The sequence below is a fragment of the Dama dama genome, chromosome 6 (assembly GCF_033118175.1).
Source record: "Dama dama isolate Ldn47 chromosome 6, ASM3311817v1, whole genome shotgun sequence".
In the NCBI taxonomy this organism is placed as follows: domain Eukaryota; kingdom Metazoa; phylum Chordata; class Mammalia; order Artiodactyla; family Cervidae; genus Dama; species Dama dama.
The window spans coordinates 39,250,702-39,322,790 of NC_083686.1; positions in this window are offsets into that span (position 1 = coordinate 39,250,702).

The window sequence follows — 72,089 nt, forward strand, 5'->3', positions numbered from 1 at the left end:
TAGGGGTCTGAAGAGTGTTTGTTTTAGCATAATTATGAGATTTAGTAAGCTGGTTAGATTTTGGGACTCTTTTGCAAAAATTTAATATTTTTGGATTTTCTCAGTAGGTTGCTTGCAAGGCAATAATATCTGATTGAATGTGGTTTACTCGTACCTCCCTGAATGTTCTCTTTCTCATTGATATCAACATAAAGGAAGGATATTTTCCATTTGCTGGAGAAGGGCATGACAACCCACTTCAGTATTCTTGCCTGGAGAATCCCATGGACAGAGAAAACTGGTGGGCTACAGTCCACAGGGATGCAGAGTCAGAGATGACTGAAACAACTTAGCATGCATGCACACATTCTCCGTTTGAGGATTTGAAAACTCATGACCTAGGAAAGAGTCAGTGTGGAAACAGAAAGGCAGCAGAATGAAGACAGCCCTTGTTTCCAGTGATTCAATAATATGGAAGTGCTGTTTCAAGAAAGCCAAGAGTAAGAAGAGTTTCAAGAAAAGTCAGAGAAAATTTATAATTATTATCATTAATCATTAATTATGTCTCTTTTGTGTTTCAAAATACAGATTAATAGACATTCTAGAATCTAAATGATCAGAAAACCATTATTTTTAAAACCAAGTATCCAGAGATTTTTTTAAAAAATATATTAGCTGCATGTGACCCCCATCTGAAATAAAAATGTAAATCCTTGACTCAACAGAGTGCCTGATTACATGCTGAATTATCAATTTCCCTGTCTTGAATTGCCTGAAACAAAAGTGATCCTGTTAGAAGCAACACGTGTTCTCCTGTTGACATGATTAGTTCACACTGTTGCACACCTATTCCTGAACTCTTTAATGTGGCTTGTATATACCATTTGTTCTGCTTCAGTTTACTCTCCACAGGTCAAAGTTCAGTATTCAGAATTCTGCTTACGTTATTATTCTTTTACAAATTACATAGATAATTCCTATTGTTTACAAAATTTTTTTTTTTTCTTCTTCAGGATATACTTCAAAACATAACAATTCAACCCTTCATATAACCACCAGTAAATTCCAATAACAAGTAACAATGACCAGTTTTGTCATATTAAAGAAATTATGTGTAGATAGCATTAAATCAGAGTTCTTATAATGATTAAGATTTTTTGTGTGTTTTCTTCACCCAAATCAAGAATTCACCAATTATGCATTGTATTGTTATATTTGCAAAACTGAGTGTATAAATAACAACAACAACAAAAAAATTCTTTTAAATTTTATTTCATTTTCTATTAATTAGTTAGCTAAATTTGTGGTTAAACATATATTTGTAACATTCATTATCAAAAGTAAGCAATTTATAAATGGAGAATTTCCAAAGAAAAAACATATAACTTTTGCCTAATCAGAGCATTGTTTTACCCCAGATGTTTCTTCTTGAAACTATGAAAAAATAAAAATCTCGGAATCTACTAGATGATACTGATGATAACACTAGCAACCACTTAAGACAGGAAGAGACAGAAACTAATTAAATTTTTATTAGAACAGTAATTCTCTGAAAGGCTAATTGATTACTGTTGCAACACCCCCAGGAAATGTTTGGTTATTTCAAGAGATGGAATAAAATTCCCAACCTCACCAGGAAAACTAAATATAATTTAAAATATGTAGCATCAAACCCTGCTGTGGAAATCAGACATCTGTAAATCTCAAACTATGGAAAGATAAATTCAGAATTAAGAAAAAAAGATGACTGGTATTAACCTAGGTACCAAATTGTAATGAAAGCCACTCTTTGCACACTGTTTACTTTGACCTGTTGAATTAAAGGAGTGCACTCAAGATGAAAACTTCAATTACCAGGAAGATTCCATTTTATTGAATCCCATTTTTGAGCATGTTGGGTATTAAATTAGTATTTGTGAATTTGTAGTGAAAAAATTAAGTGCAAAAATAATTTGGCAAAGAGAAGGATTAAGTAAAAATATTTTAGAAATGTAGCTCATCATATAGGTATAGATTAAAAAAGGACAGTTCTCCCAAACTATACAACTGATCTAACATATTTGTATAGGAGAAAAGTCATATACTAAAACAAAATTGAAGCATTAGTATTTTAAGCAGTTGTAAGAGGAATATCTCACAAACCAAATTAATTAACTTTAACTCAAACTTTAACAATACTTCAGATATCTAATTTTTAGAGATATTATTGACTTTTATAGTGAACTTGAAACATTTTACTTGACTTATTTTGTAGAATTACCAAATAGGGAGATGAAAGATGCATCTGAGTTTAGCTTTCTTCTCAAATTGTGACCTATGTGGGTAATTTTATTTCTCAGAAATGTCTTCCTCACTATTCTGACCTCACATGTTCTTCCAAAATTGCCACTTCTAATAATTTATAAGCTAAACTATGTACCTTGCCAAATTCATTTTGGTGAGGCAAGTTAATGTGTTATTTTAAGTTACTATTATTGGTATAATTTGTTATGTAACTGTTTTTTTTTAAATGCAAATTTTATTAGTATTTAAGTATAGCAAGGCCAAAAGAGAGAAAGAGGACTGCCATAAAAAAGATTCACATGGTATATCTGTACCACAGCTTCCTCATCCATTCGTCTGCTGATGGGCATCCAGGTTGCTTCCATGTCCTGGTTATTATAAACCGTGATGCGATGAACATTGGGGTGCACGTGTCTCTTTCAGATCTGGTTTCCTCGGTGTGTATGCCCAGCAGTGGGATTGCTGGGTCATATGGCAGTTCTATTTCCAGTTTTTTAAGAAATCTCCACACTATTCTCCATAGTGGCTGTACTAGTTTGCATTCCCACCAACAGGGTAAGAGGGTTCCCTTTTCTCCACACCCTCTCCAACATTTATTGCTTGTAAACTTTTGGATAGCAGCCATCCTGACTGGTGTGTCATGGTACCTCCTTGAGGTTTTGATTTGCATTTCTCTGATAATGAGTGATGTTGAGCAACTTTTCATGTGTTTGTTAGCCATCTGTATGTCTCCTTTGGAGAAATGTCTGTTTAGTTCTTTGGCCCATTTTTTGATTGGGTCATTTATTTTTCTGGAATTGAGCTGCAGGGGTTGCTTGTATATTTTTGAGATTAATCCTTTGTCTGTTGCTTCCTTTGCTATTATTTTCTCTCAATCTGAGTGCTGTCTTTTCACCTTGCTTATAGTTTCCTTTGTAGTGCAAAAGCTTTTAAATTTCACTAGGTCCCATTTGTTTATTTTTGCTTTTATTTCCAATATTCTGGGAGGTGGGTCATAGAGGATCCTGCTGCGATTTGTGTCGGAGAGTGTTTGGCCTATGTTCTCCTCTAGAAGTTATATAGTTTCTGGCCTTATGTTTAGATTTTGAACCCATTTTGAGTTTATTTTTGTGTATGGTGTTAGAAAGTGTTCTAGTTTCATTCTTTTACAAGTGGTTGACCAGTTTTCCCAGCACCACTTGTTAAAGAGGTTGTCTTTTTTCCATTGTATATCCTTGCCTCCTTTGTCGAAGATAAGGTGTCCATAGGTTCGTGGATTTATCTCTGGGCTTTCTATTCTGTTCCACTGATCTATATTTCTGTCTTTTTGCCAGTACCATACTGTCTTGATGACTGTGGCTTTGTAGTAGAGTCTGAAGTCAGGCAGGTTGATTCCTCCAGTTCCATTCTTCTTTCTCAAGATTGCTTTGGCTATTCGAGGTTTTTTGTATTTCCATACAAATTGTGAAATTATTTGTTCTAGTTCTGTGAAAAATACCCTTAGTAGCTTGATAGGGATTGCATTGAATCTATAGATTACTTTGGGTAGTATAGCCATTTTGACAATATTAATTCTTCCAATCCATGAACACGGTATGTTTCTCACTCAGTCATTAAAAAGAATTCATTTGAATCAGTTCTAATGAGATGGATGAAACTGGAGCCCATTATACAGAGTGAAGTAAGCCAGAAAGATAAAGAACATTACAGCATACTAACACATATATATGGAATTTAGAAAGATGGTAATGATAACCCTATATGCAAAACAGAAAAAGAGACACAGATGTACAGAACAGACTTTTGGACTCTGTGGGAGAAGGTGAGGGTGGGATGTTTCGAGAGAATAGCATCAAAACATGTATAGTATCTATGGTGAAACAGATCACCAGCCCAGGTTGGATGCATGAGACAAGTGCTCGGGCCTGGTGCACTGGGAAGACCCAGAGGGATCGGGTATAGAGGGAGGTGGGATGGGGGATCGGGATGGGGAATGCATGTAAATCCATGGCTGATTCATGTCACTGTATGACAAAACCCACTACAATATTGTAATTAGCCTCCAACTAATAAAAATAAATGGAAAAAAAAAAAAAAAAGATTCACATGAGCAGTTCCCAAGAGAAGGTGGTCTGCCATGCCACAGAAGGCCACAAGGGGAAGTGCCAGGATCTCCCAAGCATAAAGACTAAGGGAAGACTAAGTGGGCGAGAGACTATTTTGGTTCCACAAGAAGGAATGGACAGAGTAAGTAGATTTAAGATTGACTAGTTTGAATAATTGTGGTGGACTCTATGGCAGAGGTGCTGTTCTTAGTTGTATAGGCCCTTGTTGTTCAGTCACTAAGTAGTGTCCAACTCTTTGAGACTCCATGGACTGAAGTATGCCAGGGTTCTTTGTCCTTCACTATCTCCCTGAGTTTGCTCAAACTCATGTCCATTGAGTTGGTGATGCCATCCAACCATCGCAAGATCCAACCATCTTATCCTCTGTTGTTCTCCTCTTTGTCGGCCCTCAATCTTTACCGGCAGCAGGGCCTTTTCCAATGAGATGGCTCTTTGCTTCAGGTGGTCAAAGTATTGGAACTTCAGCATCAGCATCAGCCCTTCCAAAGACTATTCAGGGTTGATTTCCTTTAGGATAGGCTGGTTTGATCTCCTTGCTGTCCAAGAGACCTCAAGAGTCTTCTCTGGGACCACAATTCAAAAGCATCAATTCTTCATTGCTTAGCTTTCTTTGTGGTCCAACTCTCACATCTGCACATGACTACTGTAAAAACCATAGTTTGAGTATAAAGACCTTTGTCAGCAAAGTGATGTATCTACTTTTTAATATGCTGTCTAGTTTTGTCATAGCTCTAGATTGCTATATTTTCATTTTAAAGGCACACTCAAGGGTGAGTTGTTTTGTATCTGTAGGAATTGACTAATGCTTGGAGGGACAGTTCTAAAAATACAGAAAATAAACCATGGTTTACTGAGTAGCAATAAATGACCAGAATATATATCTATAGATATTTGTCTCTATCTATCTTTATATCTATCCTGGGGGTCTTCCCTGGTGGCTCAGTGGTAAAGAATCTGCGTTTCACTGCAGAAGACACAGAGATAGATAGATAGATAGAAATCTATTTATTTTTAACTAGAAGTATGTAAGTCTTAGTCATGTGAATCTAGGACTATGGGGCAGGAAAAAGTTGGAAGAACAAAAGGTAAAATCCTGATGACATGTGAGTTGGCTGTTGATAATACCTTAAAGGAAAGTAACATGTTATTGGAAGCTAGAGACTAGAGAAAACTTGTGGAAAGTTTCACAATAATTGCCTGTAGTAACATAGAAAATATTACTCATGAACTGATGACCTGCCTAAGGAGATTTCAGGTAGAGTGATAATGGTTCCTCATGGCTTTTTCACACAGTTTATTATAAAATTCAAGAGGAAAACTATAGGCTGAGAAAGTGAAAGTTCCTCAGTCATGTCCAACTCTTTGCAACCCCATGGACTATATAGTCCATGGAATTCTCCTGGGCAGAATACTGGAGTGGGTAGCCTTTCCCTTCTCCAGGGGATCTTCCCAACCCAGGGATGGAACCTAGGTCTCCTGCATTGCAGGTGGTTTATTTACCAGCTGAGCCAAAAGGGAAGCCCAAGAATACTGAAGTGGGCAGCCTATCTCTTCTTCAGCAGATCTTCCTGACCCAGTAATCGAACCAGGGTCTCCTGCATTAGAGGTGGATTCTTTACCAACTGAGATATCAGAGAATCCCATAGACTGAGAAAGAAAGAAATTGAAGTCTCTCAGTTGTGTCCGACTCTTTGCAACCCCACGGACTGTAGCCTACCAGGTTCCTCTGTCCATGGGATTTCCCAGGCAAGAATACTGGAGTGGGTTGCCATTTCCTTCTCCAGGAGATCTTCCCGATCTAGGCAGATGCTTTACCATCTGAGCCACCAGGGAAGCTCATAGACTGAGAAGGAACTAGTAAATACAAATGAACAAGTACTTGTTGAGTTTGAAAAAAAAATTTGTCCCCCATTCCCAACCTCTCCATAGGGAAGCAACGTTAAGTTTAAGAAATGGCTTTTAGGCAAAGATTGTATCAGTGTATTGTCTTAAAAACATGGATGTAACTGTTTATCCCCTTGTTAAAAATCAGAAGGATTTAAAGTAGTACTTTGATTAGACAAATTCTTTTTTGTATCTCATAGATCCTCTGTTAAGAAATAAAGCTCCTAAGATCATAAAGGACATTGTCGTAAAATATCATCTTTGAAAGCCCATAATGTGGAAAGCCTTATTTCAAGATTTATGAATGTAGATTTTATCTAATGGATTAAACTATGATAAGATTTATAGGAAATCCATAGATTCTTCAAGAGAACGATGTTACTGAAAGCACTGCCAGCTTGAACTAAAAGACACAGAAGTAATGTCAAATGAAAAGAGACCTTTGGGTCCTCAAACTTCTGTAGGTAGAAAGCAAGCTGAAAGAAGTATTCATCTGCAAATGCCAACAATTTTTTCTTTATGCTAATTGGAGAATAATTTAGAGGAGATTACCAAAAATCCAACTGATTACCCAAAAACCCTAACTGAGTGTTAGTCGCCCAGTCGAGTCCAACTCTTTGAGGCCCCATGAACTCTAGGCCACCAGTCTTCTCTATCCTTGGAATTCTCAAAGCAAGAATCCTGGAGTGGCTTTCCATGTCTTCTCTACCCAGGGATTGAACCCCAGGTCTCTTGCAGGCAGATGCTTTAGCATCTGAGCTACCAGGAAAGCCCAAAAGCCAAGAGGGCAAAACCAATAGCTGTGGAGAATCATTCCTGTCAAACTGTCTCCAACTGGGATTTGGAATTTCTGTGGACCTGTGACTTCTTAGTGTCTTAGATTTTTCTTTTTAAACTAAAGAATTTATGGCATGTCTAACCATAGTATCTTGGGCTTGTTTGGGTCAGATAGCTTGTCGTTTTAGTTTCAGATCAATAGGACTTCAAATCAACAAGACTGTTCTCTAGAAGTTATACTAGACAAATGTTACCTGAGGAGCTTCATCTATAATTGAAACTGAGCTAGAAGATCCTGGACTTCAATCCTGAAATAAATTCCATAATGGGATAAGACTTTGGGGGATCTTGGGGAAGGGGAGATTATATTTTGCACATGAGAGGGTAATAAATTATTATGACCAGAGAGCAGACAGTGGTAAATTATAATTTCCAAGAGATGATCTTAGAAATATTTCCAGTCCTACAAGGACTTGTAGAAGCTTGCCTACTTTTGTTTTAAGCTACTAAATATGGGATTATTTTTATAGTCTGATGAATTGGAGCAGCGTGGTTTTTTTTAAGGTAAATTAAATACATTTTTTTTACTCAATCCCAACAACAATATGTTTTAAAATATGTAGATTTTAAAAACATCCTTCTTGATTTTTATAGAGTGATTAAGTAATACTTGTAAACTTTTCACTTCCTATAGTTGCTGGATCCAGGATTCAAATCAAGACAATCTTACTTCAGAGGCTATTTTTTAGTAACAAACCTATATTTGTTATTTATAATTTAGGAAACATATCTTTTCCATCATGCATTGTACTGTTTGCAAGCAAAGAAAAATATCAATCTTCTTCTTAACATCATTGAACAGTTGAAGAAACAGTACACACTGAAGTAAAGTTACTTGTCCAAAGTCATGGAGTTTAAGAATGCCAAACTGTGTCTTGAACCCAGGGAGTCAAACTTTAGAGTCCCTGCTTTTAAGCCATGTCATATTCTGCTGCTTGGCTAGTAGTTTAGCTCTCTTATCTTTTGCTTTCCAGCACATCTTAAATTCATTACTTTCTTTCCAGAAAATAGAATAGTTAGAAAACTAAAGCTGTAGCGCCAGAATTTGATTGTCTTCAGGTTATTTCTCCCAATCATTGATCCTCTCCTCAGGTAAGAGGTCGTTTACAAAAACGGCCTTTTCCAGAGGCTCAATTTTTCTCAAATGTCTGCATTGATTTAATAACCACTTAGATTGTGCTAAATATAAATAGGCAGATATGCTGGTGATTGTAATAATACAGAGATCCTGAATTTCAGTGCTTGTCATTTAAAAGCACTTTTCTGAATTGCCATTCATACTATTTTTTTTTCTGTGCTTCTTTATCATTTTCATAAAATTAATTACAAATCCTGCCTATTCCACTATTCTGTAAAATCCTTTCAGTAGCTATAGTATCCAGAATATAAAGTTTCAATATAGATCTGATGAATGAATGGATTAATTTTTGATCAATTTGTTAATTATTGTATTTATAAAATGGAGATAGTACTACTCCCCCACGCCCCCATGCCCCCCTGCGCTCACAAACTTTAATTTAAAATCTAACAAATACTTTTAGTCCAGGCACTGTTCTAATTGCTTTACAAATATCAACTGATTTGATATCTAAAATAATTCTATGAAGTAAGAACCATTAATATTCTCACTTTAAAAGTACAGAGGGGCTTCTCTTGTGGCTCTTGGTAAAGAATCTGCCTGCCGGTGAAGGAGACACTGGTTCCATCCTTCTTCTGGGAAGATCCTACATACCTCAGAGCAACAAAGCCTTGTGCTCCACAGCTATTGAATCTGTGCTCTAGAGTCTGAGGGCCCCAGCTGCTGAGCCCATGTGCCATGACTACTGAAGCCCACTCGTCCTAGAGCCGGTGCTCTGCAACAAGAGAAGTCATTGCAAGAGAAGTCCTCACACCACAACTAGAGAGTAGCCCTGCTTGCCGCAACTAGAAAAAGCCTGTGTATGACAAAAACCACTACAATATTGTAAAGTAATTAGCCTCCAACTAATAAAAATAAATGAAAAAAAAAAGAAAAAGAAAAAGCCTGTGGAGCAATGAAGACCCAGTACAGCCATAAATAAATAAACAAACAAAATTCTTAAAAAGTGAAGAAAATGATACTGTGAATATCTGTTAAGTAATTTGCTCAAAGCCACACTGGATAGGCAGAGAACTGGAATTGGAAAACAGGCAGGCCTAATATTAGAATGTATGCTCTTAATCATTATAGTGTGATACATATGAAGTGACTCAGTACCAAATCAATAGGCTTTAGATAAATATATTAAGCTGAGCTATACTTTTGACCCATAATTGAGTTAAAGATGTACTTTGACCAAAAAAAATGAGTAAATAGTTTTATTTTCTGTGGATGAGAAGTTACAATGAGAATAGCGTAGCCACATTATTGAATGGTATATTCTCTAAGGCGTCCGTGACAGCTGTGTCTTCAAAAGCTGATGGAAAAGGATAGCTCTTTAGTGTGTGAACTTTCTAATCAATTTAACAATCCCAGGATGGGCAATAAGAGGAGGCAGCACGGACAATAGTGGATGTGTAAATACAGTTGCCTCTATGCAGTCTAGTGAAGAGTCAAAGAGTGTGCTCAGACAGTCATATCTGACTCTCTGCGACCCTTTGTGCTGTAGCCTGCCCATCCTCTGTCCGTGGGATTTTCCAGGCAAGCATACTGAAGTGGGTTGCCATTTCCTACTGTAGGGGATCTAAAGACTGCCTCACAGCTAGAGACAGATTCATGGTCAACCAGTCTGGGAGCTGATAGATCAGTTAAAAGCAAATCCCTAAACAAGTAATTATTTTCTTGATAAGGTACCCCTGTTTCAGGAGGAAATAACACAACAGCACAGAGACCATCCTGCTTTGAACTTATTAGCTGGTAGCAGAGACTTTTGCATTGCTTGAGTTTTGACATGAGAGGTATGTATATTTTCAGATGCTAGGCACTGAGCTCCAGCTCTACATCTCCTTCCCCACCACTTTTCGTCCTGCGCCACAGAGAGATAACTCATCTTAGAAATGTATCTAGTGGAGAAAAAGGGTTGGTGTTGGCTCTACTGGAATCATTTTCTGCCTTTTTGTTGTTGTTTTTGTTGGTTTGCCTACTTGTTTTTGGTGTAAGCTGGGATGAAATCCCTATTTCTCTATGTGTTAGTGTTCTCAATTAAATTTATTTATTTTATTTCTCAATTACATGTAATTGGTTACTGATCAAGTGATAAGGAGTTATGTCTTTGGCTATGAAATTGACCCTGACAGGGGAAACCAAGACAATCTAGACAGATTATCTGCCTTGTTGTTTCAGAAATTTTTCAATAAATATATATATAACAAATAATGATTTTTGTAGAAACATGCATTGTAAATGTCACAGTATTTGAAAACATAAAATGGGGTGGTAATAATGAATAATAATAAACTTATTGAGCACTTACTCTAGGTAAATCTCTAGTTCTCATCTTGGCTTGGAGTGCCAATCATTGCAAATTTCTCTTTCATCCTGCAGCATCCAGCATTTTTCTTTGGACCCCTCACTATTAGCCAAAATTCTCAAAGCACTGCTCTGGAACACCAGGCATTGGTGGGATTAGAATTAGTTACATAGCATACATAATTAATGCTTACTTTGATGATAATAAAGTAAGAAAATGGATTTTGCATATGAAATTTAAAGCAAACTGTGCCAGTGAGTGTGATAAGAAAGATGAGCTAGGCAAAATGTACAGATATATATTTATATCATATAAATACATTAATAGGGCAAATAATGCCAAAATATGTACCTTATTAATGTATTTATAGATTAAAATATACTCATACATTATCTTAGGTATCTATTTATGACCAAGATATTTAAGACATATTACACAAATTCAAATACGTTTGATTCAACTTTTTTTCTTATTAAAAAAATTTGAGGGAAGCCAAAGTAAAAATGAAGTATCTTAAAGATAAGCAAGGGAATCCACCTTATGAATAGCATGAAAGAAAGCTATCTGCCAAAGGCATATTGAGGAATAAAGAAGATTGACTCAGAAAATGAGTCCACTGTTTAAGGAACATGAAATGAAAAGCAATATACAGTTTGCTGTTATAATGTTTTAAGGCATTATATGTTTTATGTTGGTATTCATGGCAACATCTAATCTGCCTTGGAAGATTATTTTAACATTGTCATGTACTGAAGATGCATGTCAAAGAGGCTTTTCTATCAAGTCTATCACAGTCAGTTTCACTAATAGATGTCTTGTCTCAATATCCTCATTAGTCACCTTTTTATCAGATCTAAAGTATGGTGAAGTTTTGGGAATAAGAGTTAAACAATAACTTTCACTCACCAGAAGGAATAACATAAATATGCTTGTGTGAAATACAGTCATTATAACATATTTTATTGGAATATTTCAATAGACTTTCTGAGAATTTAGACTGCAATAAAAGTGAATTAGTAATGACATCAAAAAACCTTCCTAAGTGAAATACAGTTCTCTATAAGTCTTTTTGAAGAGCAAAAATTACTTATTCATTCATTCATCAACTTTTTTGCATAAACTTAACAATAGCCAAGGACTGACTACCATTTGCCAGCTTCATTTCAAGGGGAAAGTAAATAAGAACCCATGAAAATGCATTCTGGTTATCTTTTGCTGCATTTTAGAAAGATGGAGAACAACTATCTCATTATAATGGTTCACCCAACATCATGGAAGCCTAGAAGTTAACTTTGCGTTGTCTTAAAGCATAATTTATTTCAGCCTCAGTTTTATGAATTTATCTATAAAAAGTATCAACCAATTAATTATAATATGTGATTCAATTTAAAAGATACTAACAAGCTTTTGTGGCATGATTCTATAGTAAAGCAAATTAATGTATTTTAGGCCAAATTTATTACTCTTTGTTTATTTTAAAGATGCTTCTGGTAATTGTTTCTAAGTATAAAAATATCAAGGTAGAAAAAAATGTTTATCTTTTAAAAATTCAAGTTATTGCCCTTAGTGATCTTCAGTAGCTTCTTAGCTGTATATTTTATATGTAAGATAGCTTATGTTCAAACTTGATTTTCAGTTCAGTTTGTTCAGTCATGTCAGACTCTTTGAGATTTAACTTGATTTTAGTTAGAATGAAATGTATTTAAAATGGTGATTTAATATATTACTGTAAAATTAAGTATATTTCTCACCATATATAAGTCTTCATGCTCAAATCTGTGTACAAAATGTTGTGCTTCAGTTTTCTTGATTGTAAAGGATGAATCAATATTGACAATGAATATTGTCGTTTATTACTCAGTAAAAAGACTCCTCTTTTCAGAAGTACACTGATAATTATTAAACATTTAGAAACTAAACTATTGACTTTCCAATTTTAAGTCTATGATTCAGTATAATATGTATTAAATATTCAAAGTAACCAATGGTATCACATTGGCAAAGGGCTTAGTGAACCTCAGTTATGCTTATTAAGGTGTTATTATTTGATTCTCCTTAATGGAAGCCAGATAGGTGCTCAAAAATAAATAGGATCCAGGCAACATATAGATTAGAATGAGTTGTCAGGGTTTGTGTTTTGTTTCTTGACCTCTTACATGTTAAAACTCTGAGACAAGTTCTGGCTCCCTTCTTATTCACATGGGCCCAACATGTCAAAGAAGTAAAATACTAAAATAATATCCATGAAATATCTGTTAATTGAGCAAAGATGAAAAATCTATTCAAATAGAATGGAACCTGACTAAAACTCTATCAAAATAGTTTACTTTTTGACTGACATTTCCTTAATTAACAAAGCAAAAATCTGACAATAGAACTTATGCTCCCTGCAGTGGAAGTTCAGAGTTGTAACCACTGGTCCACCAGGGAAGTCCCAAGAGCCTGATATAGTGAAAAAATACTATGATTTTTTTCTTCAGTGGTTGTCAGATGTGTTTTAAAAAAGCATCAAAGTGAGAAATGACAGTTATAAAGAATAGAAAAATTTATTTTAATCGTTTTAGTCCTTTGAGAGAGATTGTGGTAAAACAATCTTGCCTATGGTTCTGACATCCACCTTGTAACAGAACAATACAGAAAACTTTTATGTATTTTTTTTTAAATATTTAAAAGCCACCTTTTTGAAATTTTGTTTCTATGTAGGTAAATATTATTTACAGTTTGTAGGACACAATGCATGCAATCTATAAATCAGACTTCAAGAACATAAATCTTATTGGCTGCCATATTAGTAAATCAACTCACCTACATAATCGTGAGACTCTGACAGTGATCCAGACTGTGGGCTTGGAAATTTAGCTATTGACTCACTGTGAACTTGATCTCCTGACATTTTAATGGATTGAGGTCCTGTTTCTGATGGTTCAGTTTATACATGCACATAAACTATTTTGAGCACATCAGAGCCAAGAGCTAAGAGCTGATGTTCAGGTTTGGAGTCAAAATGTCTGTCCTTTGAACTAAGTAGGGACGGGTAAAGTGGACATCTAATGAGTTTTCACTGTGAGTGCCGTTACTGCACTAAATAATATCATATCCATGTACAACAAAACAGAGCAACACTAAAACAATGGATACCCCAGAGGGGATGATATATTTCTAGTAATTTCCCCATCTCTTCAATTCTACTAATTTTGTTACTTATTTATTGTATAAGATGTGCATGCACACACATTTGTGTGTATATGCGTGTATTAAACAAAACGAGTGTTGTTACTTTAAGGCATAAAAGTAGCATCTAGGGACGTGGAGTCTGATGGTTGAAGCTCTTTAATTCTACTTTCTTCTTTGTGTCTGGAATTGTTCAGCAATAAATTGTAATCTATGCTGCTTCAATTACTAGTCTTTTCAGATCTGACTGAACTTAATTACTAAAGACATGATCTGCTGAAAGCTACATCTGGAAACAATGTCACTCTCTGTGTTTGGCATTTGAAAGTTGGACTTAAGTTAAATGAATACTTATAACCACAAAGCCTTGGAAAAAAAATTAGTGCCATCTTACATTTTCTATGGATTTAGCTTGAAACAAATAATGTATGCTATTTATTTATTCAGTATTTATTTTCTGAACTGTCTAGGTAGGTTTATACCTTTATCTTAAACTTATCTATGGTTCTAAACATAGATTTCCAGATAATTACACCTCTTGTATTAAGAGCAGATCTGTCTTTTCAGTTTTACACTCATCAATTTTATATATCAGCACAGTACACAAAATATTGAATTTAGTGCATAGAGTGTCAAAGGCAATGAAGGGTGTTCCCATTCAAAACCAATTATAATTTTAGAGATAGCACAGGAATTGCTTGCAATTTTCTTATAGAATTAAAATACATGCTTCTGTTCAGTCCATGATTATATGGACTCTTCACAGAATAGCTGATGAACAGAATTATCCCACATGGAACCATCACTTGAGCAGAGTCTATATTTTGAACCATAGATTTGCCTCATTTTCAGTAAAAGATGCCTGGGCTTTAAAAAAATTATTGTGGTAACATTCTTGTCTTGCTACTTGAGGGTGAATCAATCCAGAGGTAGGAATGATGTAAAATTGGTAGTGTATTTAGTTTAAAAATGTCTCTTTATAAACTAAGGGTAATCCAGATATTAGTAGAAGAGTACAAAACTTGTTGCAAAAATAAGGTAATTTCTATGCCCTAACCAGTAATGCTGAAGAAGCTCAAGTTGAATGGTTCTATGGAGACCTATAAGAACTTTTAGAACTAACACCCAAAAAGATGTCCATTTCATTATAGGGGACTTGAATGCAAAAGTACAAAGTCAATAAACACCTGGAATAACAGACAAATTTGGCCTTGGGGTACAGAATGAAGCAGGGCAAAGGTTAATAGAGTTTTGCCAAGAGAACATACTGGTCATAGCAAACACCCACATCCAACAACACAAGAGAAGACTCTACACATGGACATCACCAGATGGTCAACATCAAAATCAGATTGATTATATCCTCTGCAGCCAAAGATGGAGAAGCTATATACAGTTGACAAAAACAAGAACAGTAGCTTCCTGTGGCTCATCATGGACTCTCTATTGCCAAGTTCAGACTTAAATTGAAGAAAGTAGGAAAAAAACATTAGCCCATTCATGTATCAGTTCAGTTCAGTTCAGTTCAGTTGCTCAGTCCTGTCCAACTCTTTGTGACCACATAACTGCAGCATGCCAGGCTTCCCTGTCTGTCACCAACTCCTGGAGTCCACCCAAACCCATGTACATCGAGTCAGTGATGCCATCCAACCATCTGATCCTCTGTTGCCCCCTTCTCCTCCTGCCCTCAATCTTTCCCAGCATCAGGGTCTTTCCAAATGAGTCAGCTCTCTGCATCAGGTGGCCAAAGTACTGGAGTTTCAGCTTCAACATCAGTCCTTCCAATGAACACCCAGGACTGATCTCCTTGAGGATGGACTGGTTGGATCTCCTTGCAGGCCAAGGGACTCTCAAGAGTCTCCTCCAACGCCACAGTTCAAAAGCATCAATTTTTCCACACTCAGCTTTCTTTATAGTCCAACTCTCACATCCATACATGACTACTGGAAAAACCATAGCTTTGACTAGACGGACCTTTGTTGGCAAAGTAATGTCTCTGCTTTTTAATATGCTGTCTAGGTTGGTCATAACTTTCCTTCTGAGGGGGAAGTGTTTTTTATTTCATGGCTGCAATCACCATCTGCAGTAATTTTGGAGCCCAGAAAAATAGCCACTGTTTCCACTGTTTCTACATCTATTTACCATGAAGTGATGGGACCAGATGCCATGATCTTAGTTTTCTGAATGCTGAGCTCTAAGCCAATTTTTTCACTCTCCTCTTTCACTTTCATCAAGAGGTTCTTTAGATCTTCACTTTCTGCCATAGGGTGGTGTCATCTGCATATCTGAAGTTACTGATATTTCTCCTGGCAATCTTGATTCCAGATTGTACTTCATCCAGCCCGGCGTTTCTCATGATGTACTCTGCATGGAAGTTAAATAAGCAGAGTGACAATATGCGGCCTTGAAGCACTCCTTTTCCTATTTGGAACTAGTCTGTTGTTCCATATCCAGTTTTAACTGTTGCCTCCTGACTTGCATACAGATTTCTCAAGAGGCAGGTCAGGTGGTCTGGTATTCCCATCTCTTTCAGAATTTTTCAGTTTATTGTGATCCACACAGTCAACAGCTTTGGCATAGACAATGAAGCAGAAATACATGTTTTTCTGGAACTCTCTTGGTTTTTCAATGATCCAGAGGATGTTGGTAAATTGATCTGGTTCCTCTGCCTTTTCTAAAACCAGCTTGAATATCTGGAAGTTCATGGTTCACGTACTGCGGAAGCCTAGCTTGGAGAATTTTAAGCATTACTTTACTAGAGTGTGCGATGAGTGCAATGGTGCAATAGCTTGAGTGTTCTTTGGCATTGCCTTTTTTTGGTATTGGAATGAAAATTGACCTTTTCCAATCGTGTGGCCACTGCTGAGTTTTCCACATTTGTTGGCATATTGAGTGCAACACTTTCACAGTGTCATCTTTCAGGATTTGAAATAGCTCAACTGGTATTCCATCATCTCCACTAGCTTTGTTCATAGTGATGTTTCCTAAATCCCACTTGACTTCACATTCCAGGATGTCTGGCTCTAGAAGAGTGATCACTCCATCGTGATTATTGGGTCATGAAGATCTTTTTGTACATTTCTTCTCTGTATTCTTGCTACCTCGTCTTAATATCTTCTCCTTCTGTTATGTCCACGCCATTTCTGTCCTTTATTGTGCCCATCTTTTCATGAAATGTTCCCTTGGTATCTCAAATTTTCTCGAAGAGATCTCTAGTCTTTCCCATTCTATTGTTTTTCTCTATTTCTTTGCATTGATTGCTGAGGAAGACTTTCTTATCTCTCCTAGCTATTCTTTGGAACTCTGCATTCAAATGGGTATATCTTTCCTTTTCTTCTTTGCTTTTCACTTCCCTTCTTTTCACAGCTATTTGTAAGCTATTCATGTATGACCTGAATCAAATCACTTACGATTATACAGTGGAAGTGAGAAATAGATTTAATGGACTAGATCTGAGAGAGTGTCTGATGAACTAGCGATGGAGGTTCATGGCACTGTACAGGAGGCAGGGATCAAGACCATCCCCCCCAAAAAGAAATGCAAAAAAGCTAAATGGCTGTCTGAGGGGGTCTTACAATTTGCTGTGAAAAGAAGAGAAGTAAAAAGTAAAGGAGAAACTGAAAGGTATATCTATTTGAATGCAGAATTCCAAAGAACAGCAAGGAGAGATAAGAAAGCCTTCCTCAGTGATCAGTGCAAAGAAATAGAGGAAAACAATAGAATGGGAAGGACTAGTGATCTCTTCAAGAAAATTAGAGATACTAAGGGAATATTTCATGTGAAGATGGACTTAATAAAAGGCAGAAATTGTATGGACCTAACACATGCAGAAGACATTAAGAAGATGTGGCAAGAATACACAGAAGAACTGGACAAAAAAGATCTTCACGACCCAGATAATCACCATGGTGTGATCACTCACCTAGAGCCAGACATCCTGGAATGTGAAGTCAAGTGGGCCTTAGGAAGCATCACTGCAAACAAAGCAAGTGGAGGCGATGGAATTCCAGTTGAGCTATTTCAAATCCTGAAAGATGATGCTGTGAAAGTGCTGCACTCAATATGTCAGGAAATTTGGAAAACTCAGCAGTAGCCACAGAATTGGAAAGGTCAGTTTTCATTCCAATCCCTAAGAAAGGCAATGTCAAAGAATGCTCAAACTACCACACAATTGCACTCATCTCACACACTAACAAAGTAATCCTCAAAATTCTCCAAGTCAGGCTTCAAGAATATGTGAACCATGAACTTCCAGATGTTCAAGCAGAGGAACCAGAGATCAATTTGCCAACATCTGCTGGGTCATTGAAAAAACAAAAGAGTTCCAGAAAAAAACATCTATTTCTGTTTTACTGACTATGCCAAAGCCTTTGACTGTGTGGATCACAATAAGCTGTGGAAAAATCTGAAAGAAATGGAAATACCAGACCACCTGACCTGCCTCTTGAGAAATCTGTATGCAGGTCAGGAAGCAACAGTTAGAACTGGACATGGAACAACAGACTGGTTCCAAGTAGGAACAGGAATAAGTACATCATGGATGCATATGGTCACCCTGCTTATTTAGCTTCTATGCAGAGTACATCATGAGAAACACTGGGCTGAAAGAAGCACAAGCTGGAATCAAGATTGCCAGGAGAAATATCAGTAACCTCAGATATACAGATGACACCAGCCTTATGGCAGAAAGTGAAGAAGAACTAAAGAGCCTCTTGATGAAAGTGAAGGAGGAGAGTGAAAAAGTTGGCTTAAAGTTCAACATTCAGAAAACTGAGATCATGGCTCCTGGTCCCATCACTTCATGGTAGATAGATATGGAAACAGTGGAAACAGTGGGTGACTTTATTTTTCTGGGCTCCAAAATTACTGTAGATGGTGACTGCAGCCATTAAATTAAAAGACGCTTACTCCTTGGAAGGAAAGTTATGACCAACCTAGATAGCATATTAAAAAGCAGAGACATTACTCTGTTAATAAAGGTCCATCTAGTCAAGGCTATGGTTTTTCCAGTGGTCATGTATGGATATGAGAGTTGGACTCTAAAGAAAGCTGAGTGTCAAAGAATTGATGCTTTTGAACTGTGGGATGGGAGAAAACTCTGGAGAGTCCCTTGGCCTGAAAGGAAATCCAACCAGTCCATCCTAAAGGAGATTAGTCCTGGGTGTTCATTGGAGGGACTGATGTTGAAGATGAATCTCCAATATTCTGGCCACCTGATTCGGAGAGCTGACTCATTTGGAAAGACCCTGATGCTGGGAAAGATTGAGGGGAAGAGGAGAAGGGGGCGACAGAGGATGAGATGTTTGGATGGTATCACCGAGTCAATTGATAAGAGTTTGGGTGAACTGCAGCAGTTGGTGTTGGCCAGGGAGGCCTGGCATGCACAGTCCATGGGGTTGCAAAGAGTGGACACAACTGAGTGACTGCAGTGACTGACTGATTCGTTGCCTCTTTTCCTTGGCTAATTGCATTATTTCTGTTATTAGTTTTCAGTGACACACTAAGAGACATGTTTGTGTTTTCCATTTCACTATGATACAAAACATTTTGTTTATGGCTAAAAATCTAGTTTTAGTAGGAATTTCTGTTTTTCATTCATTTTGCTGAGTATTAAGTAATTTGACAAGGCAGACTTACATCACATCTTATTAAATTGGTTTTATAGTAGGAAAAACAGGAGAATAGGATATCCTTCAACCCAATTTATTTCTGATACATGATTTACAACCTAGAGTTAAGCTGGTTGATTAAAAGGCAAAGTAAAACCAGAGATATCTGAATGACACCATTCGTTGCAAGAGATATAGTTTTCTCAACCATTTATATTTCTAATAGTAAGCTAATAGACAAATAAAGGTTACTAAAGAATTGGTACTGTGTGTCATTTGGTCACAGCAATTAAGGGTACATTTGGCAGAAATCAGATACTTATTGTCCATTACTGAGAATGATGGGTTTATTTCTTCAGAATTTATTGGTTTGATCACAAAATTTGTTCGGGATTTTCCATAACATCTTACAGAAAAGCATCGACAAACTTTTTGGCCAACCCAGTACTAGCTGCATGACAAGACATTGCAGGGTAAATTGTTTATACTGTTAATTATATAAACACAGTATTGCATTATATTAGCATACCCATTCTGGAATATTTGCTTTATGGTAATGTACGCATTATAAAGTTGAATCAATTTAAAATCAACACTGCTGTGTAGATTGTTTAAATCATATTACTTTAATAGAGTACTTGCTGATAGAAAATGAAAAATGAATGGTCAACAGTGGTTTTCTCTTCAAGTTTAACACTCTGAGTGGTAGTGAAATTCTTCGTGGCTGAGAGATGAAAAGACTGATGTCCTGATATGTGCATTTCCACTATGGTTATTCTGCAATTGAAAAGCATTTTTCCTAATACTTGTGAAATTTACCGTTAAAGCCACTCCTTCAGATAATATTCTACAGATATTTGAGGTAATTCTCTGAAGAATACCTTGAAGTTATTTTTTCCCAAGTTTTCTGTTAACTCTGATATATATCTGCAGTATTCTCATGCTCTTGTGAATAAAATGCTACTGGTATCACACATTTAAAATGGCAGAAGATCATGTAATCTTTCTTCAATTTATATGCCATAATCATTAAGAGAAGGTTGCCATTTCCTTCTCTTGGGATCTTCCCAACCCGCGGATTGAACCTGGGTCTCCTGCATTGCAGGCAGATGCTTTACCCTCTGAGCTACCAGGGAAGCCCTATAATCATATATAGTATGCCATTATTTTTGATCTGAAATAGTGGTGAGAACTTTAAAACATCTAAATTTCCTTTTTATTTTCTGGCTTCTGGTAGATAAATAATCATAGAAACAACCTTACTTGTCTGGGTTCAATGACCTGGATTGAGTAAGAGTTGTGTACGATGCTGGATTTAGTGTAGACAGTTCTTCTAAAATGAGAAGGAAAATGTGATGCCATTTGGAGAGATATGGGATCTGGAGATATGGACTAGAGAGCATGCATATAACCTACATATTCTGACTTTTGCTAGTGCTATTCAGATTCAACCACCTAACAGCTTTCTGGCTATCTGGGTGCATTTGTCAGAAGTGAAGCACAGTGAATAAAAGTAAATATGTTTTTTATGTACCTTGTTATGCTGATATATAGTATTGACAATCATTTCTTTTATTTGTCGTGAACGTAGAGAGAAACTTTAAGGAACAGAAAATATTCAGATATTTCAAAGAAATTTTCTGAATGATTTGGTGTGAGAGTAATGATGTTCAGCAAGCAGTTAAAGGTATTTCATAAGCATGACTCTGTGATATCTCTGCAAGATTTACATTGACAATTCATCATTCCAGCATTGTTACAAGACTGTACCATTGCTATAGGTGCAAGAAGTTAGAGCTCTATCAAACTTGAAGTAAAATTATATTGTGAGGAAATTAAAAATCTAAAAACCAAAAAACAATGCATCTATACTACATGTTTTCATTAATTCTTTTTCTTTTCTTTCTTTTTTTTAACACCAAAACCACTTTGTATAGGAGTATAGCCAATCAGCAATGTTCCAATACTTTCAGGTAAAGAGTGAAGGGACACAGCATAATGTACATGTATCCATTCGCCCTCAAACCCCCCTCCCATCCAGGCTGGCACATAACATCAATTGTTTTTCATTTCCATTTATTTTAAATAGAAAGGAACTTTTGTTTGACTAACAAACCGTCTCATACTATACCTAAATATTACTATATTTACCAGCAAGAAAAGAATCATTAACTTATATAAAAATGCATTTTAATTGTACATTTTATTTTCCTGTATTAGCTAGTACATGCAAATGTTTATTTCTTCCTCCATTATTATTGTTCTCTTCAAATTTGTAGTTTTAGTTGGCTTAAGAATTCTTTTTAAACATACTATTGAGCTACTCTTAAATCATATTTTTTTTTTTTTTCAGTGTCTCTACCTTTGGAAGAAAAGAGTCTGTTTTCAGCACACTTCCTTCTACTTTCTAATGGAAGAAGAGAGGCTGACACACCCCATCCTATCTGCTTGCTTGTTCCATAACCCAGTTGCCTTTTGGTCACTCAAGAGGCAACAGTGACTCTTGTAAGCTTTTTGCTGCTTTATTTATCTGTAAAACCTTTTATCCTCTATTTCAGGGCCCTGTGTATTCCCGATTTTATTTTCTGCCTTTACTTTCTGGATCGTTTTCATGTGTTCTTTAAATCAAACAGGCTGTTTCTGCAAGGTTAATATGCTATGTACTTTTTTCCCCCTTTGGTCTTTGATCATTTTCTCCATTTCCCTGGTCCTTCATATGGCTCATTTACAACTTCACATAAAAGTTTATTTCTTTGAATTCCCTGAAATCAACCCGTGAATACTTTATGTTTTCTCCTCAGCTCTATCCCACTTGCAGCTCTGTTTTTCAATGTATTTCCTTTAGCAGAGCATACATTTATCCCACTGTGTCTTTTTACTCCTGGGATTTGTTTGGCTGCTCTTTAAGAGCTTTGTGTAGAATTTTTGTTTTGGCACCAAGAGATCCAGATATCATTCATAATGAAAGCTCTTCAGCTCTTTTATTTCAAGCCTATTTCTTGTGAGGCTACAGCAAACATTTCAAAATGGCTTTTACCTCTTCCTTACCACAGAGTAAATAGTCGCAGGCAGGGAAGAGATCTCTCATTTCATATGCTCTTTCCAGCTTCCTGCCATGTCACCGGATACTAGAGCAGTGATCAAAACCGTGTTGTCATCCAGCTGTGTACAGTCGATGCAAATAATGCTGACGCTTTTACAAAGCTATGGCTAAAAGTTTTAGGCGCCTTATGGCAAAGTGGAAAAATATTTCTCCAGGGAACATCGCAGACTGACATATGCTAATAATGGGCTTAGACCAGACGAACTGCGAGGTTGTGTTCAGTTCTTTTTCATTAACAACAGAAGATGAATTGGCTGAACTATAGCTGAAATAAGTTGCAATTATACTTCCAGAAACGCATATGATTCCAAACATAAGGATGTGAGGCTATGGACTGCATTACACAGAGATATTGGAGAATTACCAACACTGGTGTTTCTTAAAAGCAAGGAAGTTAAATTCTTTTGTAAGGTATGGAATGTCTCGATATAGGGGAATATACTTTATCTCTTTTGGGAATACTATTGTCCTTTCCAGCACTATATATATATATATATATATGTATATTTTTTTTTTTGGATAAAAGTTTTCTTGATGGTAAGCCAAAACTTCTGTGTGTAAATTTTGCTCCTGGGACTAAGTTCCAGCTGCAGGATCCTGGCTTTATGCTCCTGTCAAAACACTTAAATTTCTGGAGAGTAACTTATAGACTAAGAGAATCTAACCAATGGAGTCATTAGCTTTTCCTCACTTCATTTAACCAGTATCTCTATTTAACTATTTTCCAGCTCCAGTGAAAATAGTATTCCTCTTAAAAATTCCTTGTTGATACTTATTTTCACATTTACCAATATATACACTTTATTTTGGGTGAGGAGTTAGATTTTTATGTTTTCTTCTTTGATATTCTCTGAGCCAAAAGTTGAAATTTATTTTCCCTCAACTTAATTACTAACTAAAAAGCCTCATGGGCAGTCTGAAATATTGAAAAGACTGTATTTCAGTTAAATTTGTGACTTTCTAAATTGATTTTTAATAAAGCCATAAATAAATGCAGCCTTTTATTTGCTAACTTAGTTTAATAGATAATAGAAGCATTTATGTTTCTAAATGTTATTTTCAAAAAGCAAGTTCAATATTGCTTTAAATTTCAGTCTTTAAGTGGAAACAATATCATTATATATGTTGTATATGCATGGCAAATTTTGACAAACACTTCAAAATATTATTAATGGCTACTACTTGGGTTATATGACTAGAGTCTCATGAAGGGAATAGGAAAGAAAGAGAATGTTTACTTAGCATTATATGCTACCACATTTTTCCACGAGTAAGTACTGGTTTTATAGTTTTATGAACCTATGATTATTATTTTTTGCTATAAAAGGTGACCAACTTTAGTCACCACTGTGGAAGCAACTAATTTGCAGTAGTATATAATGGTCCTTTCCCACCAACACCAAACAGAGGAAAAGACAATTTGTTGAATCATGTGTTTCTCCTGTCCTTACTTCAGGAATATGAATTAAAAGCAGAACCAAATCACAGCCATATTTTCAAAATTCTTTCTAGATAAGGCATATCAATGAAACTATTCTTTTCCAGTAACTTATCTTCTTTCTTATAATTTTCTTTTAAAAGTTATCATACAATACTAACCGTGGTAAATGAACAGATCTCTTAGTTGTGTTTGCTTATTAAAAGTCAAGGCAGAGACAAAGGTAGATAGATGTCAGCTCTGAATTTGACATACATACCACAATAGAAAGTAGTTCTATGTAGTTCCTGCTGTCTGTCTTTCCTTCAGCTCTGCTTGTGACTTAAGAATGGAGAATATTTCAGTGTTCTAGGTGGACTGGATGGGAGGATTTGGGTTCTGAGTATTTGTCAGGTAAAATAGGGTGATAATGGGTCTCAGATATGGCTGAATATCCTTCATTCTTGCTTGAATTTTAACTGCAATGAATTCTTTATTGCAGTAGTAGGGAGGAGACCATGGAAATTTTGCACTATAACTTATTACTGCTCCATAGAATTGACCTCCACCTAGACTCCTGGCCCTCATTATAGCTTTGTAATGAAATCCAGTCACATTTTCCTTTACTACGAAGGCCCTTCCTCTTAGTTTGGTCCTGGTTCCCATATATACCACTTTACTCAGTTTCACTCCTCTAACAAGAATGTGAAACTTACGCTGCTTTAGTCATCACTGTAAATTTTGGGGGTTGAGTCGTGGCTTTAATGTATTATACAAAGCTTGACTCCTTTCCCACTCTTGTCAGAAGAGATTGGAAGATTTAAATAAAAGTTGAAAACTTCATACTAATTTCAAGATTAAATTCATGATTTTCTAATCTGCCTTAAGAAAATAAATGTAAAAAATAAAAAACTAACCTCATAGGAAACTTACATTGTTAATTGAGAAAAACATTTTTTAAAGAATTTCAGGTTTATGCATGGCATTATATGTATTTATATACAAATGAATCACTTTCCTTTTCTCAAAACCATAAATTAATAATTTGGTGTATTAAACACATAATGATGTTACCACATTAAACCAATCTACAGCTTGAGTACTGGATCAAAAAACAAAAAACTGTTTTCCTCATCTTTTGTACAAACCCATTTCTTTTCAAGAACACAAACTTCCAAGAAACTAATTCCTATATAAAAGATCCTTTAATAAATAATAAATGCATCAGCTGAACAGGCAGAGTCAGGACTCTATAAAATACTCTATAAAATACGTGAATGAATAGGTAAAAATAGACAAAATATAGTCTTAACCACAGCTCTAAAAATATGGATAGATATGGTAGGAGTTCCATACTTGGAAGCAGAGAATGAGTAGGATATCTCTTTCCAATTGCACTTTAACCATGATTTACTATCATTTAACTGATTCTATGTAGCACAATGGAAAAGGAAGACACTTGCATCAAAGGAAAGCAGGATATTGCAGATTTAAATGCATGCAAGTAATGTATACAACAACTCCACTCTTTGGTTTACTGAAAACAACAACAAAAACAATACACATATAAACCAACAGCAACAAAAAAATCATTTGGAATTTGGAGGGATTAGTAGTATGAAACCCTTCCAAGGTGGAGAGTACTATAGTCAAGTACTGAAGGTTCCAACAGTTTGGGAAAGTGCTGCTGTGAAATATAATTTGCCCCCCTCCAGTTTTTTCAATCTCTATTATAGAATGTTTTAATTACTACAATGACCTCCTCATTGATGTTCTTGTTTCAACCTTGCTAGCATATTTTTCATTCTCCAGATGATCTTTTTAAAAAACCAACCAAATCACGTCACCAATTTTTATTTTAAAAAATTCCACATGTAAATGAGATTATGCATTATCTGTCCTTCTCCTTCTGACTCACTTTACTTAGCATAATACCCTCAAGGTTTATCCAGGTTGTCAAAAATGGCAAATTTTCCATCTTTTTATGGTTGAATAATATTCCATTGTTTAAATACCTTTTTGAGAGAATGTTTTCATTTTCTTTAGATAAATATGCAGAAGTGGTATTGCTAGATAATATGGTAGTTCTATTTTTAAAATTTTTAGAACTGCCAAATGGTTTTCCATAGTAGCTATACCAATTTATTTTCCTATTAACAGTGCAAAACGGTTCCCTTTTCTCTACATCTTTGCCAACATTTTTTTTTTTTTTCTTTTTGACAATAGCCAGTCTACCAGGTGTAATGCTATATCTCATTGTGGTTTTGATTTTCACTTCCTTGATGATTGGCAATGTCAAGCACCTATGCATGTGCCTATTAACCAGCTGTATTTCTCTTTGGAAAAAGTTATATTTGGATCCCCTGCCCATATTTTAGTCAATTGTTTGTTTTTTGGTATTGAATGTGGTGTTAGTTGCTCTGTCTTGTCCGTCATGTCTGACTCTTTGTGATCCCATGGACAGTATCCCACCTGGCTCCTCTGTACATGGAATTCTCCAGGCAAGAATACTGGAGTCCCTTCTCCAGGAGATCTTCCTGACTCAGGTATTGAACCCAAGTCTCCTGCATTGCAGGCAGATTCTTTACCAACTGAGCCACTAGGGAAGCCTCCTTGGTATTGAGTAGAATAAGTTATTTATATATTATAAATATTAACCCCTTATCAGATGTACTATTTGCAAATATTTTCTCCCATTCAGTAGTTTGTCTTTGTGGGATTGTTTTCTTTTTTGTTCAGAAGCTTTTTAGCTTGATGTAACCTCGTTTATTTATTTTTGATTCTGTTCCTTTTGCTTTTCATGTAAAATCCACAAAATATCACAACTAATATCAAAGAGCTTAATGCTTATATTTTTTCCTAAGAGTGTTATGGTTTCAAGCCTTATACTCAAGTCTCAACCCATTTAGAATTAATTTTTTTTTAATAATATAAGATAGTGGTCCAGTTTCATTATTTTGCATATGGCTGTCCAGTTTTCCAAACACCATTTCTTGACGAAATTCCCCTTTTCCCACTGTATAGTCTCTGCTCCTTTGTCATACATTAATTAATCATATATGTGTGAGTTTATTTCTGCCTCTCTATTGTGTACTGTTGGTCTAGGCATCTATTTTTATGCATATAACTTACTGTCTTGATTACTGTAGTTCTATAATATATTTTGAAATCAAGAAGCATAATGTTTCCAACTTTGTTCTTCTTTCTTAAGATTGCTTTATTTGAAGTCTTTGGTTCTATACAGATTTTAGAAATGGTTTTGGTTTTTCTATTTCTTTGGAAAATCCCATTGGGATTTTGATAGAAATTTCACTGAACATGTATATGTATATATATACTGATTTGAGTAGTATAGGCATTTAAATAATAAATATCCAATTGATAAACATGGGATACCTTTCCATATATTGTGTGTTCTTCAATTTCTTTTTCAGTATCTTCCAGTTTTCAGTTTACAGGTCTTTCACCCCTTTGGTTAAATTTATTTCTATGTTTTTATTCTTTTTGGTGTACTTATAGATGGGATTGTTTTTTTTAATTTCTCTTTTCAATAGTTTGTTATTAACTTCTCTGCTGGCTCAAATGGTAAAACATCCGCCTGCAGTAGAGGAGACCTGAGTTCAATCCCCAGGTGGGGAAAATTCCCTGGAGAAGGGAATGGCTATCCACTCCAGTATTCTTGCTTGAAGAATTCCATGGACAGAAGTGCCTGGTGGGCTACAGTCCATGGGATAGGGTTACAGAGAGCTGGACACAACTGAGCAACTTTTACTCACTCACTTGCCATTAGTTTCTAGAAACATAATTGATTTTTGTATATTGATTTTGTATCTTGTTGCTGTTTCAAAACCATTGTTAATTCTGCCTTAGGTTCTTTCTTGTAATTTCATATTGGAGTATAGTTGATTTATTGGAGTATAGTTGGTTAACAATGTGTCTGTTTCAAGTGTACACAAAGTGATTCAGCTATATATATATGTATCTATTCTTTTTCAAGTTTGAGCAGAGTGCGCTAGGTTCTTTATGTTAGCTTTTCTGCTACCAGGATGCTAATCTGCAAAAGCTCTGCCTAGCTGGCATCTTTAAGCTTCAGCTTAGATGTCATCTTCTCAGGGAGGCCTCCCTTCATCCTCAGACCAATGTAGTCTTCCAGTCCCATTCACTTTTTATCATAATATCTTGTTTTTTATTCTTCAAGCATATATTACTGTCTGAACTCTACTTGCATCAGGATTCTGTGTGATTCATTGATCATTGTCTATATTCTTCAAGTGTTGGTATAAGCTCTGTGAGGGCAAGGTATTTCCCTAACACGTGTACCTTGCCTCTAATATACCTGACAAAGAGCAGGTGCTCAGAGTTTGCTGAATAAATGAAACTCCATAATGACTCAATATTCCTTCCAAAGACAGTTTTTCATCATAATTATACACCATTAATTAACTGTTTGCTGAAACACAAAACTCTGAGGAGAAAATCAGTGCATTGTTGTGCTCTCCAGCCATTCATGATTTTAAATGAGTGAAACAAATATCTCCAAATATAATGAAATCATTTAAGAAAAGGAAATAGAATGTGTATATATGTATATACATATACATGTATGTGTATACATATATATATATCTCAAAAATCAAGTTGTACACATTAAATATACAATTTTATTTGTCATTTACGCCTTATTAAAATGGAAGGGAAAAGGAGTGCAATTTTGTATTAAATGTAAAAATCAACAAAAATTTATATGCTAATTGATATGCACTAAAGAAGCAAAATTTTCAGGAAAGTGCAAGAAAAGATGCTTAAGTAAAATAGAAAGGCTAGGGTACAGGGTTGATCCTGGGGTCAAGCAATAAGTGTGTATCTGTTTGAGGAAGAATTGTTATAAAGATCTAAAATGTAAGCTAAAGGAACAGGTACATTTGGATTAAACAAAAATTTACAGCATTTAGGGGATTTTGAAAGAAAATGTTTTCTTAAGATTCATATATAAAAGCAAGTTATGGTATTAAAATATCTGTATAATTTTTAAATTTAATTGTCAGTGTGAAATGTTCCATATAACAATGGTCGCTAATTGTATTTTTTTTATTTTCTATTCAAGTTTACACTTAGTTGCTTGTGCAGTAACTTTTGAATGACTAGATGAAAAGATTAATACTGTTCGTCAGCTGCAGTAATAATAAACACTGCTTATTACTGAATAAATAACATTTCATTATTATTAAATGAGTAAGGAATGAATCACAGAAGAGCATAAGTGAGGCAACACTGGTAGAAGAGAAGGCTGAGAGTGAGCTGAAATTTAAAGGTCAGACAGAAGCCATGTGAGAATGGAGCAGTAGGTTCATCTTGAATTATACTCATTCAGAAAACAGGGGACTACTATATCATTCTCATTGTCTGCACACAGTGTTAGAACAAAGTGGAATAAAGTTAATGTCTTCAAGGAAGAGAAATCTGTCATTTTCCTGACTGCAAAACTGCATCCATAACTCTAACAGGACATCTTACAACTTGAAACATATGGCCAACAAGCTCTGGCATATTGCTGAAAGTGATCTGACTGAGCAGGCAACTTTCACCTTTCTGATGAAAGTAACCATAACTCCTGGAGTTGATGTAATTTTGGATTTAGGGACCAATCTCAATCATACTTGGACATCTTTGCTGCTTTTCCAAAAACACTATGCAAATTGTGCACTACTCTTTGTTTGAGCATTTTTTTCAAATTGGACTCAAATTCAATACAGCTTACTCCTACTTTTCTTTTTGCCTGTAAGTAATATATTCATATAAGCTTATTCAGGAAAAAACATCACGAATGTTTTTACTGTGAAATTCCAGTTCACTTTGAGAAGTAGACAGGGCATTGATGATGTATGTAGTCTGTGACTAATGCATTCGTCCATATTGGAAGATATTATAGAATTATAAGTCGTATTTGGGAAGGTAATAGTCACTTGTGAGTAGAAAAATATAATATTGCCTGTTTTTTTGTATACCTTATTTCATATGGTAGGTGAAAAAATCCATTTTTAAGGATTTATGAAAAAATAAAATTAAACTTCACTCAAAAATTACTAACTCTAAGGATTTTTTTTTAATTATTACAAAGAAGCAGGTCAAGAAAGCTGTCTTGGAAAAGGTAGGACTTGAACAACTCTGACATTGGAAGACTTACTGCCTTCTTATTTTTGTTGTTCTTAATTATTTCTATTAAAATGCCTACTAAATTTCTAATTTAAAACTTTCTATGAAAGTATCAGTAAATATTTCATTACTTTATCTTAATTTTCTAATGTCAAAGTGTGTGTTGCTCTATACTTTCATTAACAGCATATATGATATAAAATATATCTTTCAAAAAACTGCATGTGTCATAGCTTTTAAGACTAATTGCCTTGATGAAGCACCCAGAATGAAAGGTGGAGGTAATATTCATTGGACTGGAAGCCTGAAAGTGTTGAGACTGTTAAAAGGTGGCATTAAAGAGGATGAAGATGGGATGGGATAGCTGTGTTATGAAAACTCAGATCCAAACAGGAAGGCCAGTTGTTGGAAATTTCAAGCTAAAAACATAAGTTGAGAAAAACTAACAAGTTATAAAAATCCAACGTTAGGTAGCACAAGAATCTAAGTTTGGGATATTGAAAGATCTGATCTGGGTAGCATAATGCAGGAGCCTGGGACACATTTAAGAGAATATTTTGAACAAAAATGTGCAGGATTTTACAATTTGTGTTTTTTCAACATATAGTTATAAGAAAGCTAGTAAACTAGTACTAAAAGAAATCTAGAAATGTCTTTAAGTATCTGTTCTCAAAATATTAATATCTGTGGATGTATGAGCAATTACTTCTGATTTTAAATAAATAGGGGAGCTCTATCAAGCAGAAGCTGGCATCATACAATTGCTCAGCTCAGAAGGAGTTCTGAATCGAAAAGACAGTACTTGAGATTCTCCCTGCCTCCCATCCTCCAGTCACCCATCCATTCTTCATTTAGCTACATTCCCTAGAAGCTGGAGGAAAAAGAACTGAAGATAGAATAGAGCACACAATAGCTTTGAGAAGAAACAAGCAAATAACTGATTTTTTTTTTTTTTTTGGTATGTTTCCTATTGCTGCTGTAACAAATTACCATAAGTTTAGTGACTTAAAATATCACACAAGCATACCTTATAAATATTGCAGGTCCAGTTCCAGAATATTGCAATAAAGTAAGTTGCAGGAATTTGTTGATTCCCCAGTGCATATGGAAGTTATATTTACATTGTACTGTAGTCTATTGAATGTGCAATAGTATGAAGTCTAAAAAAACCAATATATATGCCTTAATTAAAAGTTATTTTCTCACTAAGCCATGTCTGACTCTTTTGTGACCCCATGGACTATATTATAGCCTGCCAGGCTCCTCTGTCTATGGGATTTCTCAGGCAAGAATACTGGAGTGGGTTGCCATTTCCTTCTGCAAGAGGATCTTCCCCACCCAGGGACTGAATCTATGTCTCCTGCATTAGCAGGCAAATTCTTTATCACTGAGCCACCAGGGAAACCCAATTTAAAAAATAAAAATAAAAAGTACTTAGTTGTTGAATAACACTAGCCATCATCTGAGCCTTCAGCGGTTTCAATCTTTCATCTGGTGGAGGGTTTGAAATATTGTAAGAATTACTGCAATGTGAGACAGAGATTGAAATGAGCAAATGCTATTGGAGAGATTGTGCTGATAGATTTGCTCAATGAACAGTTGCCACAAACCTTCAATTTGTAAAAAAAAAAACAAAAAAAAAACCCAAAAAAACCCAGAAACAAAAACCCTACACTTATCTGCAAACTGTGATTAATCAAAATAAGATAAAATGAGGTATACCCATAAATATTAATATATTATCTTACAGTTTGGCAGTCAGAATCTGAAATAAGTGTTATGGGGCTAAACTTAAGATGACTACAGAGCTAAGTTCTCCTGGAAGCTTTAGAGGAAAATACATCCCTTACCTTTCCCAGCTTCTAATACACTTACATTCCTTGGCTCATGACAACATCACTTTGACCTCTGATTCATCCTCACATCTCCTTTTCTAAAAATCTGATCCTCTGACCTTCCAGATATAAGAACTCTTGTGACTACATTGGACCTACTTGAATAATCTGTAATGCTCTCTTTTTTACATGGACCCAAATTTAATCATTTCTGTAAAGTCCCTCTTGACATATAAGGTAACACATTCATAGGTTCAATGAATTAGCACTTTTTGACATCTTTGGTGGGGGAGGGGGTGTTTCTGTTCACTGGCTCAGTCGTGTCTGACTCTCTTTGTGACCCCATGGACTGCAGCACTCCAGGTGGGTGGGGAGGGGCACTGCATATTCTGCTTACTATACCCCTTTCTTCAATTTTGTTAAGTTTTTTCTGTATTTACTTATTACTGAGTCATATTGTAAGAAGGTAAGATATGAACTAATTAGTATTTTTCTGATTGCCTGATATTTAGAAATTTTTGATTTGCAAATATAGGCAACAATTACTTGTTTCACATATTTTAAATGTAGGACCTAAAAAGTAAATGCCATCAATATTTATTGAGTGAATTCTCTGATATAGAGATGTAATACATTTCAACATAGAGGTTTCTGTGGTTTTGTGGTTTTTTTGTGTGTTGAAAATAAACTTAAGTTATAATAGTGTGCTAATTTTAAGATATCAAAATATTATCATTAATACATAAAATTACATTACTTACTGAAAACTATTACAAAATAACTTAATAAATTAATTTACAAAATAAACATTCAAAACAATATTGTCCTTGTTCAGTTGCTCCTTCATATCTGACTCTTTGCCACCGAATGGACTACAGCATGCCAGGCTTCCCTTTCCTTCACTATCTCCTGGAATTTGCTCAAAATCATGTCCATTGAGTTGGTGATTCCATTCAACCATCTCATCATCTGTCATCCCCTTTTCCTCCTGCCTTCAATCTTTCCCAGCATCAGGGTCTTTTCCAGTGAGTCGGCTCTTTGCATCAGGTGGCCAAAATATTGGAGCTTCAGTTTCAACATCAGTCCTTCCAATGAATATTTAGAGTTGATTTCCTTTAGGCTTGACTGGTTTGATTGCCTTGCTGTCCAAGAGTCTCTGAAGAGTCTTCTCCAAAACCATATTTCAGACATCAATTATTCGGTGCTCAGCCGTTTATATAGTTATTCTCTCATTCAAGCATAGATTGTGGTGTCAGAATGCATGAATGGTCTATAACTTCAACAGAAGGCTCTACTTGCTCCACAGGTCACTCCCCTGCATTCTGACACCACTTGTCTCGTGCATCCCACCTGGGCTGGTGATCTGTTTCATCATAGATAGTATACATGCTGTTCTTTTGAAATATCCCACCCTCACATTCTCCCACAAAGTTCAAAAGTCTGTTCTGTATTTCTGTGTCTGTTTTTCTGTTCTGCATATAGGGTTATCGTTATCACCTTTCTAAATTCCATATACATGTGTCAGTATGCTGTAATGTTCTTTATCTTTCTGGCTTACTTCAGTCTGTATAAGGGGCTCCAGCTTCATCCATCTCATTAGGACTGGTTCAAATGAATTCTTTTTCATGGCTGAGTAATATTCCATGGTGTATATGTACCACAGCTTCCTTATCCATTCATCTGCTGATGGGCATCTAGGTTGCTTCCATGTCCTGGCTATTATAAACAGTGCTGCGATGAACATTGGGGTGCACGTGTCTCTTTCAGATCTGGTTTCCTCAGTGTGTATGCCCAGAAGTGGGATTGCTGGGTCATATGGCAGTTCTATTTCCAGTTTTTTAAGAAATCTCCACACTGTTTTCCATAGCGGCTGTACTAGTTTGCATTCCCACCAACAGTGTAAGAGGGTTCCCTTTTCTCCACACCCTCTCCAGCATTTATTGCTTGTAGACTTTTGGATAGCAGCCATCCTGACTGGCGTGTAATGGTACCTCATTGTGGTTTTTATTTGCATTTCTCTAATGTAGAAGTGTAAGCTGGAACGAGGAGCTATCTGAAACTGAGCCGAACCCACACTACAGATGTGCAAAAGTCTTATATTAAAGACTTCAGATTACTTGAAATTGTTTTATCTTAGAGACACTATTGGTTTGCATTAAATCACTTGTGACTCACCCACAACGAGATGAAGTTTCCAGTGTTAATCAAGAATAACCACTCCACTGTTAGAAAATATGGCTGAATTAGCTGCAACAAGGAGATGTTGTCATTAGCATGTATAAATATGTGTGAATCTGTGCTCTCTGAGTTAAATATTCTATAAATATGAAAAAAAAGTTTAATATAAAAGTTAAACCTGTGTTAAGTGAGTATATACGACATAAGAAAAACAGATTGAATTTTTCCCAGAAGATTTAGATCTGTAAATAAGACAAAACTTTTTCTTAGGAATTAATCTTTCTTGATTTATATAGAAAATTAATTGCATTTTTATCTGAAATAAAGATTAATAACTTTTCTTTAATCTTGTGTACATAAATATTTGTAGTTTTAAAAATTATGAAATTGTAAATGTTGCTCAAAATAAAATTAATAATTCAAAGAAGCATATGGTGAAAAATAAAGATTTCTTTCATAAATCCACAACTCTCCAGTCATACTTCCCAGGGTATTATCTCCATAACAATTTTTAATGTGTCTTCAGAATTATCTTTGCATGTACAGTGTTGTTTATATATATATATATATATATATATATATACACACACACACACACATATCTATATGTATGTATGTACATATGTATGTATGTATATACATATATATATGTATATGTGTATATATATATACACACATACATGTGTATGTGCAATGTATATCTGAGAAAAATATGATGAATTGCACACTATATGTAAACATATACATATTTCAGAATCACCACATGTAATGCTCTATTATTCATATGTATATGGGTATGCATGTGTGATGTATGTACACATATATATTTTTATAGTTTAGGAGTATACTTTATTGGAATGTACTTCTAATGATAAACATCTGACACAGCAAACAGCTTTGTATAGAGTCACGTAGTTTAAGTCTTGAGAATAGAGTAAAAAATATTACAAATCACTAAGATTCAATAATGGATTTCCTGAGCCCCTATCCGTCCGTCTTGGCTTCACAAATTAACTGCAGTATTGGAGTACTCTGAACAGGACAGTTACAACATTTCTAAAGTTAACGTCTGGCTGTTGGCCAAATAATACAATCTTGGTTTGACTGTCAGTGGAAAATATTCAATTAGATGAATGTACAGTGGAATGAGCTCTTCCTATAGGGTTCAAACTTAACAAAACATTGCTATATAATTTCAGTATGACTACATTTCTCATAAAAGAAATGCCACTCTGAATGTTAAATGAAATTAAATAGACTTCATTTTCTGGCACTAGCCTTGTGGATAGATTGTAAGCCTCCTTCATTCCAAAGATGTCTTATTTTTATTCCAGAAATCCAGAATTAGAAGGCAGCAAATTGTGGTCTTTAAAATCCTCAGGAGAGGCCTCAGTAAGTGGAACTATTTGTATTTTTTGGCTACATCATAGGCAGCTCAACAGTTACTCAGTAATGTACTCCATTTTTCCAAATAAGAAACCCTTTGCATATTTGTACGGTTTGGAATGGGAAAGCAGATTTAAGAACCAGTTCATGAGTAGATATTTATAAGCTCTATTAATACCAGTCAAAGTTTATTCACCATACAGGAGAAAGTGTTAACCATTTATTTTAGAGGCAGTGACTTTTAAAGGCCTTATGCTCACCAGAATATTTTTTCTTGCAAACTCAGTTCTACTCTGTGTAATACATTAAGAGCACACACACCTCAAGTGATTAACAAGGGAAACTCAATTTTAGTCATTTAGCACAAATGAAAGCCATTTGTTAAAATGGAAAATGCATAAAATGTGGAAGTCATGGGAAGTAAAAAGTAGCATTTAGTTGCCTGTATATCATTTATTTAGAGTTGCTTTGAATTTCAGATATAGAACTTCTGGTGGTAGGATAACAACAGGGAAGGAGAACATGAATGAATCATGAGAGAGGTTGGTGGTGGGCAGGAGAAGTTGTACTTTTCCCCTCTATTTGCTTTTGTGTGAAAGATTCTTTTCTTAATTGTATCTTTTGGCTTTTTCAAACAGCAATTACATTGCTTGATGTTTTATTGTTGAAACTGCTTGTAGAAATCGCTTGTGCTAACTCTGGATATCAGAAGAAATGCCAGGAATTGGATACTTCATTCTATTAACAGGTTCAAAAGCAAGATATCAACTCAATATTAACACTGGTGTAGGAAAATACATGGGAGAGTCATGCCAGCTTATTCTTTTGATGTGATTCTCCTAATTCTGGCTCATTAGAGATTACTTTAAATGTCTTAAGACACCCAAATTCGGGCTTCCCTGGTGGCTTAGATGGTAAAGAATCTGCCTGTAATGCAGTTCGATCCCTGGGTAGGGAAGATCGCTAGAGAAGGGAATGGCAACTCACTCCAGTATTCTTGCCTAGAGAATTCCATGGACAGACCAATGGCTTGCAGAGTCGGACATGACTGTGTGACTAACACAACAATGAATTTTGAACAGTAAGTCTTGGTACCTGCAAAAATTGGAGCATAAACAAATTACTGTCCAAGTTTATATATATATATATCTCTGTCATTTCTTTCTTCTTCACTAAACACCGTCCTGTATTCTTTTCCTGCCCTTTAATAAATGGACTTGTTTTGCACACATCCCTTCATCTTCATGAGATTATAAAAGTACTTTAAATATTGACTAGTTACTTTTACATAGTCCATGTTAGAATGGCAGTGAATATCAGAAGAGTGGAGAAAATAATCTTCAGGGGATCTTTCTTTTCTCATTTGTTTCCTCTTTGTTGAAATAAAATGTGTGCATATATACACTTAATTGTATGATATTAAAATAGAAAAATTTACAAAGGGGAAGTCTTCATGGTTTTTTAGCTCTGAGTGATAACATCTGTTAACAATTTAATGTCTACTCTTAAAAGTTTTACACCTGAAAAAAAAAATGAATGAAATCATACTATATATGTTCTTGGTAATCTTTTCAATTATTTTGAACCATTTTAATACACATAATTCTCCTAAATTCCTTTTAACTACTATGTAGCATTTTGGGATATAAAGACATTTACTTTAATCACCCAGTCTTCTATTAGTAGGCATCTAGACTATTTTCACATTGTCATAAACAGCAACAAAAGCAACAAAACCATTACAATGAGCATACATATCTTTGCACACTTCTCTGAATATATATTTAAACACCCAAATTTGAATTACTGACTCAAGGAAATATAAAATGCTTATTTTGTAAACTATAATGGAAAAGAACAAAAAAAATATAGATAGATACATATGTATCTCTGTACACTTTCCTATACAGCTAAAACTAATACAATATTGTAAATCAACTATACTTCATTAAAAAACAAGCTTATTTTGTTACTTATGATCAATTTTCCCTATAGAAAATTCCCCTGTCTCTATTCCTTTGTGCAAATTTTTTTTTCAGTGGTCTTTTGGACAAAGACCACCAACTCTGCCAACCCATGAACTGTAGCCCACAAGGTGCCTCTGTCAGTCAGATTCTCCAGGCAAGAGCAATGGAGTGAGTTGCCATTTCCTTCCCCAAATCTTGTTATCAGAGTATACCAAATCTACTAAAAAGTATAGTAAATCTACATTCAAGAAATCCAGAATGTCAAAAATTGATATTTCAACGTTGCAAATCAAATAATGATATAAAAATCAATAATGGTATATCTGATTGTACTATATTACTTAGGAATACATTAACGTTGATTATGTGATTTCATTAAAAAAAATGGAGGGAACATTTTATGATGAGAAAGTTTTATTATTTTATTCAAGGAGGGAAATTAACAAAAAGTTATTTAGGATACTTATAATATTCTGTTTCTTTTTAGATAATGAGGACTGGAATTTGTATTATTAATTATTAATATTATTTGTATTATTAATTAATAATAAATTAATAATTAATTTAAAACCATTATTATTAATGGTTTTAAACATTATATTTTATTTTGTTCTATTTTCTCTATTATATCTCATGATTTTACAAATATTGAGAAATACCAGTTCAGTTCAGTTCCTCAGTCATGTCCGACCCTTTGCGACCCCGTGGGCTGCAGCACACCAGGCTTTCCTGTCTGTCACCAACACCCAGAGCTTGCTCAAACTAATGTCCACCAAGTGGGTGATGCCATTCAACAATTTCATCCTCTGTCGTCCCCTTCTCCTCCTGCCTTCAATCTTTCCCAACATCAGGGTCTTTTCAAATGAGTCAGTTCTTCACATCAGTTGGCCAGAGGATTGGAGTTTCAGCTTTAGCATCAGTCCTCCCAAAGAATATTCAGGACTGACTGATTTCCACTAGGATTGATTGGTTGGATCTCCTTGCAGTCCAAGGGACTCTCAAGAGTCTTTTCTAACACCACAGCTCAAAAGCTTCAGTTCTTCAGTGCTCATCTTTTTATAGTCCAACTCTCACATCCATGCATGACTACTGGAAAAACCATAGCTTTGACTAGACGGACCTTCGTTGGCAAAGTAATGTCTCTGCTTTTTAATATGCTGTCTAGGTTGGTCATAGTTTTTCTTCCAAGGAGCAAGCGTCTTTTAATTTCATGGCCTCAGTCACCATCTGCAGTGATTTTGGAGCCCCTCAAAATTAAGCCTTCCACTGTTTCCATTGTTTCTGTCTATTTGCCATGAAGTGATGGGACCGGATGCCATGATCTTCATTTCTTTAATGTTGAGTTTTAAGTCAGCTTTTTCACTCTCTTCTTTCACCTTCATCAAGAGGCTCTTTAGTTCTTCTTTGCTTTCTGCTATAAGGGTGGTGTCATTTGCATGCCTCATTGAAAAATATGCTTCATATCAAAGATTGGTGTTAAAGTTAAGAATGAAATTTTAATGTTATTGTATTGCTATCATTCTTAATCCAAATTGCCTGAGTCATGAATCTTGTCAAGTATCTCTCTTTATACTTCATGAGATCCCTACAGAAGCTGCTTAGTTAATTAAATTACTTATTTAGAATCAATTATTCAATACCTATGTAGTTTCTTAATCTTCTAATGCAGATTACTAGGGAAAATTCTAAATCACAGCCTTGGTATAGGCCTGAAGGCCAAAATGGATCTCCTACTCTGCCCCATCTCTTGTTATTTTTCAGTTGCTAAGTTGCATCCAACTCTTTGAGAGCTCATGTACTGCAGCATGCCATGCTTCCCTGTCCTTCACTATCTCCTGGAGTTTGCTCCAATTTATGTCCATGGAGTCAGTGATGCTACCTAGCTAGGTTATTCTCTGCCATTCCCTTCTCCTCCTGCCTTTTATCTTTACCAGCATCAGGGTCTTTTTCAATGAGTCAGCTTTTGGCATCAAATGGCCAAATTATTGGAACTTCAGCCTCAGCATCAGTACTTCCAAAGAACATTCAGGATTAATTTCCTGCAGAATTGACACATTTGATCCTCTTGCAATGCAAGGGACTCTCAAGAGTCTTCTACAGCACCGCAATTCAAAAGCATCAGTTCTTTGGTGCTCAACCTTCTTTATAGTGCAGTTCTCACATTTGTGCTATAGAAATCAGAGAGAGAGAGAGACTGAGTCAGAGCTGCCTTAAGAGGTAGGCGTATTTCCACTACAGCCAGGTCATAGTGGGAACAACGTTCAAGAGGAAAGCTGAAGCAGGGCTTTGCTTGAAGCAGCATGGTAAAATGAAACCTAGAGTGCCCAGGTTCTCATCATAATACTGATGAAAATAATGTCTACATAGTTTACCTCATGCACACTAAAACACAGATGCTGTATAGATGTACTTTTCTAAGTACGTCACATGTGACAGCTCTTTTTAATCCTCAAAAAAATCCTGCAAGGTAAGTACATAAGAGAAAACCGAGGTCCAATGAGGGTATCTGCTTCCAAATCATATTAAAAGTTGTGATTTGAATATAGCCAGTCTGGTTCCAAAGCCAATGCACGTCACCATTTTGCTACACTTTTTTGTCCAAAGGAGACTGTTAGGGTGGAACAGATGAAGAATTTGGTATAGGATGACATGAGTTAATAAGTTTAATCATACCCCAAATTGACTGAGTTATTATAACATACTTGGTACTTTGATTTAATCCTTACAATTGTTTGATCCTTAAATTGTATTTATTAATCCTAGTGTGAAGATGAAAAAAAATCTAAGCATAGGCTAAATAACTTATTCAAGGTTAAATGTTGACAAGTTGTGAAATTAGGATGATAGCTATGTTTTCATTCACAATGCTAGATTGCTCTGCCAGGCTACGAGAAGGGGAAAGATTCTTCCCTGATGCTCTGTGCCTGTCTGCTCTAGTTCATGAGGATACCCAGAGAAACTATGCTAATCCAGCTTGTGGAACCTCCTTTTGGTCTGGGAAGACAGGCCTGGGTCCACCTTGGACTTCTGGTTGATATGCGCATGCACACACACCCTCACACACACACACAAATACCAAAATGAGTAGTTCTGTTCTCAGAAATTTAGTTTTTGAAATTGATTTAAATAGCACAGTAATTAAAGACAATTCAAAGAAACTTTGTACATTAAGCTGAAATTTTAACCCATTTGATTAAATATTTCAACTTAAAAACAAACAAACAAACAAACAAAAAAACCTTGCTCTTCCACCAGAAGATTTGAGAGCCCTGAAAAATGAATCCAATCATACCGTGTAGGAGGGGACATTTACAGGACAAATCATTCCTCCCTATACATTTTCAGAGTGAAATTATAATACAAAATGAAATTCCCTTATTGATTGGAGAAATTCAATTTCAAGGAGGTTAAATCCTGAATTCATCCATATATATTAACCTTTTCAGCAATACAACTCTTAATTATATGCTAATATTAGGGGCTTCCCTGGTGGCACAGTGATAAAGAATCCGCCTTCAGTGCAGGGGATTCCAGAGATGTGGGCTTGATTCCTGGGTTGGGGAGATCCCCTGGAGTAAGAATGGCAACCCACTCCAGATTTCTTACCTGGGAAATCCCAAGGACAGAGGACCCTGGTGGGCTACAGTCCATGGAGTTGCAAGAGTCAGACAAGACTGAGAGACTGAGCTTGCACACATATGCATTAGTAGTTTTAGTCTGGGCATTCTTCCACTCTAAAAGGGAATTATTCTAACCCCAGACTTTTCCTGTTTTTCAGTTTCAAAATTCCCAAGATTGAATAAAAATAAAAAGTTCTGCATCAGCTCCACACTACAAAGCTTGGCTTGCTTTCTGGTATCTTCTACACATATGAGTAGGATACTTTGCCTTTGTTGCAGCTAGCTCTTCAAGTGATGTAAACTATTATGATTCCACACAAGCCCAAACAAATGCTTGTATTTGTACTTTTCAACACAAATGGAACCCCCCATTTTTTTGCCTTGTGCTGTGGAGGCTACTGTTGCTACCTTCTAAAGAGGCTTCCTCCTGGTATTCTCACTGCTAACTAGAGGACCATTGTCAACAGAGTCCTGAATTTAAGGTGCTGTTTTTGACATTTCTAAACTTATAGGTTTAGTGACTCAGGGAATGAACAACAACAACAACAAAAGAAAAAACATGTATTTTTGCTACTTCACAAATATGTGCTTCCCTTCAGAGTTTTAATTTTCCAACCCATAATATCTTTTATTAGCTATTTTAAAGGCACCAGAAAAACTCTTAATTTCCTTTACTTCTAAAGCAAAGGTCCCATTTCCCAAGGCTTCCACTTTTCCCTGATATACCCCAATCCTCTCAAATGTTTAGTCTTAAGCACATCCAATCTACTTTTTAATTGTACATGTTTCTTTTATGTTTTTGATAGGAAAAAATACCACATTCTGGTAGAATTAAAATGTTTCCTTTTTCTTTGTTTCAAGTTTAAACATTTATTTTCTGATCATACTTTTCTATATTTTGCCTTGGTTTCTTTAGAAACCAATGAATAGTAGATGTCTCCAAAGCATCAATTGTGTTAAACAAACAAACAAACTAAAGACTTTCTCCTTATCTTTTTCCTGATTGTGACATTTTCACACAGAAGGCACACTTTTATAATAGTTTTGGACAAATGGTTTCATCTGGGTTCTTTTTAGCGGATTTGGCCACTGCTCTTTCTTCTCTTCACCTTCCCTGGACCTTCACACAGGGCAGAACTGATTCCCATGTACAATAAACTTTGTCCCTTTGAAACTACTAAATGGCTTCAAAAGTATTCATCTATGATTTTCTAGTTTTCCGTCTTTCAAATATGTTCACCTCTAATGAAGTCAATCTATTCATGAAAAATAAGTTCCCCAATTGCTCCAATTACTAACTCTTTTCTATAGGTTCAGAGAGCCTCAAAAGTTTCTTCATCTTGTCTTCTTCTTGGGATGTCAATTCAGCTTACGTTGACAAATCTTATTATCTTTTTAAAGCAACTTCAGTCCTGGGCACTTTTTCTAAGAAAATAATTTGGATATCTTAACTTTTCTATGCTCGTCTTTAAAAGGGTTTGTAATTGAGTATATCATTTTTTCTTTTTCTTATCTGTCTAGTTAGGCCTCTAGGATCTCGAACTCTCACCTAAGGAAATTTCTGACTTTCCACAGGTCAATAAGTGTTTCTGCCTTCAGCTCCCCTTCCATTATTCTTATTAATAATGTATAACAAATATCCTTTTGAAATAGAGCATATTTTAGTCAGTATGAAAATGGAAGAAATGTGAAAGACAGACTGTTGGTTTTCTCTCTGTTCTATACCAGACTGGCTGCTATCTAAATTGGCTATCTAAATCTGGATTGATCTAAATGGTGCACTTAATTAAACTATTTAGTTTGTATTTAGGAGTGCCTCTTAGAAAAGTTAATGCCACTGGCTTACATCCTGACCTCAGCTGCTAGAGAGTTTGATATCCTTTGATTGTTCTCTTCCTTAAAATTTAGTTTGAATTATTGGAAATAGAAAAGTATCCATATTACTCTCTATATCCTCATGTGTTTTACCGAGTACTATTCTACTTCTTAGTCATAACTGAAACTTTGAGGACTGATTTCCTGTATAGTTCTTTTCAGTGAATGTCTTCTTTTTTTTAAACCATAGTCCATGATCCACAGGGCCAAGCATAGGTGTTACTAGTTCCCTATTGCTACTTTCATTCTTCCCTTAATTCCCCTATGTCAATTTTCTACCACAACAAAGTACCACAGACTGAGTGGCTTAAAAAAAGAAAGTCATGTTCTCACAGTTCTGGAGGCTAAAAGTCCCAGATGGAGGTGTCAGCAGGGTTGTTTCTTCTGAGGCCTTTCTTTGATGTATAGGTGGCTATCTTCTCCCTGTTATCTAGATATCGTCTTTCCTCTGTGAGCATCTTTGACCTAATCTTCTCTTCTTATAAGAGCACCAGACCTATTGGATCAGAGCCCACCCTAGTCACCTCATTCAATCTTAACTGCCTTTTAGAACAACTCATCTCCAAATAGAGTTTTGTTCTGATGTACTAGAGGTTAGAACTTCAACATATATATTAGAGGAGGGGGTAGCAATTCAGTCCATGTCAGCCTCCTACTTGGTCTTGCATCTTTGAAAGTCAAGCTTCTATTTTCTCTCTTATCATGTTATCCATTCTTATCCATCAGAAATGTAAGCACCTTATCTATAAAAGCTTTGCCTTCATCTTGAATCATTTGAAAGCCATATGAATGTATCATCCTTCAATAATCTGCTTCATGCAGCTATTTGATTTCTTAAGTTTTTCTCTTCCACAGTAACATTTTGGACTCTATTATCACCCATAACGGCCCTGTCTCCAAAATCTCTCATTTAAATGTCACTTTGCTCTCTTCCACCTTTCTAGTTCTACAACTGCCATTTTAATTCTTCCTCAGCACCATAAGAAAACAGTTATAACTAATTTTCCCCAATATTTGTCTTCTTCCTTTGTTTTCTTTTTATTCAAATTAAAGTCAATGATTAATAATTTCAGTTATAATCTTACCAAGATACAAAACATCCTTGTTTAACTTTTGTTTTTCTTTCCAAAAAATCATGATGAACCTAATTATGTTTTGTCTATGATCCAACACTAAAAGAGAAATCCCAGTGGAAACAAGTTCCATTATAAATGCATGTTACTTATCTCCACATTGCTTGCCAACCTTAGCATATTAATATTTACTTGACCAATTTGTTCATTCAATTATTTAAAATTTTTATTTTCTTCACTAACTCCAATTTCCTTTATTTCCTACTCCATTTCTGATGTTATATTGCACTTCACAGAGAAAATAGAAGTGCTCGCCTTTCTGAGGTCAAGCTTTTTAGTCTATTTGGATCACACTGTATATCCAGCTACCTATGAGATCTTTCTTCTTGTAGGTCTTAAAGGAACAAAAGTATGATTTTTCCCCAAATGAAACCGTCCCGTCCCAAAGCTGTCTATCTTAGTAATGGCAGTTCTATACATATAGTCAGTTCAGTTCAGTCCATCAGTCGTGTCTGACTCTTTGCAATCCCATGAATCACAGCACGCCAGGCCTCCCTGTCCATCACAAACTTCGGGAGTTTACTCAAACTCATGTCCATCGAGTCGGTGATGCCATCCAGCCATCTCATCCTCTGTCGTCCCCTTCTCCTCCTGCCCCCAACCCCTCCCAGCATCAGGGTCTTTCCAGTGAGTCAACTCTTTGCCTGAGGTGGCCAAAGAATTGGAGTTTCAGCTTCAGCGTCAGTCCTTCCAATGAACACCCAGGACTTATCTCCTTCAGGATGGACTGGTTGGATCTCCTTGCAGTCCAAGGGACGCTCAAGAGTCTTCTCCAACACCACAGTTCAAAAGCATCAATTTTTCTGCACTCAGCTTTCTTCACAGTCCAACTCTCACATCCATACATGACCACTGGAAAAACCATAGCCTTGACCAGATGGACCTTTGTTGGCAAAGTAATGTCTCTGCTTTTTAATATGCTGTCTAGGTTGGTCAGAAATTTCCTTCCAAGGAGTAAACGTCTTTTAATTTCATCCCTGCAATCACCATCTGCAGTGATTTTGGAGCCCCCCAAAATAAAGTCTGACACTGTTTCCACTGTTTCCACATCTATTTCCCATGAGGTGATGGGACCAGATGCCATGATCTTAGTTTTCTGAATGTTGAGCTTTAAGCCAACTTTTTCACTCTCCTCTTTCATTTTCATCAAGAGGTTTTTTAGTTTCTCTTCACTTTCTGCCATAAGGGTGGCATCATCTGCTTATCAGAGGTTATTGACATTTCTCCCGGCAATCTTAATTTCATCTTGTGCTTCGTCCAGCCAAGCGTTTCTCATGATGTACTCTGCATATAAGTTAAATAAGCAGGGTGACAATATATAGCCTTGACATACTCCTTTTCCTATTTGCAACCAGTCTGTTGGTCCATGTCCAGTTCTAATTGTTGCTTCCTGACCTGCATACAGGTTTCTCAAGAGGCAGGTCAGGTGGTCTGGTATTCCCATCTCCTTCAGAATTTTCCACAGGTTATTGTGATCCAGACAGTCGAAGGCTTTGGCATAGTCAATAAAGCAGAAATAGATGTTTTTCTGGAACTCTCTTGCTTTTTTGATGATCCAGCAAATATTGGCAATTTGATCTCTGGTTCCTCTGCCTTTTCTTAAACTCAGCTTGAACATCTGGAAATTCTTAGTTCACGGATTGCTGAAACCTGGTTTGGAGAATTTTGAGCATTACTTTGCTAGTGTGTGAGATGAATACAATTGTGCAGTAGTTTGAGCATTCTTTGGGATTCCCTTTCTTAGGGATTGGAATGAAAATGGACCTTTTCCAGTCCTGTGGCCACTGTTGAGTTTTCCAAATTTGCTGGCATATTGAGTGCAGCACTTTCAAAGCATCATCTTTTAGGATTTTTTTTTTTTTTTAATTTTTTTATTAGTTGGAGGCTAATTACTTCACAACATTTCAGTGGGTTTTGTCATACATTGATATGAATCAGCCATGGATTTACACGTCTTCCCCATCCCAATCCCCACTCCCGCCTCTCTCCACCCGATTCCTCTCGAAACATCCCACCCTCGCCTTCTCCCACAGAGTTCAAAAGTCTGTTCTGTATTTCTGTGTCTCTTTTTCTGTTTTGCATATAGGGTTATCATTACCATCTTTCTAAATTCCATATATATGTGTTAGTATGCTGTAATGTTCTTTGTCTTTCTGGCTTACTTCACTCTGTATAAGGGGCTCCAGCTTCATCCATCTCATTAGGACTGGTTCAATTGAAATAGCTCAACTATAATTCCATCACCTCCACTAGCTTTGTTCAGAGTGATGCTTCCTAAGGCCCACTTGACTTCAAGTTTCAGGATGTTTGGCTTTAATTGCCATCATGATTATCTGGGTCGTGAAGAAATTTTTTGCACAGTTCTCTGTATTCTCGCCACCTCTTCTTATTATCTTCTGCTGGTATTAGGTCAATATCATTTCTGTCCTTTATTGAGCCCATTTTTGCATGAAATGTTCCCCTGTTATCTCTAATTTTCTTGAAGAGATCTCTAGTCTTTCCCATTCTATTGTTTTCCTCTATTTCTTTGCATTGATTGCTGAGGAAGGCTTTCTTATCTCTCCTTGCTATTCTTTGGAACTCTGCATTTAAATGGGTATATCTTTCCTTTTCTCCTTTTTTTTTCACTTCTTTCACAGCTATTTGTAAGGTCTCCTCAGACAGCCATTTTGCTTTTTTGCATATCTTTTTCTTGGGGCTGGTCTTGATCCCTGTCTCCTGTACAATGTCACGAACCTTCTGTCTATCAGATCTAGTCCCTTAAATCTGTTTCTCACTTTCACTGTATATTCATAAGGGATTTGATTTAGGTCATACCACTGAGTGGTCTAGTGGTTTTCCCTACTTTCTTCAATTTCAGTCTGAATTTAGCAATAAGGAGTTCATGATCTGAGCCACAGTCAGCTCCTGGTCTTGTTTTTCCTGACTGTATAGAGCTTCTCAATGTTTGGCTGCAAAGAATATAATCAATCTGATTTTGGTGTTGACCATCTGGTGATGTCCATGTGTAGAGTCTTCTCTTGTGTTGTTGGAAGAGGGTGTTTGCTTGACCAGTGCGTTCTCTTGGCAAAACTCTATTAGCCTTTGCCCTGCTTCATTCTTTACTCCAAGGCCAAATTTGCGTGTTACTCCAGGTGTTTCTTAACTTCCTACTTTTGCATTCCAGTCCCCTATAATGAAAATGACAAATTTTTTGGCTGTTAGGTCTAAAAGGTCTTGTAAGTCTTCATAGAACCATTCAGGTTCGGCTTCTTCAGCGTTATTGGTTGGGGCATAGGCTTGGATTACCGTGATATCTAATGGTTTGCCTTGGAAACGAACAGAGATCATTCTGTCATTTTTGAGATTACATCCAAGTACTGCATTTCAGACTCTTTTGTTGACCATGATGGCTACTCCATTTCTTCTAAGGGATTCCTGCCCACAGTAGTAGATATAATGGTCATGTGAGTTAAATTCACCCATTCCAGTCCATTTTAGTTCACTGATTCCTAGAATGTCGACATTCACTCTTGTCATGTCCTGTTTGATCACTTCCAATTTGCCTTGATTCATGGACCTAACATTCCAGGTTCCTATGCAATATTGCTCTTTACAGCATCAGACCTTGCTTCTATCACCAGTCCCATCTACAACGGGGTATTGTTTTTGCTTTGGCTCCATCCCTTCTTTTTTTTGAAGTTATTTCTCCACTGATCTCCAGTAGCATATTGGGCACCCACCGACCTGAGGAGTTTCTCTTTCAGTATCCTATCATTTTGCCTTCTCAAGCCAGAAATCTTGATAACCCCCCTTTTCTCCCTCCCTTTTATATTTGTTTTGCTAAATTTTGCAGCTTATGTCTTCTAAATATATTTATCTATTCTCCATATTCTTCACTTCACTATTCTGCTGCTTAATACCATTAAATATATCCCCTAAAAGCACTCTCCTATTTATTTTTTTAACAACTGACAATCCATTTTTTCACATTGTAGCCAGAATAACCTTTTCAAAATACAAATGTAGTAATGGCACTACCTTTTCTCCTCTGCTTAAAATTCTTGGAAGTTTGCTAGTTTTTCTTAGATTAATTATAGGTCATATGTTGAATATAGGTCTCAGCATGGTCTCTCAATCAGCTCCTACTTGCATCACATTTCCTTTGCATTTTCAGTTCTTATCTTATACCTTTCTAAATTCACTGTACATGATGGGTCCCTACTATCACATTTGCACGTTTTTTTCTTCTATTCTTCTATCTCTTTTTAACTAGTTATGCCCCATTTACCTTGATTACTGTTTGGAACTGTGTTTATTCGGATGAATCTCAATAAATACCTGACAGATTAATAACTGATTGAATGCATGAATGAAGAATGAATCAATGTTTGACTTTTTGGGGAGTAATCTATATATCAAATTAATAAGCTAATTTTAAGTATAGAAATAATAAATATATGTGATGAGTCTTCATGTAGCTGAATGATTTTTGCATATGGTGAATCTGAATCATATAGGTTCCACAGTGTCATCTATAATATTCTTTTCACCAACCTAAATATCAAATTAATCACTTCAGTAAATCTTTTCTAACTCTTTTGTTTTATCTCACATCAAATTACTTCTCTCCATCTTTATAATCATGATTTTAGTTCCAGACACTATTCTGTTTCATCTTATTTCCTGAAAATATCCTCCAACTGATCTTTTTACTTCTAGTATTTTGTTTTTCTATTATATTTTACCTTTTTTTCAAAATTTCAATGAGAATGATCTTTTTAAAAATGAAACATATTAAGTGACTTCCCAGCTTATTTACCCTTAGTGTCTTCCTGTTATCTGAAGGATAAAATCTGAAATCCCTAAGCATGGTCCCTCCTTTCCATCTTTTCTGAGATGTCTCCCTTGATTCATCTCCTTATATTGAAATTGCCTGCTCTCCTGTCTGCCTTCCTCTCTAATTTGTTGGATCTTTATGCTTATTCACCACAGCTAGCTCAGAATTACGTCACATGGCAGATGTTCCATAACCATTTATGAAATTAATGGTGAATCAATATATTAAGATGTTTGCCAAAACATAAAAAGCATTATTATGAAGCACTGGAGTTTTTCATGTTTCCTTTCATTTTTTTGATAAAGTTAATTGCAGTGCTCTTTGAATGGGAAATTGTGTTGTTAGCATTCGTTGGTGACATACCCAGTGCTAGTGAATTAATTTTGATCCTGAATTTGTATTATCAGTTTCTCCAAATATAGTATTTTGTCAAATAGGGAGTAATAAGGCATATCTTCTGTGCCCTCTAATCAAGCTGAAATTAATTGGCCTTGACTCTAGAAGTCTGACTCTAATAACATGTTTTCACGTGTTAGTGGAGTGTCTTATACATTGAAATTACTCAGTAATTATGTATTGAATAAATAAAATTTTTAAATGGAATAAATTAATAAACTAAGCAGATTCTGTCTTAAATTTATATATAAATCATCAGATGGTTGTTTTAAATTTTTAAAAGATATGTCTCAAATTCATATTTTTTTGCTTATTTTTCATTTTATATGATTATTTTTACTTGTATGCTTCTCATTTGCTACCCACCAAGTGAATTATGCTAACAACATTTTATAATTTACAATCTTCCCTTTACCTTTTAAAATATTTGAACTGGAACAAGAGGGGATGGTCTTTTTTTGCTAAATCATTTAGAAGTATTGGCAAAAATTGTACAATTCTGTTAAAAAATGAAATAGAACTAGTAGTCATGTATGTAAAGAATGAATTGTTAGTTTTGAGAAATGGCACTTTTTCTGCTTAATAATGTGATATTTTTCTTTCTTGGAAAAGCGTACTATTGTATAAGTCAAGTAAATTTCCTTCTAGCAATTCCAACTCAAAATAAGCTGTAAAGAAATATATATTCAAATATATGTGCTTTATATCTTCAGAAGATATGAGTTTGAAGTGGATGATTACTTTGAGCCTTCCCTACTATAATTCTTACCTTGGTCTTTACAAGGTTGCTGAAGTGACCAGATTGCCCTTTAAAAATCTAGTGTGAAGAGTTATAATCTGCAGTGCTTTCCTAATCTTCAAATCTCTTTCTGGAATTGATGTCACCACTTGACTTAAAATCTTGACATGTGTCAGGCAAATATCTAACACTTTAAAAGTATCTTTTATATGATATTATTATTATGATCTAAATCCATCAAGAAATTTGGAAAACAATACAACTTGGAGAGAGCTGCTGCTGCAGCTCTATCTATAAGATAGAATATCTGCATAAAATATATTTTGTTGTATCACAAAGTGAAAGGACAATTTTCAAGAAGAAAACAACTGCCATTCTCTAAGTTTAAATTTCCATTAGTTGAAATGATATAAGAGAAAGCAGCAGCAACTATTTTTATAGGCAGAAATGTTAAAGTCGTAATGCTCAGGTTGAGTCTAGTTCACATGGAATAATTTTCATGAGTGGCTATGAGAACAATGTTTGGTTGGCGCTCTTAAAAAAATACCAACAGTATGAACAAATGAAAAGCTGGTGCACAGATAACAATACATTGAAAGAATAATATTCAACAATAAAATTAACATGTGAGAGACAGTCACAATAATCAGATACTGCTTGGCAAGAATACAAAATCATCGATGGAATAAGAAGACAATAAACTTATTGCGTTATTCTCAGCTAGTCAATTATTTTGGCACAGAAAAATGACTTTTGCTAGGTGGCTCCTGAATTTAGAAAAATATACAGATTTCTCAAACCATACAGACAGTGAGATGAGGGGATGAGATGGGGGATGCTGGAGGACAAAAAGGGGGAATTTGCACCATATGCTCTCATTTGGATTTGGACGGCTTTTTGGATGTCTTTGGTAATAAACAGGATTTCTGCTTTTTGTCTTCTTGATGCCAGGTTTACATTTGAGGAGGAAAAAAAAAGCCTACTAGTTTAAGGAAACAAATGAAAGGCCTTCTGGTTTGAATATTTATTTGAATGAGAAAAAAGTCCATTTGGATGAAAAAGGTGAAGAAAAAACAAGTTTATGCTCCCCTGATGTGCTCTATGATCACGTCTGTCTTATCCAGCTCTAATTTTCTTTGATTTTAGCTCATCTCTATGACCAGACATCTGTGAGTATTTATGCCTTTTTTGGTTATGTGCTGTCCCATTCTGGCTATCCATCAAATCCAGAACAGACTTCCCAGCAATGTTTTGTACAAAATGTAGAGTAGAATGATAACTGATTAGCATTACGTGATAAATGGACATTCTTCAGTTGAAACTGTAAAGTGCAAAACAGCTGAGACAACATATGAGCAGGAAATATAGTGCACAGTCTGTCTTTTGGTTCCTGTTCACATAACTAATTTTTTACTGCTACAATTCAAAACTATACACAGCTCAGGCACTATATATTCTATATAACAATTTTGCAAATGCCCTTTTGTCTGCACATATTTAGAGGAAAACATTTTGTTTGCATATTATTAGGATGAAATGTTTCTTACTGACAAATAGAAAATGGTAATAGTTAAGGTTGCTGATTTCACGTCTTCTACTAGAGTTCCTGAAGGACATCACTCTCCCTGATGACCAAGTCTCCTTTTATTCTCTCAACTCAGACTAATCACTTGATGAATCTTTGAAAGAGATTATGATCTAAAAACCGAAAGCCTACAATGTAAACAAGAAAGTGAGGCTGAGTGGGAACTGAGGTGAGAAACTGCTCTAGCAAAGGGCCGCAGCTGCCTTCATCTGCCAATTGTTTTTCTGTTTTAATGAGTGGACCAGTTTTTCCAAACCTTCCATTTTCTTTCTAAAGAAGTTAGAATCCTTACTTTTAAATCATAAGTTTCCTAATTTAAAAGGTTTATTTCTTCTTTTATGTGAACACAGAGCTAAACATTAACTGCTGAAGAGATTTAACTCACACACTGCTGGTTTCTAAATTCTACCTTAGATATTTTTAGAAGACTTAGTTATGTAGTATTAACAAGAGCTGACGATTAAATATGTTCTTATAAATATATCCAACAACTCTGAAAGTTTAAGTCTTACATTACATTGTGTTTATTGCCAACTGCTTTGACTGATTTATTAAAGCATCAGTGTACAGTGGAATGTTAAATCAAATAGTCTAGAACAGCAATTTTGCATTAATTACGACTTTATCAGTTCAGTTGGAAAATCGGTGATACATTCTCTTATTCAATTCCCTCGGTGTAGAAGTGAAAGCAATTAGAGTCAAAGACAAGGTGATGAGACCAAAGCATTACTGCAAACTAGTGGTGAGCAATGCCCTTTCATGAAAGGAACCTGATGGTTCCTTGCAATGCCCTTCTCACTGCCTCGGGCACCTCTGGTTGTAACAATGCATGGGGTCAGGAAGAGTCGGACAAAACGGAGCCTGCAAACACAAGCGTAAACCAGGATTAGATTATGTTTTACTCAGCTTGACATCAAGCTTTTTTGTTTGTAATAATGAGAGAAGAGAAAGAGTTAAATTATGGTTAACTTAGCACCAATTGTGTAGAGGCAGTTTTTAATGCAAATAGCCTGAGGCAATGTCAAGGAGCCTGTTTACCCTCAGGAAAGAAGGCACTATTTTTGTGCATTTTAGGTCATTTTAGTGTGATCAGAACCTGAATGGCAGGATGGTACTTTGATATGCCAAAACATTTTTTTAGTTTAATAAGCAGAAATTCTTGTTTGATTTTTCTTAAAAGTTATACAACTTAATTTCTGTAAATAACATTTAGACCTAAGTAAATTTAAATTCAAATATACAGACTAACCTTTGTAACTAATCAAAACTAGAAATATTTTACAATTTTCAAAAATTGGCTCATATAATTGTGCTTCATAGACTAAACAAATCATATTTGTCATCATAGCAGTCCATTTGTTAATGTCTAGAATCTAATAACCGTGTCAAAGCTTTAACATTTCTAATTGTTGTAATTCTTCATTGGCCCCTGGGTGTTCATTTCCCTCCCATGGATCAGAGTAAATTAAAATTTAGGCAATTGCATCGATTTCATTAAGAAATATATTTTTTTCTTTTCCTGTGAAACATAATGCTAGTGTATGCATTTTTTCTGTACTCTTTTTTAATTGGAGGATAGTTGCTTTACAATATTGTGTTGGCTTCTGCCATACAACAATGTGTGTGCATGTGTTCCCTCCCTCTTGAACCTTCCCCCCATCTCCCACCCCGTTCTGCCCCTCTAGCTGTCACAGAACACCAGGCTGGGCTCCCTTGAATCGGTTCTAGTGAGCTGAACCTGGAGCCTGTTATACAGAGTGAGGTAAGTCAGAAAGAGAAAAAAACAAATTTCTTATGTTAATGCATATGTATGGAATTTAGAAAAAATGACACTGATGAATATATTAGCAGGGCAGGAAGAGACAAGCAGACATAGAGAACAGACTTTGGACACAGTCAGGAAGGAGAGGGTAGGACAAATTGAGAGTAATATCAAAACATATACATTACCATAAACAATAGATAGCTGATGGGAAGTTGCCGTATAACATAGTGTATGTATTTTTATACATGAAGGCTGTGGACATGTATCTTCTAGTTAAATTATACACATTTTGCAAATCATGAACCCATTAATTTCAAGCAGGATTATACAAGATTTTGTGCATATTTTTTTTTGTTTGGAGAACAGTTTGCAATATCATTTAAAACCTTTGAATATTGTCTATTGAAATTTTGAGGACATATTTAAGTCTAGCACTGAATCTTTGTTAAAAAACATATTTGAAAATTTGTTAATGTTTTCTTAAAATATTATTTTCCTAAGCTGTTTTTGTGTTCTAATAACTCTTTCATTATGGCCCATTTTCAGTTCCAAAAATATTAATGACAATTTATTGAGGAAAATGTGCATTTTATGCAGGCAAAGTAGACTGTAATCATGTATACATTTTGTCCTTTGAGTTATCAATTGCCTCATGCTGCCCCAAGACTTATCAGGTACCATATTTTAGATGTCTCACCTTAAGTATGATTTATGTTCTGGCCCTAGCCTTTATCTCTCCCACATATTTTGTGCCCCGTTTTCCAAAGATTACATAATAAATCATTTTTAATATGCTAATGACTGTAAAATATTAGATCAGGTAAGCTTTGGACATTCACAAATAGTGCTCTAATATAACACAGAAATCCAGCTTTATAGCTGTGTTAACCTTGAAGTTTCATCTTAGGGCTGACAGCTGCCAGATAATAAAACCCATCCTTTGTCTCCTTTGTCATAGACCTGGTAACCATTACCTTACTCCACCTTACTTTCCAAATTGCTTCTAAAATCCCAGCCACTCCTACCATGAACACTATTAATGTCTTGGATCTTAATTCACCCATCAAAATTGGGTTTTAGTACTGTTTCCCCTCTCTTCATCTTCAGCTTTCCTCTTTGATTGCGATTTGCACTAAGTTTTTGGAGACAGAGCAGGTTTGTGTTAAGCAAGAAAGATGAGAAAATGGAAACAAAGTTGAAACACTCAACAATATTTTTAGAAAATAATACACAAAATGAAATCATAGGTTTCCAGTGTTGAAATATTACTTCCATACTTAGAATGTAAACTGTATGAGCAAAGTGAACTCAGCTACCTTTAATGTCAGAGATTTATGTTGATTTCATGGTGGCACAATATATTAGTTTTTTATTTCATGACATGGTTTCTTTTTTTTTTTTTTTTCATGACATGGTTTCATTGCCATTTCCAGGGAAATGTAAGTAAAAATAGTCCTAGAGGAATGCATGAAATGATAGACATCTCTCTTCTAATATTATCTATCTTGAAAATCTCTAAACAATGTTCCCATGACATTTGGTAAGATTTCATTTTAAACTGTCTTCATTACTGTTTCAGAACCGTGCAATTTTTTGAACGGTATTTTAGAGATTTGATTTTTTTTTTTTTTTAAACAGGAAAACTGTTGATGTTCTCTGTGCAGTGTAGTCAGTGGTCAAATTTTCTGTAATCCCAATAAGTAATTTCTTCAACTAAGCTATACAGTTAAAAATATAGTGGTGTAATTAGCAGGTGTGAACTTCAAAGACACAGACAAAAGGAGAGCATAGATATTCTTTGCATTCTATTCTCCCAGATATTACCTGGGGCAGGGTGAGAGGAGCTACCTACACATTGCTGTTGTATTACCTCATTCTTCCCTCATTATTTTCTATTATTTCATAATCATCTTTATTGTTTAATACATTACATGCTCAGTTCAGTTTAGTCACTCAATCGTGTCTGACTCTTTGCCACCACATAGAGTGCAGCATGCCAGGGCTCCCTGTCCATCACCAACTCCCAGAGTTTACTCAAACTCATGTCCATTGAGTCAGTGATGCCACCCAACCATCTCATCCTCTGTCGTCCCCCTCTCCTCCAGCCTTCAGTCTTTCCCAGCATCAGGATCTTTTCCAATGAGTCAGTTGTTTGCATCAGGTGGCCAAAGTATCGGAGTTTCAGCTTTAGCATCAGTCCTTCCAATGAATATTCAGGACTGATTTCCGTTAGGACGGACTGGTTGGATCTCCTTTCAGTCCAAGGGACTCTAAAGAGTCTTCGCCAACACTACAGTTCAAAAGCATCAATTCTTCAGTGCTCAGCTTTCTTTATAGTCCAACTCTCACATCCATACATGACTACTGGAAAAACCATTTTTTTCCTCATATAAAAAGCCAGATCATAAATCACAAAGACACTTTTCACTGATGGACATGTATTGCTCTTCCATAACATGAAAGAACTAATATGTTCTTCAAATGGATGAAAGAATAACCAGGTACATATTTATGTATGTATGTGACTATGAGGTTATGGAAACATCTGTCTGTAAACAGAAACCTACCAGGTAATGTACGCTTGGTGAATAAGAATTGCTCAAAGACTACTACATATATATTTTATAATTTAAGAGAGGATAAGAACTCAAAGATGTTTCTGAGGTTTTGGAAGGTCACCTACTTTCCTTCCTCTACTCTAATTATCCACAATCCTTTTTTATACACTGATGTATACTTGCAGTTCTGCTGTCACAATCTGATTTCTAATTTACAAATTTTTTGCCTATTGGCAATAAATATTTATTGGAAGATTAATACCATAAATGGTTAGTCATTCATGTGAATGAAAATAAATGCAGGACATATTTCAGTGGGAAGCTTATGGAATAATTATGAGAGTCCTAGCAGTCATAGAGAAAAACGGATGCTAAATATTTCTGTATATGATTGCATAAAAATTGAGGAAAAGATTAAAGACACATTCTAGAATGTTAATATTTGTTATCATAGAGTTGGGATTTGACTGGTATGAATATTGAGGGGGATGGATAAATGATTTTAAAATTTATATATCCTTGCAATGTTTTGCTTGTTATAAAGATACGTCTCAATTTTTATGCAATGTAAAGAAGAGTGAAAATCAAAAATAGAGTTGCAGAAAACAGGGCCATTATGTGGGAAAGGGTCATTATGAGAGATGTCAATTCTTATAGTTCTCATGATTTTACTCAGGACTATACTGTGAAGGTTTTATGAATGTAGTATGAATATTGGAAAGCTCAGCTCTGATGATTTCCAAAACAGATAGTATTACAGATTATTCTGGAATACTGCTAGTTTAATTAGCTTTCTATTGTAGTTTCATAGTATTATCTGGAACAACTCTCTAGGAGGGCCTAACTTGACATCTGTTTAAGCAACAACACCAAAACAAACAATATGATTTTGACTATTAAACATTGTATTATGACAACACTAATCTAGCAAAAATAATTGATTGCCATGATAATATGCTTGTGAAGAGTGGCAAAAATTTTACATAAATGACATTTAGATTGGTACCACCTTTTCTGGGAAGGAGAGTTGTGTGCCATGCAAATATTAAGGACTTTGGCTCAAAAATCACTTCTGGAAAATAATCTTAAGCAAAAAGTCTATGACAAGAAAGTCTGTGTGTACCAAGATTCTAATTTTAGGATTATCTCATTATTGAAATATTAACTTGTTAGTAATAGATATTTTATTTGTTAATTTCAGCACAATGTAATTGTATGATGGTTGAAGTATTTAAATATATCACATAATTGCATTTATAAGGGAAAGAATAAGGATTGAAAGGTATTTAAAATAGAAATAATTATGCTATAATTGTGGGATGATGAGTAATTAAACATTTTTTAGCATTTATAGTTTTCCCCTAAGATAAAAAATAATCGTGATAAATGATAAAGAGTCTCATATGTTTGACTATGAGGGCTATTTGTATCTATCAGTATTTTTTTGAAAGTATTCAAAATGTTAACACTCAGCCTATCTTTAGAAATTCTGATTTCAAGAGTCTATGTCATACCCAATGCAGGAAATAATAATAGTTTGTTTGCTAGCATTATTATTTATTTATTTCAAATTGTACAATTCACTTGTATTATTTTAAAATTGTACAGAGTGGAATATTGATAAAGTTGTACAATCATCACCATCTAACTCCAAAACATATTTATTACCCCCAAAAAAACCACTTACACATGAGCAGACATTCTCAGCTCCTGACAACCACTAATCTATTTCTGTCCCTATGGATTTCCCTATTTTGGGCTTTTCATATAAATGAAATCATACAATATGTGGTCCTTGTGTTTGGTTTTGTTCATTTAGCATAGTGTCTTCAAGGATCATCCATGTTGTAGCATATATCACAACTTAATTCCTTTTTAATCTGAATAATATTTCATTGTTTTGTTTATCTCTTCATTAATTGATGGACACTTGTGTTGTTTTCACTTTTTTAGCAGTAATGAACTATGATTCTATGAACATTCATGTCTAAACTTTTTTATTTTATTTATTTATTTTTAGTTCTACCAGTTTATTGCTACCACCCATCTCCCTCCACCCTCATGCACACATGCTCAGTCATGTAACCCCATGGACTGCAGCCCGCCAGGCTCCTCTGTCCATGGACTTTTCCAGGCAAGAATATTGGAGTGGGTTGCCATTTCCTTCTCCATAAACTTTTCTAAATTATGGTGTTATCTGGGTGTATTCCCAGGAGTGGGATTGCTAGATTATATGATAGCTCTATTTTCAGTTTTTTAAGGAACTTGCAAACTGTTCCACATAGTGGCTGTACGCATTTATATTCCACCAACACTGTAGGAGAATTACCCTTTCTTCACACCCTCTTTAGCATTTATTGTTTGTAGATTTTTTGATAGTGACCATTCAGACTGGTGTGAGGTGAAACTTCATTGTAGTTTTGATTTGCATTTCTCTACTAATTAGATGTTGAGCAACTTTTCATGTGTTTGTTGTTTATCTGTATGTCTCCTTTTGAGAAATGTCTATTTATGTCTTCTGCAATTTATTTATTTATTTATTTACTTATATTGAGCTGCATGAACTGTTTGTGTATTTTGGAGATTAATCTCATGTTAGTTGCTTCCTTGCAAATATTTTCTCTCATTCTGAGTGTGGTCTTTTCATTTTGTTTATGATTTCCTTTGCTGTACAAAGTTTTTAAGTTTAATTAGGTCCCACTTTTTTATTTTTGTTTTTATTTTCATTATTCCAGGAGGTGGATTGAAAAAGATCTTGCTAGGATTTATGGCCAAGTGTGTCCTGCCTATATTGTTGAGTTGCAGTGGTTCTTCATATATTACAGATACAAATCTTTTATCAGATATCTGATTGCAAATATGTTCTCCAATGTATTGAGATAAAATATATTTTATTTCCATTATATTGAGATAAAATGACATAAAATATATATCATTTTAATTTTTTGGTTCACTTCATTGCAATTGCTATGATACCAAATATATAAGAATTTATGTATACTATAATCTTACTTATACAGATAGGCATAAAATTAGAAGGTGATGCTAAAAAAATAATTATGATGGAATGATGAATAATTAAACATTTTGTGAATAATAATTTTTTGCTTATGTCTAAAAATAATCCAAAAGATATGTGCATATGAGAAGGCAATATAAAAAGGAAACACAAAAATGAAACAACTTAATGTCATCCTGTTTATCTATTTTATCTTTTGCTGCTTATACTTCTGGTATCATAGGTAAGAAATCATTACCTAATCCAAGATAATGAAGGTTTACATTTCTTATGTTTTCATCTAATAGTTTTATAGTTTTAGCTTTTATGTTTAATTTTATGATCTGTCTTGAGTCACTTTTGTATAAGATAGGAGGAAGGGATTCAACTTCATTTTTTTACAGATGGATATCCAGTTGCCATGACACTATTTGTTGAAAAGACTGTTCTTTCTCCTTTTCATTATAGCGGCCACCTGGGAAGCCCAATTATAGCAGCACCCTTGTTAAAATCAGTTGACGAAAAATATAAGGATTTATTTTAGATGTTCAGCCTATTTTATTGGTATGTATGTTTATTCTTATTCCAATCCACATTGTGCTTAATTATTGTGACTTTTTATGTTCTGAAATGGGGAACAAGTTTGTTCCTCTCTCTCTTTCTCTTTTTTTTTTTTTGGATATATTGAGTCTCACAAATTACTCTATGAACTTTTTTAGATTAGTTTGTCAATTTCTGAAAAAAAGGCAGCTGGAATACTTCTTGTAATTGTATTGAATTCCAATACAACTGAATCAGCAGATAAATTTTGAGAGTATTGCCAACTTTATTAATTTATTGAGATTGCTTTTCAAAGTTATCACAAACTGACAGAAATTTATTAAACACCAGCAATTTATTTTCTTACAGTTCTGGAAGCTAGAATCCTGAGAACAAGGCATCAGCAGAACTGGTTCCTTCTGAAGGCTATGAATTAAAATCTGTTCCATGTCTCTCTCCTAGATTTTGGTGGTTTGCGGGCAAGCTTCGAGGTTCCATGGCATTCTTCCTGCGCCTTTGCATGACTTCTATACACATCTCTTTCTCTTCACATGGCATTCTTCTTATAAGGAAACCAGGTTTTATTGGATTAGGGACCTATGCTCCTCCAATATAACCTAACCTTACTTTAACTAATTACATCTGCAATGACCTTATTTCCAAATAAGATCACATTCCACTGAGGATTAGGGCTTCCACATAGAAGTTTTAAAGGAACAAACTGCTATACCAGCTTCAATATTTTATCCTCTCATCCTTGTGGATGGGATATTTTTTCTATTTATTTAGGTCTTCTTTATCATCTTTCAATGATGTTTTGTAGTTTTTCAGTGTATAAGTCTTATTTTCTATTGTTGAATTACTTATTTGTAATTCTTTTTATGCTATTATAAATAGAATTACCTTCTTAATTTCACTTTCAGATTGTTCATTGTTAGCATATAAAAACAGACACAAAGATACAAAAAAGATACAAAATTATCTCTGTATCTTGATCAAGTATCTTGTAAGCTTTCTGTGCTTTTTGATTAGTTTTAACAGTATTTAAATGTAGATTTGTAATTCTCTATATATAAAATCATGCCATCTGTGGATAGAGATTAGCTACTTCTTCCTTTTCTATATGGATGTCTTTTATTTTTTATTCTTTCCCAATTGCCCTTGCTGGAACCTCTAATTCAGTGCTGAATAGAAGTAGTTAGAACAGACATAATTATGTTTATTGATCATAAAGAAAAGTTTTGTAGTCCTTCTACATAAAATATAATATTAGCTGTGAGCTTTTCTTGGTTCTCCTTTAACAATCAGTCTGAGGAGTTATTCTTTATTCTGTGTTTAGTGGTTAGTTGGGAAAGAATGTTGAGTTTTGTCAATTTTTTTTCTTGTGTCTATTTAGATGAACATGTATTTTTTTGGTTTAGTCATGTGAGGTATTAAGTGGTTCATTTTGTATTTTGAGCAAATCTTACATTCCTGGGATAAATCTTACATGGTCATGGTGTATAATCTTTTTTTATGTTGCTGGGATTAGGTTTGCTAGTATTTTGTTAAATATCCTTTGCAATTATATTCACAAGGGATATTTTAGAAGGGCCTTACTTAACCCTTCCAGAAGTAGCTCCTCAAAACTGGCAATTTTTAAGAGCTACTCAACTCTTTTTATCCTTAGTTTGGTGAACAAAGCTGCCCATATCTGTACATCAGATATGAGCTATGCTTATTCTTAATGAAGCAAGAACTGTATTTCTTATTGAATTGTTGAAACTATACATGTTTCTAGTATTTTAGTATGATTTAGAGCTATTAGAATTTAGTTTACTTCTCCTGATCAGAGATCTGAGCAGATCAGACCTCTTTATCGTTCTTCTCCTGTATCCCTCTGTTGTTATTTTATCTGTACTTTGGGTTTTACTTGTCATTTCTGCCAGAGTCTCAGAACATGTTTGAATATATTCACATACATTAGTGCCAACTTATTTATTTTTACTGGAATAATCTAGCAATATTATTTTACTCATCACAAATTATTAGTAAACTTGATCCTGCATGCCCTACACATTTCTAACATACTGGTATGTTCAGGATTTGCTTTTACTGGAAAAGGAAACTGCGCAGGAATTCTTTAATATTCTTACAACTTTTTAGATTCATAATGATGTCTCAAATCAATTCGATGTGTTCAATGACAAAATAAATCCCCGCATAATCTTTATTCAAACAGTAACTTTGCAGTCATAAATCACCTTTTCTTAATTCCACTCTACATAAAGATACATTCTAATTCTTATGAATCATGTTAAAATACTAGAAATCCCTCTTATTCAATAAGAAGTATAGTCCTTGCTTAGTAAAGAAGAAACCTCATTAAAGATTGAATATGTTAATATAGGATTCTCATTGCTTTAAAGTCTTCTTTCTCACTTAGTTACTGAACCTCCAAATGGGACAGGAATGCTTGACTTAGAATTGTGAAAAGCAATATATGTAGTGAAAAAGGAGAGAAGAGAAAGGAGAGAGATATGCTGTTTGTTTGTTTTGTTTGTTTTTAGATGGTTAGAGGGTGGAGGATTGAGTAGGGAAGTGGTGGAGATTTGTTTATTCCTGGAGTATCATGCACATCCTGGATATGTGTTTCCAGCGCAGTTGTGAGAAAATGGCTCTGCCTATCTCGGTGCAGCTCTGCTTTGGAGACTAAGTGTTTCCCAGTTTTCTGTGGAAATATTTCCCGTGAATGAATAGATAAATAAATGCCATGGTTAATTATTTCAATGGAAATATGGTGTACTTCTTCAAACTGAAACAATGGATAAGTCTTCCTTATTCTACCATTTCAGTAGAGGGATTAAAACAAGGAATCTTGTAAATGGAAAACAGAAGGTGAGAGAATCGCCAACAATAGCAGTAGTGAATCTCTAGAACAATGAAAGGCTTAAGTCCATGTTATGTTGTAGTGGGGATTTGCCAGCCAGACCTCTTTCATTGAAAGTGTCTGCAAGTTACTAGTGGAGAAAATCCTGATAGAGCAAGATGGGACAAACTGAGAAATACCTGTTGCATAAATATTTGCTGTTGTTGTTTGGTCCCTAAATTGTGTCTGACTCTTCTGAGACAACCTGGACTATAGCCTGCTATGCTCTTCTGCCCATGGGATTTCCCAGGCAGGAATACTGGAGTGGGTTGTCATTTCCTTCTTCAGGGGATCTTCCTGACCCAGGGATCGAACCCATAGCTCCTACACTGGCAGGCAGATTCTTTACCACTGAGCCACCAAGGAAACACTACATACATATTTACTTGCATGTTTCTCCAGTTTTCCTGCTTCACTTCATCTTTTTCAGTTATTTTATTCTATAGATTTATTTTTTCCACCCTATTCTACTACTAAAAATGCTCAAGTCAACAATGACTTAACTGTCAAACCAGTTCACAATTTTCACTCTATTACTTATCTAATCTCTTTGCCACATTTAACAGTTAATCCCTCTCTTCTTGAAGTGCCTTCTTTCCTTGGCTCCAAGTCTTTTATTATTTCTCCTCTCTTCCTTCCACACTTACAACTGTTTGTAACACTTTTTCTACTTTTCTTCTTCTATGTACCTTACTTCTAGAACACACAAGAATATTATCCTTGATCCTCTTCTCTATGATTTTACCTGGCTACTTTAAAGCTGATGACTTCCAAATTGTAGCTACTAAACTTTTTTTTTTTTTTTTCCTGTGCTCTATACTCATATTTCCAATGATCTTTCTATTGTTCCTTCTCAATAATAAATGATGTCTTATCTAAAATTGAATATATTCTGCATTTTGAAACCTGTCTCCCTTTCTGTATTTGTTAATTTGTTCTATGTCACTACTCTCCAAAATATCATCCAGACTACTGTCTTAGAGGCTGCTCTAGTTTACTATCTACTACTCACTTACCACCAATCAGCCACATGGCCATGTTCGGTCTATCTTCTTAATACCTCTTAAATGCATTCTCTTCCTTCTTTCACTGATACAGTTAAAATAAATTACCTAGTCAATATTATTTTATGGAATACATGGGGTATGAGTAAGGGAAGGAAAGAGAACAGATCAGTGGACACAGTATCTAGCTGGCTGCCACTAAACGTGACTGCTAGTCCTCAAAGCACCATCCCTGAGAAGTTGTTTGACCTGCATTTATAGGAAAAAACATGGTTAAGGAAATTAGAATTATTAGAAGAACTATAATAGATTCTAAAATTAGAATAATACTAAATAACTAATAAACTAAAATTAGAAGAATACGTCAACTTGTTCTCATCTCCCATTAGTCAAAGATTTATCGTGGGGCTTTTGCAGCCTCTCACTTTGGGGTTGCACATATGTGGTTATCAAGTGAGACCACAAAGGTCAATAGGGAAGCCACAGGACTAGAAGTACAAAGCATATGATCAGAGTAGGCCATGTGGGAAAGTGCTGTCAGCCTGCAGCGGTGTGAGGTCAGACAGAGTCTTGCAAAGACAGCTGAGCCTGAGAGGATCTGAAGCGTTTCCTCAGAGGTGTCTAACACGGCTCCCAACTCCTTTTCCTTCTTTATCTCATCTAATCTGTTTTCTACAGTGCCACCAGCTGCATCTTTTAAATTTTAAATCCTACCAATCCAGTCTTAAAGTTCTTCCACAATTTCACAAAACTCATGTGATACATTTTAAAATTTTTAATATCACATGCAAGGGATTCCTGATGCAATTCTTGCTTATCTTTGCAGTATTTGTGATACTTATGAACATTTCTCCTAGGAGATAACCACAGGAAATGACCAATATTTTATGCCTGCTCACTGACCTGTGATTTCTTCTGCTTAAGATGCTCTCTTATTTGTTATTTACAGTGACTCAAATGTCCCTTTTTGAATGATACGTTCTCTGCCATCTCCTGACTTAACTAGGTTTTATATAATTTTCTGAACTTCTCTAACCTCTGGTTCACATTCAGATATAACACACACCAAAAAAAATCGTTTAAGAATTAGTTCACATGTAGAAGATAGGAATTGCATTCTTTTCATCTTATTTTTTTTTTTCTAGGATTAGCAAAAGATTTACAAATACTAAAGACCTTTGTATTTAAAAAAGTAGGTTATATGAATGAATAAATCTTATATTTGCCACTGTTCAAAATTCCTGTATCTTGAATTTTAACTTTCACTAATCACCCTTTCTCAGATATGTATATTTCTTTATGGTGTCCATTATTTGTTTTGTTTTTGCTGATCCATTCATATTTCAATGTTTTGTTTTTCAGCCAGATTTCAAATTTTTAGGAGCAAGATGTTTCTCCTACTTCTTTGCGTCTTCCATAATACTGTGCACAGAAAATAACCTCAGTAGTCACTAATGAGTTCATTCAAAAAGTGAAAATAAATGAATATTTCACTTCCATTAAATGTTTTACTTAAATAATTCTTTTTTGAAAAAGCTGCAGGAGTTTGAGGCTGAGTTAAAAGAAACTTGCTTTTCAGTTCTCTCATTTACCAGTAATTCTGCTTTATTTTATTTGTGAGTTGGTAAAATTAGCTCTGGGACTTCCCAGGTGGTGCTAGTGGTCAAGAACTCGCCTGCCAACGCAGGAGACATGAGTCGCAAGTTTGATTCTTGAGTCAGAAGATCACCTGCAAGAGGAAATGGTAACCCATTCCAGTATTCTTGCCTGGAGAAGCCTGGTGGGCTACAGTCCATAGGATCACAAAGAGTCATACGTGACTGAAGCGACGTAGCACAAAAAATTAGTTATAAAATACCATCAGCAGTTCCTTCTGCCCTCCATGAGGGTTTTAGATACTCAGCACCATGTAACACTACAACCTAGACAGCATATTAAAAAGCAGAGACATTACTTTGCCAACAAAGGTCCATCTAGTCAAAGCAATGGTTTTTCCAGTAGTCATGTATGGATGTGAGAGTTGGACTATAAAGAAAGCTGAGCACCGAAGAACTGATGCTTTTGAACTGTGCTGTTGGAGAAGACTCTTGAGTCCCTTGGACTTCAAGATCAAACCAGTCCATCCTAAAGAAAATCAGTCCTGAATATCCATTGGAAGGACTGATGCTGAAGCTGAAACTCCAATACTTTGGCCACCTGATACAAAGAACTGACTCATTTGAAAAGACCTTCATGCTGGGAAAGATCGAAGGTGGGAGGAGAAGGGGACAACAGAGGATGAAATGGTTGGATGGCATCACCGACTCGATGGACTTGAGTTTGAGTAAACTCTGGGAGTTGGTGATGGACAGGGAAGCCTGACACGCTGCACTCCATGGGGTCACAAAGATTCAGACATGACTGAGCAACTGAATGGAACTGTAACACTACATTAAGAGAACTATGACAGTGTTTTCACAGCCCTGGGGGGGGGGGGGGGATCCAGAATTTTGGGGGATCTATAAAATAATTGGTGAGAAATACTAACTATTATAGAATTGTGGAGCTGAGCTATTACTCAGAAATGTATATAATATAATATCTACATGCCCATGAATGATAATCTCTCAATATTTTTGACATAATGAAAAGAGTATTGTGTTCTCTTTCTCAATGAATTTATATGGAGTTTTCATCATTCTCTCTTCAGCAGATAAAACATGTCTCATTTGAAAAATTGTCACACTTCTGATATGTGACAGAGAAGCAGTGCTAATTTAAGGATGGTTCTATATTTATTTATAGTGAAGCCTCTGAATATGAACATGTATACTTTTTATAATTACGAGTAGTAGAAAGTGGCTCATTGGTTAGGTAGTTTTCAAGTTACAGGAAATATGATACCTAATGTATATAAGCCCCAAGATTAATTAATGACACTTGTTAGATGGGTTTTTAAATTCACACGTTAGGAACAGGGAGACTAATTTTAAAGAAGGATAATTAGTTTCTCTCTTGCTTCTTTCCTATCTAAACTATACCAAATTATAAAACCCCCCTTTCTCCCCCACTTTTTCCTTCTCTCTTGATTTCCCTTTATCTTGTCTGAAGATACAGTTGATTAAGAGTGCCTTGGAGAGAATAGGGAATGAAAGGCCATCAGAAAAAAATAATTATTTTCTCTTAAACTCTGAATTTATTCCAGTTGTCATGTTTAGTTCTTTAATAATTATTTCTATCTCTGATTACTAATCCATCATTTTTTCAATTTTCTTTCAACAAATGATTACTTAAAATTAATTAACCTTTTTACACTAGGTCCTAGCTAGTTATCAATTTTAAATATAACAGTGTGTGTGTGCCAATCCCAAACTCCCAATCTATCCCTCACCACTTCCATTGTCTGATGGTAATATATACTACTCCTTAATAGTTAATCCCCTGTGTATAATTGCCATACATTTTAAGAACTATTGTTTAAGAATAATTTTATTTTATTATTTTAAAAATTTATTTATTTTAATTGGAGACTAATTACTTTACAATATTGTGGTGGTTTTTGCCATACATTGACATGAGCCATCAGCGGGTGTACATGTGTCCCCCATCCCGAACCCCCCTCTCACCTCCCTCCCCATCCCATTCCTCTCGGTTGTCCCAGAGCACCAACTTTTAGTGCCCTGTTTCATGCATTGAACTTGGACTGGTGATCTATTTCACATATGGTAATATACATGTTTCAATGTTATTCTCTCAAATCATCCCACCCTAGCCTTCTCCCACAGAGTCCAAAAGTTTGTTTCTATAGCTGTTTCTCTTTTGTTGCCTCAGATATAGGGTTGTCATTACCATCTTTCTAAATTCCACATATATGCATTAATATACGGTATTGGAGTTTTTCTTGCTGACTTACTTCACTCTGTATAATAGGGTCCAGTTTCATCCACCTCAATAGAACTGATTCAAATGTGTTCTTTTTAATAGCTGAGTAATATTTCATTGTGTATATGTACCACAACTTTCTTATGCATTCATCTGACGATGGACATCTAGGTTGCTTCTGTGTCCCAGCTATTGTACACAGTGCTGTGATGAACATTGGGGTACAATGTGTCTCTTTCAATTCTGGTTTCCTCAGTGTGTATGACCAGCAGTGGGATTGCTGGGTCATATGGCAGTTGTATTTCAAGTTTTTCAAGGAATCTCCACAATGCTCTCTATAGTGACTGTACTAGTTTACATTCCCAACAGTGTAAGAGGGTTCCCTTTTCTCCACACCTTCTCCAGCATTTATTGTTTGCTGATTTTTTGATAGCAACCATTCTGACCAGTGTGAGATGTAGTTTTGATTTGCATTTCTCTGATAATGAGTGATATGAGTGATATTGAACATTTTTTTCATGTGTTTGTTAGCTATGTGTATGTCTTCTTTGGAGAAATGTCTGTTTAGTTCTTTGGCCCATTTTTTGATTGGGTCATTTATTTTTCTAGTACTGAACTGCATGAGCTGTTTGTATATTTTTGAGATTAATTCTTTGTCTTTGCTACTGTTTTCTCCTACTCTGAAGGCTGTCTTTTCACCTTGCTTATAGTTTCCTTTGTTGTGCAAAAGCTTTTAAGTTTCATTAGGTCCCATTTGCTTTTATTTCCATTACTCTGGGAGGTGGGTCATACAGGAACTTGCTGTGATTTATGCCAGAGAGTGTTTTGGCTATGTTTTCCTCTAGGATTTTTATAGTTTCTGGTCTTACATTTAGATCTTTAATTCATTTTGAGTCTACTTTTGTGTATGGTGATAGAAAGTGCTCTAGTTTCAAACTTTTACAGATGGTTGACCAGTTTTCCCAGCACCATTTGTTAAAGAGATTGTCTTTTCTCCATTGTATATTCTTGCCTCCTTTGTCAAAGATAAGGTGTCCATAGGTGCGTGGATTTATCTTTGGGCTTTCTATTTTGTTCCGTTGATCTGTATTTCTGTCTTTGTGCCAGTACCATACTGTCTTGATGACTGTAACTTTGTAGTATAGTCTGAAGTCAGGCAGGTTGATTCTTCCAGTTCCATTCTTCTTTCTCAAGATTGATTTGGCTATTCGAGGTTTTTTGTATTTCCATATAAATTATGAAATTATTTGTTCTAGTTCTCTGAGAAATACCATTGGTAGCTTGATAGGGATTGCATTGAATCTATAGATTGCTTTGGGTCGTATACTCAATTTCATTATATTGATTCTTCTGATCTATGAACATGGTATATTTCTCCATTTATTTCTGTCATTTTTAATTTCTTTCATCAGTGTTTTATAGTTTTCTCTATATAGGTCTTTTATTTCTTTAGGTAAATTTATTTGTAAGTATTTTATTCTTTTCATCACAATGGTGAATTGAATTGTTTCCATAATTTCTCTTTCTGTTTCTCATTATTAGTGTATAGGAATGCAAGGGATTTCTGTGTATTACTTTTATATCCTGGAACTTTAGTGTATTCATTGATGAGCTCTAGTAATTTTCTGGTGGTGTCTTTTGGGTTTTCTGTGTAGAGGATCATGTCATCTGCAAACAGTGAGAATTTTACTTCTTTTCCAATCTGGATTCCTTTTATTTCTTTTTCCTCGGTGATTGCTGTGGCTAAAACTTCCAAAAGTATGTTGAATGGTTGTGGTGAGAGTGGGCACCCTTGTCTTGTTCCTGACTTTAGGGGAAATACTTTCAATTTTTCACCTCTGAGGATAATGTTTGCTGTGGGTTTATCACATATGGCTTTTATTATGTTGAGGTATGTTCCTTCTATGCCTGCTTTCTGGAGAGTTTTTATCATAAATGGATGTGGAATTTTGTCAAAGGCTTTCTCTGCATCTATTGAGATAATCATATGATTTTTATCTTTCAATTTGTTAATGTGGTATATCACATTGATTGATTTGCTAATATTGAAGAATCCTTGCATTCCTGGGATAAAGCCCACTTGGTCATGATGTATGATCTTTTTAATATGCTGTTGGATTCTGTTTGCTAGAATTTTGTTGAGGATTTTTGCATCTATGTTCATCAGGTCATGATGTATGATCTTTTTAATATGCTGTTGGATTCTGTTTGCTAGAATTTTGTTGAGGATTTTTGCATCTATGTTCATCAGTGATATTGGCCTGTGGTTTTCTTTTTTCTTTTTTTTTTTTTTTTTTTTTTTTGTGGCATCTTGGTCTCATTTTGGTATTAGGGTGATGGTGGCCTCATAGAATGAGTTTGGGAGTTTACCTTCCTCTGCTATTTCTGGAAGAAGTTTGAGTAGGATAGGTGTTAACTCTTCTCTAAATTTTGGTAGAATTCACCTGTGAAGCCATCTGGTCCTGGGCTTTTGTTGGAAGATTTTACAGTTTTGATTTCCATGCTTGTGATGGGTCTGTTAAGATTTCTTCCAAGTTGTCCATTTTGTTGTCATATAGTCGCTGATAGTACTCTCTTATGATCCTTTGTATTTCTGTGTTGTCTGTTGTGATTTCTTCATTTTCATTTCTAATTTTGTTGATTTGATTCTTCTCCTTTTTTTCTTGATGAGTCTGGCTAATGGTTTGTTCATATTATTTATCTTCTAAAAGAACCAGCTTTTAGTTTTGTTGATCTTTGCTATAGTCTTTGTTGTTGTTGTTGTTCATTTATTTCTGCCATAATTTTTATGATTTCTTTCCCTGGGGTTCTTGATTTCTTCTTTTTCTAGTTGTATTAGCTGTAAAGTTAGTTTTTTTTTTTTTTTAAATTTTCCTCTTGTTTCTTGAGGTAAGCTTGTAATGCTATGAACCTTAGCCTTATCACTGCTTTTACAGAATCCCATAGGTTTGGGGTTGTCAGGTTTTCATTTTCATTTGTTTCTATGCATATTTTGAGTCTTTTTAAAAATTTCTTCCATGACTTACCAGCTATTCAGAAGTGTGTTATTTAGCCTCCATATGTTTGTATTTTTAAAAGCTTTTTTTTTTTTTTTTTTAAATTTTTTACTGTTCAGTTCAGTTCAGTCACTCAATCGTGTCTGATTCTTTGCAACCCCATGAACCACAGCACGCCAGGCCTCCCTGTCCATCACCAACTTCTGGAGTCCACCAAAATCCATGTCCATTGAGTTGGTGATGCCATCCAACCATTTCATCCTCTGTCGTCCCCTTCTCCTCCTGCCCTCAATCTTTCCAAGCATCAAGGTCTTTTCCACTGAGTCAGCTCTTTGCATCAGGTGGCCAAATTATTGGAGTTTCAGCTTCAACATCAGTCCTTCCAATGAACACTCAGGACTGATCGTCTTTAGGATGGACTGGTTGGATCTCCTTGCAGTCCAAGAGACTCTCAAGAGTCTTCTCCAACACCACAGTTCAAAAGCATCAATTCTTTGGCGCTCAGCCTTCTTTATAGTCCAACTCTCACATCCATGCATGACCACTGGAAAAACCATAGCCTTGACTAGATGGACCTTTGTGGACAAAGTAATGCCTCTGCTTTTTAATATGCTGTCTATGTTGGTCATAACTTTCCTTCCAAGGAGTAAGCATCTTTTAATTCCATGGCTGAAATCACCATCTGCAGTGATTTTGGAGCCCAGAAAAATAAAGTCAGCCACTGTTTCCACTGCTTCCCCATCTATTTGCCATGAAATGATGGGACCGGATGTCATGATTTTAGTTTTCTGAATATTGAGCTGTAAGCCAACTTTTTCACTCTCCTATTTCATTTTCATCAAGAGGCTTTTTAGTTCTTCTTCACTTTCTGCCATAAGGGTACTGTCATCTGTATATCAAGGTTACTGATCTTTCTCCTGGCAATCTTGATTCCAGCTTGTGCTTCATCCAGCCCAGCCTTTCTCATGATGTACTCTGCATATAAGTTAAAAAAGCAGGGTAACAATATACAGCTTTGATGCACTCCTTTTCCTGTTTTGAACCAGTCTGTTCTTTCATGTCCAGTTTTAACTGTTGCTTCCTGACCTGCATACAGGTTTCTCAAGAGGCAGGTCAGGTGTTCTGGTATTTCCATCTCTTTCAGAATTTTCCACATTTTATTTGTTTCCTGTAGTTGACATCTAATCTTACTGCATTGTGATGAGAAAAGATACTTGCTTTCTTTTCTTTTCTTTTTTTTTTTTTTTTAATTTACTAAGGCTAGATTTATGGCCCAGGATGTGACCTATCCTGGAGAAGGTTCTGTGTGTACTTGAGAAAAAGGTGAAATTCATTGTCTTGGGGTGAAATGTCCTACAGATATCAATTAGGTCAAACTGGCCCATCTTATCATTTAAAGTTTGTGTTTCCTAACTAATTTTTGAGTGGGGTATTAAAGTCTCCCACTATTATTGTGTTACTGTTAATGTCCCCTTTCATACTTGTTAGCATTTCCTTATGTATTGTGGTGCACCTATGTTGGGTGCATATATATTTATAATTGTTATTTCTTCTTCTTGGATTGATCCTTTATTCAATATGTAGTGTTGTCCTTCTTTGTCTCTTTCCAAGACTTTTTTTTTTTTTTTTCAAAGTCTATTTTATCTGATATGAGTGTTGCTACTCCTGCTTTCTTTTGGTCTCCATTTGCATGAAGTATCTATTTCCAGACTTTCATTTTCAGTGTGTAGGTGTCCCTTGGTTTGAGGTGGGTCTCTTGTAGACAGCATATATAGGGGTCTTGTTTTTGTAGCCATTCAGCCAGTCTTTCTCTTTTGGTTGGGGCATTCAACCCATTTACACTAAAGGTAATTATTGATAAGTATGATCCCATTGCCATTTAATTTGTTGTTTTGGGTTTGAGTTTATAAACCTTTTCTGTTTCCTGTCTAGAGAAGATCCTTTAGCATTTGTTGAA